A 72,089-nucleotide genomic window follows, 5' to 3' on the forward strand; every position below is an offset into this window, starting at 1 on the left:
AAGCAAAATAGAAGGCATTTGACGGATAAAATGGCTATGGAACGCTATAGTAATATGCAAAATAGGCTCAATTAAGGGACTAAATGTGCGCAAATATGAGTCACATCAAATATCCCCAAACCGAACCTTTACTCGTCCCGAGTAAAGAGGTGACTAAAACTAAACCTTTATTTAAACTATCCTAATAATATAACCGATATGAGACAATTAGCGAGTCTCACTCCGCCCCTTCAACTCACAACAAGACAACCATGAGGTAGGATGCCTTCTTGCAAGCCAAGGTGGGGCTTGCCAAAATGGCGACACATCCAAGCATTAAAGCACACAAAATCAAGTAATGGATGCATCTACAAAAGAATAGCCACTTTCCTCATCTAAGTGGCGAAAATTATCTAAAGGGGAAGCAATTCAAGGGTACACACTCCATTATAGATACGGTTTCTTCAAACTACTAAGCCTAGAAGGATACCAACAAATCACCTCCAAGTTGTGTCAAGCTAGGGTACCTTTGTCCTCAATCGTTAAATGCTTTCGTCAAGAGTAGACTCCCTGTGGTGTTAGAAACACTGGAGGATTGCGGAATTCCCATTTCTTGCCTAGACAAGAAGAAGGGTCGTCCCCTCTCTACCATGCACAAAAGTGGATACGATGGAAAAAGGGATCAATAGTATTTGAGTTTCATTTGGGAGTTTGCTTTTGTTGTTGTTTTTCCCCCCAATTTCTTGTGGAGTTTGACATTTTGAGAACATTTCTTTTGCCATTTCTTTGATGTTTGGCATTTTCAACACTTGACAATTTCAACTTTTCTTTGCATTTCTTTTTGAACATTTTCAAAGTCACTCCATTTGTAGTGAGGGTGCTTAAATTTGAAGCATTAAGAGTCTATTTTTGCCCCTCTTTTCATTTGATGCAATTTGCAAACTTTTTGACTTTTCATTTCATTTCTTGGACTCAAATTTTGAACAATTTTTGTGCGAATTCCCTTTGATTACAAAATGTGGTAGAATATGGATGATGGATAGTTGCATGGTTTCAAGGGTCACCTTGGAATAAACGGTAGCCAAGGAATTATCACACCACAAGGTACTCTTAACTAGGCCTTAATTCATGGGTCAAAAGATACTAGCATGACAAATCCTAGGGTGTTTTACAAGTATTCTAACAAGCAAAGTCTTAAGAAGAAAAAGTATCTACAAGGGCCTTATATACACTTGTCAAGTTTCCCAAATAGATGCTTTCACAAAGTTTTTCTAACATGCAACTACATGCCATGATGTAGCTAACATATATACATCCTAATGCATATGCTTCTACCAACTAGTATGCCAAATAATCTAAATGCAATCCTAAATTCACATTGTTTTTATCGCATCAATCAAAATAAAGCCACATAGTCATTAACATAAAGAGGAACAAGGAGATTGGAAAGATCATACCATGCGGTCTTCTATATCCTCATGTCTCGGATGTGGCGTAGTCGATCAATGTGAAAAAGGATAGATAAACACAATATATACAAAATATACGAGACTACACTACAAAGGAAATGAACATGTTTTTAGGTTTTTCAAATTTTCAAATTTTTATGGTTTTTATGTTTATGAAACAAAAAGACATGTTTTTTTATTTTTCCATTTTTATGCATTTTGGAATATAAATTCCCATCCCCCACTTTATTTTGGACATTGTCCTCAATGTACATGTTGGAGTAGGAATGAAAAAGAAAGTACATGTTTTTTGGATTTTTGAATAAATACAATGATATGAATGAATGCATGCTCTTACTAAATGCAATTCTATATCACATATATATAAAAAATGAATGCAATCAAAACTATATTATATGATGCATGTTCTTCACCTATGATCAAACCTCCCCAAACCAATTTAAACACTATTTCTAGTGTAGAAATGAATAGGATTGGTCATTAGTGACTATGCATGAATTTTAGTCTCTATGCAACTATCTACATGAATCATGTGAGATATATTACAATGAAATTATACTATATGAACTAACTACTGTAAATGCAAGCTAAATGTATATGTATATAACTAAATGCAAGGTAATTTAAAATGCAATGCAATTATACGTAAGAGATAGGGAGAGAAGAGTATCATACAATTGGAGAGGGTGTGGTAGGCATCTCTCATTCGTCATCATCACCATCATCGCGGTATCTATACCTTCTAGAACCTCCTTGGTCATACCCTCCTCCTTGACCATAGTATCCCCCACCTTGACCGCCAAAGTTCCCGGCTTGGTCCCCTTGATTAGGGAACAAAAGGTGCGGTTGAGCCCAAGATGGACGAGGACCATTAGGGTCGATATACCCTTGTTGTGCCATTTTGTAGTATTGAGGATAAAGGGCCAAATAGTTGTCGACCCTCCTATCATATACTCCAAGATCAACCTTCTTCATAAGATCCATCAAATCATTCACATTCGGAGCATTGGGCACTCGTGGTGTGAATGGCACGTGAGGAGTGGGGTATGGTGGGATGGGTACATAGGAAGGTGGGGCGTTAGCCCTTGCAGGTATCCCGCGAGGTTGTGGAGGTTGGCGGGGTGCTTGGAGATGAAGATGTGTGGATTAGGTTTAGATAAGGTGAGGAAATTAGGGATGGTGGGCGTGTTTTTATAGAAAAGTAGTGTGGGACGAGCGGTTGAGGGTCGGGCTCGGGCGGCTTTTACGAGGTAAGTGCAGGAATCCAAGGGTCTTTAGTGTCGGGACGAGCGTCTTGCTGCAGGGGTCTGAGCGTCTTGTGGAGAATACGCTCGGATTCTAATCCAGTGATTCTGCCTCATCTGTTGTGGGCTGAGGACGAGCATTTCATTCTTGGGACGAGCGGCTGAGGTAGGACGAGCGTCTTCTACAGAATCCGCTTGGATTCTAATCCAGTGCAAAATTTTCTTCAAGATGCCTCGCAGGACGAACGTCTTTCTGCTAATACGAGCGTCTCTTCCTGGACGAGCGTCTTGTCCTATAATCCGCTCGGATTTAAAGTGTAACGCCCCATAAACAACAGGAGTACAAAATGGTATATTTTATTAATAGCATCGTAAATTACAGAGCGTTACCGCCGTATTTCCCCACACAGCGAAATACAAGGCTTACATTATTCTTTAGTACAACCAAATAACTAGTAACCAGTCTTATTGATAAGATTATATTATTATGATACATTATTCTCATTCTATTTTCTTGCGTCAACCTCACTCATGCCCTTCCCTGTTTCCTGTACCTGAAAAAGATTAATAAAATAAAGGGTCAACCAACCACAGGTTGAGTATATTTCCCATAATCTCCAACTCAAATTAATATAATTCGGGTCATTATTATTGAACAGGGCCACATTACGGAGCCGAGACTCCCTTAGGCTATGCCCTCCTCCGTGTACACAGGATAACAATCTTTTCATCTTTTTCTCCTTCTCTCTTTCTTCTTTTTCTTTTTCTCATTTTCTTTCTTTTTATCCGGATATAACGGGGCAGAGCCAATTGCCGAGCCCACTTCAGAGCTCACATCCATGTACACGGGATAAAATAATAATGTGGTCCGGTCCTTTCCAATAATAATGTCCCGGATGATACATTGGCCAAATGTACATCTTAGCAATGGTATTCTAACATTAACATTATCATGTGAGCATTATAACGTCAATTATTAACACAAACAGTACCACAGTCATATCTCACGTAAACCACATTACGTAAAATATACAAGTATAACATAACTTTATCACATAAATAATAAATCACGTACATTATAATATCAGTTGAGTATTTATAACGATAATATACTTACTCATTATATTAACTTAAGATGAAGGGTAGGAAATATACCTCTTATAGTAGTACTACTACTCCAAATACTCGTCCTTATGTTCTAACTAGCTAGTTGGTTATATTTGTTGTGTGTGCATGCATCTTCAAAGGGCTTTACGTCCTTTTATAGTAAAAATAAGTCGGTGGCAATAGTGCCCTACCTCCCTACCCAGGCCTTGCGTGTGTTTTACCCAAGCCAAGTAAAACTTATGTACCATTCTACATTTGTACGTGGAAAGCATTCCAACCATGCACATATGTTACATTTTTTTTCCAAATTTAGACATGTGACATAAAAGTCATATAATAATCTATAAACTTTGTAAAATATCTAGATATTTTACTTTACGGGTTATTTTCTTTGAGATAGGTCTAATAAAAATTATACGGGTGAAGTTATTATTAAGTCGGATTCCGATTGGACTATTTTATTCTTATTCTAGGGTCTTACTTGTACTAGGTTACTATGTCTTTCGAATTTTATTAGGTCAATATCTCCCTCTAGGATGGATTCATTTCATTTGTGTACCTTTTTCGACTTTACTTAATAAAAATTCTTCCCCTTTTCAAATAAAGAATTTTCTCAAATCTATTAAATAATATAATTTTATTTGAGGTTTCACACTCTACCCCCCTTAAAATAAGTTTCGTCCTCGAAACTTGGATCATTACCTTATTGGAACAAATAAGGATATCAGATTCGCATTTCTTGTTCTGTTTCCCAAGTTGCTTCTGTGTCATCGGGATGTGACCACAAAACCTTTACTAGTGGAATAACTTTGTTTCGAAGAGCCTTTTCTTTGTGATCTGAAATTTGAATTAGTTTCTCTTCGTGGGTTAGGTCATCCCTAACTCGCACTGGAGGTAAGTTAATGACGTGACTCGGATCGGGGATATACTTTCTTAGGAGTGACACATGAAAAACGTCATGAATTCTAGAAAGTTCTATTAGAAGGGATAATCGATAGGCAACATTTTCAACTCGCTCCACTATCTCAAATGGTCCTATATATCTCCGACTAAATTTTGTATCCCAAATTTCATAACCTCCTTTATAGGTGTTTCCTTAAGGAAAACCGAATCTCCTACTTGAAATTCCACTTGTCGCCTTTTAGGGTCAGCATAACTGCTTTGACGACTTTGAGCAATTCCCATTTTCCCTTATATGATATTCACTTTATATGTGATTTCCTTAATCAGATATGGTCCAATGACCCTCGATTCATCAATATCACTCAAACATATTGGAGATCTACGGTTTCTCCCGTACAAAGCCTCAAAATGAGTCATTCCAATACTAGCATGATAACTATTATATGAAACTCGATCAAGGGCAAATGTTGTTCTCAAGACCCCTGGAATTTCAGAACACATACTCCTAACAAATATAGGTTACCTCTCCAAGTAATCTTGTTGCTTACATTCTAACAAATATGGGTTAAGTTTTTGTTCTAGAAAGAGCTTATTTGGTGGTATTCATGGGAACCATAAACATTGCCAAATATGTAAAAATAAGCAACCCATTTTTAGTAAGTATCTTTTGTGCAAACAAACGCTTTTCCAAGGAAATCAAAAACTTCCTTCTCAATTTAAATGAGCAAACCAGTTTTTTTTTTTCGGAAGTGTATAAGGTTTGTTGAAAGTTTGGAAAGCCATTTTCAAGAGTTAAAATATTTTCGAAATGTTTCTTTCAAAGACGAGTCTTCTTAAGTCATAGTGGACTACACTTTTTTTTTTTTTTTTTACTTAGACAATAGACCAAATTTAATGATCTCTTATAACACCATGACTCAAAAACAATTAGAAATTTGACTTAAGGGCTTCATCAACACTTAACTAATCAAATTGGGTCTGAACATCTCTGTTTGTCCATCGGTTTGTGGGTGAAAAACAGTGCTAAAGTTCAAATGAGTTCCTAGGGCATTTTGAAAACTTTTCCAAAATTTTGCTAAAAAGTTTGTGGCACGATCTGACACAATGGTTTTGGGAACTCTGTGTAATCCAGCAATTTCTTTTATATATTTCTTTGCCAACTGTTCCGAGTTCCACGTGGTTTTTATTGATAAAAAGCGTACCTTCTTGATTAGTCGGTCTAAATCACCCATATCACATTCATTCCTTTTGGTGTCAAAGGCAACATTGTCACAAAGTTCACTTTTATCGACTCCTATTTCTATGATGGAATGTCCAAAGGCTGTAAACTTTCTCCTGGCCTTTAAGGTTCATTTTCACATGCTAACTCGTTAGACATTTCGCAATGAATTCTAGCTTCTTGTACTTTCCTATGACCTCATCACATATGTTAAATGTTTGTATACATCTAACTCCCCCAAAAGTGTACTAATATAGGGTACATGTGTATTATTTTCTCCTTCTTTCAAAATTTCCACTACTAGGTACACGCATTGCTCTCACAATCATAATACCCGTCATCGTAATAAATCAAACCATGCAATTTTTCTATTCTCATATCTTTTTTTAAATCTTCAAAATATGCAATACTAGTTAACCAGATCTAATTTCTTTTATCGTCATTTTGAATCCCGAATTGTCCAACTATGGGTAGGCAAATAACAAAGCATTTACCACTAAGTGGCTCTACTACTACATATGTCTTACAAAGGGGATATTGAATTCCTAATATTACAATCTATGAGAAACTTCGACTATTTTACCTCATCGCATGCAAACCTCTATTTCTCTTTTATCTAGATGAAAATCCAATAGCATTTCCTAATTTGTCCAAGACACAACGTACTTCTGTGTAGAAGCCTCACTGTATAGCTTAGCTTTTATGCCTAGGAATAGGAGCACTGAATATTATGTTCAAACCAATTTCCTCTCCCTTTTCCTTTATACATTATCACTCTATATAAATTATTTTATTGACTGTATAAATAGAGTGTCTACTTATTTGCGGTTCCACCGACACTTATTGTTCACTGACGCAACAGTACCTACTGACGCTACAGTAGTACAGTACCCACCGAAACTTTTTTTAAAAATAATTTTTTTTTCTATAAAAACCACAAAAATTAACCATTTTATCCACTCACTTCATTTACTTCTTATCTATAATCTCATAAAAAAACATATTCTCTCTAAATTATGGATAAATCATCCGGTAATTCATCCAATAAATCACCCGATATCTCCTCCGATGAGGTTTATAATTCCGTTACAAAGTCTCTTAACGAAGTGAAGACACTCATTAGCTTGCTAATGATACTAATATGTGTATCAATAGCGGTATTTGCAATAATTATAGTTTATATTACGAAATAAATAATTATTGCTTGTAATCCTCTCTTGATATTATTAATCATGTTACTAATCTAGTGATTTGTATATTCTTAGAAGTTTTATTATCGTCTGAACAACTTGTTAAATAAACTACACTTGTTAATCATGTTTAAAAAGATAAAAATTGGGTACCTTTTTTTTTTTTTTTTTTTGCTTTTATTAGAAATCGAACCTCAGATTTCTTAAACGAAATGAGATTCTCGGACCACTTACGCTTCATTCCCAAGTTGACATCTCAACTACAAAATATTAAGATATTGTCTTATGCTAATACTGTTTCAACATCGATACTTTAAAACGGTAAATGACCATCTCAACTCAACTGGGCTCTTTCAACTTGAGCTTCATGAAATATTCAAATGTTCCCCAATTAAAACATTATAGCTCTAATCCTAAATATTCCATTAATTCACAATTCCTTAGTAACTCACATTAATAATGTTTATAACACCACAAGCCCCTCATACTTAATCGGGCCTACTATTCTATAATCCATGGAATAATGTAATCACTTGATATCATAATATTATTATCTTAATCGCAAATAACTTAATAAAATGTGCATTCACTAATGTAATACTTTCTTTGAAGCAAAACTTTATAATTCAAATTTCACCATCACCGGCATATTACCTAATTATTATCAACAACCAACAACTCCCAAATTTCAATCCCCAAAATCTCAGTCATTCTCAAAATACAAATTAAAACATGAAAATATTTTTATCCTTTTCTTTTACCTCTAAGTAATCCAATGTCAATCTCATTAGCATAATCCAAACGACTTAAGTACAACTCTATTAGCCATAAATCCCTTAATAATATCATAGAAGTCCTCAATACACAATATCTTAAAAACTCTAATAAGACTTTGTGGCGCTCACTAATGACCTCCAAAGACATTAATCCAACATTCTCCATAACTAAAATAATGATTCACTTAACATTTACAAACCCCTAAAACTTTATATCTTCAAACCTGCAAATACTTTTATTTCCTAACATCCTCAATATATAGGATTGAAACCATAATATTTCTGATCCAAACTTTAAAATTCTCCCTCCTTGTGTCTACCATATAAATGCTTCTAAAATTCGAACTCCATAAATGTACTTACATTGACTTCATCGTACTCGATTCCTTTTCTTGTTCTCTCTCTTTTCCTATCATATAAAAATCGCCTTATTCAATTCATTGCTATACTACTAACTCCCGCCTCCATTCCTCCACAAAGTTAAGCATAACCTTCTTCTTCCATAAAAAATACGACAAACTCTTTTCTTTTCCTTTACAAGTCAGGATTTCGAAAATCGTGACAGTCACTTAACTCAGTTTATCTATATCCTACATATATCACACCTTCTTAGTTAATATAAATTACCAAAAACCATCATCTTCTCGAACTCGCTCGGACATAATATTTCACCATTCCTTTATTGAAAAATATCGACATTTGCTACGTCGTTGTCGTTAAGTGAATCTAGTGCACTCTACTTTGGACTATATCCATCAATATTGGGCATTAAAAAAAATTATTATGCCTCTATAATATTGTACTTTTCATGGTTCGGGAGTCTAAATGACTAAAGTATAGTATCTCTATTTCGCTCTGCATTTATGGAATTAGATTATGTTTCTCACGCATCCTCTAATATCTCTAACCTTGTGACATGACAGTAAGATTGAGCCTAGTAGTTCTTTATTCTTTTTTTTTATGGAAGTTATGATCTTAAAAGTGTGCGCATATATAGAATGATATGTCCCCATGGATCGTATCAAATAGTGCATTGATGATAAATACTAAAAGGACACATAAACAATATCAGTAAGTCAAATAAGACAATCACGTAAGTTAACAAGCAACTAAACAAGATAAATCCTATAAGCTGCCCGTTAATCCTAGGACGTCTACCCATCTCTCTCTCAATTTTATGTTTTATTGACCAGATTTTTTTTCATTCTTTAGCCTAAGCTTTGATACCACTTTTGTAACGCCCCGTAAACAACAGGAGTACAAAATGGTATATTTTATTAATAGCAGGCGGAAATTACAGAGCGTTACCGCCGTATTTCCCCATACAGAGAAATACAAGGCTTACATTATTCTTTAGTACAACCAAATAACTAGTAACCAGTCTTATTGATAAGAATTATATTATTATGATACATTATTCTCATTCTATTTTCTTGCGTCAACCTCACTCATGCCCTTCCCTGTTTCGTGTACCTGAAAAAGGTTAATAAAATAAAGGGTCAACCAACCACAGGTTGAGTATATTTCCCATAAACTCCAACTCAAATTAATATAATTCGGGTCATTATTATTGAACAGGGCCACATTACGGAGCCGAGACTCCCTTAGGATATGCCCTCCTCCGTGTACACAGGATAACAATCTTTTCATCTTTTTCTCCTTTTCTCTTTCTTCTTTTTCTTTTTTTCATTTTCTTTCTTTTTATCCGGATATAACGGGGCGAAGCCAATTGCCGAGCCCACTTCAGAGCTCACATCCATGTACACGGGATAAAATAATAATGTGGTCCGGTCCCTTCCAATAATAATGTCCCGGATGATACATTGGCCAAATGTACATCTTAGCAATGGTATTCTAACGTTAACATTATCATGTGAGCATTATAACGTCAATTATTAACTCAAACAGTACCACAGTCATATCTCACGTAAACCACATTACGTAAAATATACAAGTATAACATAACTTTATCACATAAACAATAATTCACGTACATTATAATATCAGTTGAGTAATTATAACGATAATATACTTACTCATTATATTAACTTAATATACTTAACGATAATATACTTACTTATTAGGTCAATATCTCCCTCTAGGATGGATTCATTTCATTTGTGTACCTTTTTCGACTTTACTTAATAAAAATTCTTCTCCTTTTCAAATAAAGAATTTTCTCAAATCTATTAAATAATATAATTTTATTTGGGGTATCACATAAAGTCAGCGCCAAACAGTACCCATAAGGAGGCTGAGGACGAGCGTCCTGCCCTCAGGACAAGCGTCCCGCGCTGTTTTTCATACTTTTCATTCTTTTCTTTCCAAGATCATACCCTTGCACCCTTTTCTTATTCCTCCTTATCTTTTTCTGAAATTGTGCTCAATAAAAATGTAAGAAAACTCTCTCTCACTACTCTTATGCAAGAAATTGTAAATAAAAGTGCGGAAATGTACAATATTATACAAGGCAAAGGTTCGAGAAATATGTTACAAATGGTGGTTTGAGATAGGACTCCACCAAACTAGTTCAAATTGTAGAAATTCTTTGTCCATAGAGCTCAAGGCTCTTAGGAGGAGATCAAAGGCTTGTGAACAAGCTCCAAATAAGCATAAGTATGGTTTGCTTAACTTCAAGATGAAGCTTGGCCAAATAAATTTGTCATTCATTCTTGTTTTCTTCTTCTTCTTAGCACTTGAATATTTACGATGCTTCAAACCAACTAGCCCATGATTCTTGTCAACATAAGGCATGAAGTATGGTTCGCGGTTGTTCGGAGACTTCCACTTACCACCTTTTTTTCAATTTCGGTGATGATGATAGCATTTTTATTATTCAATCCTTCCAAAGTAGAAGGAGAATTGTCATGACCTTGATGATTGAGTTCTTTAGAAGTTAACATTGTGGGTGCCAAATTTCCACAAGTAGCTTCATGTGCAAGTTTCTTTTTGATCTTTTCCACCAAGTAAGTACCCTTTGTATGATGTCTTGACCTTTTGAAGGAGACCCACCATGTCGTCGTCAACAATCATAGGTTCCATAGTGGGTGTAAATTAGTCTTCATAGGCAATAGGGAAGGGAATTCTTCTTCTTCATGATAAGATATCTCAAATTTCTCAAGGATGGGCTCCTCAAGTAGAGCAGCCTCACAAACTTCCGCTTCCTTACCCCATGAGTTCTTGCAAAACACGATTTTATCATCATAGCTATCTTCATAAGAATCATAGATGGGGGCTCCATTAAATTCTTTTTCCAACATCTCAATGTTCACATCAAAAGACACACCCTCATACTCACAAAGGCGAAGAGTATTTGGCTTACTCAACCTCATGTCTTCTTCGTTGAATACAACGCTTTCATATACACAAGAGCTCAAAGTAATTGGCTCTTCCCACTTCTCTTCTTCCATATCAAAGGTTACTACTTCAAATTCATATTCATGATCAATTTTTAAAGAATGGCAATGAGTGGTTTCTTGGGATTCTTTCATTTGGGCAATTTGAATCTCCAATTCCTCACCTTGGATAACAATGCCTTGAAGAACATTGTCCCTCTTTTGGCTCTCCTATATCATTTGTTTGAAGAAGTTTTGTTGATCTCCCATCATTTGGAGAATCACATTTTTAATGGGTTCATTTTTTTTTTGTGGGTGGGTGTGAAAGTGGTTGTATTGTGGCAATTAAAATTCATTATAAAGTGGGTATTGAGTGGGTGGTTGTTGTGGATATTGGATGTGGTGATTTTAATTGTACGATTAGAGATGTTCGGAGTCGCCACCAAGCATTTTTGGGATGCTTGGAACCCGTTCGAATCCACTTTATACCTAGGTCAATCAAGGCAAAAAGCGGTGTTTGACATAGGTACTAAAGATAAGGACTCGTCGCCCTTTTAGCGTTCTATGCCTAAAATGACTCTCGTACGCCCTGGATAAGGCCATCCACTATCCAAAGGTTCTGAGTAAGGGGTGAGGGTACGTATTGGGAAGCCCTTTAATCGGACACCCAATCCCGCCCACGTTAGCGGCCTCTACTGATCGATCGTGGTTGTTTAAGTGCAAAAGTTGATAGAACGGTTAAAATGCATGAATGCGCATCCAAAAGTTTAACCTAACATGTGAGCTTTCTAAGTCGGTTTGTTAATCCAAATATTAAGAATAAGATGTCAAGTTGGATTTAGATTGATTTGCATGTGAAAACGGAAATTAAACATCCATTTACCAAATTCGGGTTATGATGCTTAACACGATCCATTATTGAAAAAGGGTGTCAAATGACAAACTCTAAAAACGCAAATTTGTCAATCTGATCCGTCTTGTATTCGGATTAACCGTAATCGGGATCGTCCTAGACAAGTGCTAAAAACGAGGCAGAACAGTGCCAGGCAGCCCTGTTAAGGCGCGAGCCTATTGGCGATGGAAGGGGCTCTGCCCTGGTTTTGAAATGTGAAAACAAGCGGTCCCTTAGGGCGCGAGCCATGAGCCGACCCAAGGGGGCGTCTCCTGGTTTTTGAAAAGGTTGTTTAAAACCGTATTTGCAAATATGATTTCCATGACTCGGAATAATTACTATTATGTTAGTAATATTCGTTGTCGGATTTGCATGTTTGAAAAGCATAATAAAATATATAAATAGAAAATGTTTGATTTGAACTAATTATGTTAAGTTCAATTATTTGTAGTTAGTCAAGTTTGTCATCGTACTCGGATTAAACCGACATGGTATAAAGAACCAAGGATGATTATGAATTATGACTAATATGTTTACAAATGTAAAGAAATGAGAAAATTGGTAAATAAAATAAAAGGGTGTTAAAATCCCATTAAACTGTAATTAACCAATAATATCATCGAGTCACGGAATAAACCGTCATGGTATAAAGAACCAAGGATGATATTTGTAATGGTCAAAATATGTTTATCATAAAAATGAATTAAAACATTTGAAACGGTAAAAACCGTAAAAGGAAAGAAGTAAGAATAAAAGAAAGTGTTGAAGGAAAGACGAACTCAAACACGAATGAGTCTGACCTGAGACCCACAAGAGGCGCGAGCTCCCTTGCATAGCAAGGAGCTTCTGTCTCAGGCCAAAACTCGGTTTTGGCTCGTCTAACCTATATTTGAATCGTGTTATGCATGGTTCATGCTTATAGACTCATAAAAACAGTAAAGACATGAAATAAAGTGAGTTGTTTACACCCTCAAACTTACGTGTATTGATGTTTGCGAAATAAACGACTTTAGAGACGGTTTTCTCGTTGTGACTAATCGCGATCAAAGAAGTTTAAAAGAGTGGCTTAAAAAAGGATTTGGTTTTGAAAATGAGTTGAAAATATGTTAATTAAAACATGTTGATTAATGAGTTGAGTTGGTCGAATGGGTCGGTCGAATGCACGGCGACGGTACCAAACAATATGTGTAAGGCTTGTGTTTACGATCGGTAGGTCGTAAACACGTGTTGATTTTGTGACTTAGGAAGTCGAGTATAGAAGTTTAAGGGAGATGTGAGGGGGCGGACTCTCGCGTCAAGATTATGGTGTGTGATGGTGGGTATTTATAGAGAAATGTGGGATGGTAGGTCGGTTGTGTTTGCTTAGAGGCTAAGCATACACCTGCTTTAGGCGCGGGGTACCCTGTGACTCAATGGGGTGTACTGTCCCTTTCACAAATTTGGATTTTGCATTTGTTCTAACCAATGTTTTGTTGGTTGTGATTTGTGGTCTTTGAGGTGTGCTTAGCCGTGTAAGCTTCCTCTTGGGTGATATTTGGGGTAGGTATTTTGTGTCTTTGACTCAGGTTTGACCCGTGTGAGTCGGGATTTGAATTTCGAGTCGGTTTTTGGCTCGGTGTCGGTTTAGACTCTAAATAGGGTCATTTTAATGGAAATGACATGATGAAGACATTCATGGCATTATTTTTGACATTCGATATTTGGGTTGACTCGGGTTGACTCAGGTTGACTCGAGTTGCGGGTTTCCGAGTCGGTTTTGGGTCCGAAAACGGTTTTAACTCTAAATAGAGTTATTTTAATGGAAATGACATGATAAAAACATTCATGGCATTATTTTTGGCATTCGAGATTTGGGTTGACTCGAGTTGCGGGTTTCTGAGTCGGTTTTGGGTACGAAGACGATTTTAACTCTAAATAGTGTTATTTTAATGCAAATGAAGTTAGAAAACTTTTCGAAATCATTTTTCATATCCGAGTAGTGCATTAAATCGTCTCATGTATAGCTAATCCACGCACGCATATCAAAAACACGTTATAGTCCGATCATCATCGGGTGGTTTTTGGAAGATGCCGATACTGGGTATCTACAGAGCCCCCACTTTGACTAAGGCTTGGACAGGGCGAAAGTCAAAGTATGATCTCCAGGTCAATCTAAGATTAAAACCTGAAGACCATTGCGACGTCGAGGCGACTCAAAAAGGTTTGAGCCAAGGACCTGCCGTCGGAAAGGGCGACGTCGAGGCGACTCGTGGATTCGAGTCAAGGACTTGCCGTCGGGAACATTTTAGAGTCTGTCGAATTCCGATTCGGGTCGTTTAAAGTCCATTAGACTACGTATAAAGGCTCGCCAGCCATAAGAAGGAATCATACCTGAGGCATCTTCGGGATACGTCCTTCAATCATTTGCGCGCAAATGCTCGCCAGCCGGTGTTCAAAGTGGTGCGTTTTGAGGCTCGCCAGCCATAGAAAGGAGTCATACCTGAGGCATCTTTGGGATATGTCCTTGAGTCGTATCTCGTGTGTGTGCAAAGGCTCACCAGCTGTGATAAGGAGTCGTACCCGAGGCACCTTCGGGATACGTCCTTGAGTTGTACCTTGTTTGCGGACAAAGGCTCGCCAGCTTGTGAAAAGGAGTCGTACCTGAGGCATCTTCGGGATACGTCCTTGAGTTGTATCTTGTTTGCGGATAAAGGCTCGCCAGCTTGTGAAAAGGAGTCGTACCCGAGGCATCTTCGGGATACGTCCTTGAGTTGTATCTTGTTTGCGGACAAAGGCTCGCCAGCCATGGTGGTCGAAAGATCGACTGTGGGAAATAGCATGTGTGACATCCATTTGAAAATCGGCCCTCGCTGGGGAGTTAGAAACTTCTCAGGACTCGCCGGGGATATGAGTTGCTGCTCGCTGGGAGGTAGCGTATGCCATGTAATCGACGGGGTTAAAGCCCTTGGACTTGATGGGTCGCCGTTTGTTGGGAAGAACCCAGTACTTAATTGGAGTGAGTTTGTCTTCTCAAAATTATCTGCATGGTTAGTGACCACACAAATCCGCAGTTGCGTAGACAAGTACGTTGAATGCAAGCATATAAGCACATAAGCATGTAAGCATGTGAGCATGTGAGCAGTTAGCATATAAGCAACTATCATGTAAGAATATAAGCATATGATCACATAAGCATGTAAGCAATTAGCACGTAATATCTCGCGTGAGAGGAGATATGAGTTTTGAATGTTGTGAAGCTTAAAGGCGAGTCTTGTTACTCGTAGATCCGTGATTTGATAGATTGGAGACACGTGACCGTTGGGACACTGACTCACACAGACGCATACTGACAGACTGACAAATGGGCAGTCGTGAACGTGATGCCAACTCAGTATTGACACGACACGAAGGGTGACTCTGACAGACTTTGCACATGTAAGTGCAACTCCTAGCCAAGAAATGGTGTCAATGCGCATCAGATCATCGGAGTAGAAGATCCACTCGGCTGGGGAATAAGAATTGATTATCTTCGCCAGACACCTTTGCCTCTGTTTGCTTGTTTGAGATCCCTCCTTGAGGCATGATGATTCGGAAAGCGGAACCAAGACCTTGTCATCGTCCAAACCGAGCCCTAGGCTATGGGCGGTTTTATTTTGGACTGTAGTTGAGACTCAAAAGATGTTTGAGGATAAAGGATGGGTGGCGTCTTGAAAGAGAACCCCCAGAGTGAGAAGGTGGGAACTTGAGAACAAGGAATGGGCGACGTCTTAAGGAAGAAGCCCCCAGTAAAGAGGTATAAGATTAATTTTTGCGGCTGGGTGGGCGGCTTTTGAAGATTGATGGTGATGGTTGAGATTGAAATGGGTGTGCGGTTGTGTCCTTGTTGGGGGACTGCCTACGTATTCGCGTGTGTGCGAAATCAAACTAGATCGTTGTTCTGAGCTGTGTGTGTGCAATGGGTTGCAAATTGAAGGTTTGAAAATTGAATGTGTGTGGGGGTGTGGTTGTGCCCTTGTAATAGGACTGCCTACGTATTCGCGTGTTTGCGAAATCAAACCAGATCGTAGTTCTGAATGTGTGCCTAAGCGAGATTTTAGGACCTTGAAGTGATTTTGAGGTGTATGGTTGTGTCCATGAAGGACTGCCTACGTATTCACGTGAAGTGAAATCAAACCAGATCGTAGTTCTGAATGTGTTTGTGTGCCTAAGAGAGATGTTAGGACCTTTAAGTGTGGAGGTCACGACGGTAAAAGCCGTTTGGTGACTCGAGAAATTGATTTGAGATAATTCCCCTCGATCATGAATCGAAGAGGTGTAATTTGTAAAAATGTTCCTTATCATGTGAGCACACTAAAAAGTGGACCCTAAGGGTAGATTGGGTATGTCCCGTTCTCGGTAGCAAAGAATCCGAAGACTCCGTATCTGGGTCAGGGTGAAAAAGGCTTCTACATTATGGAATGTGGAGCTTGGTAATAATGGTTTGTTTGACAAATAAAAATCTGGAGTTGAGCGTCACAACGGAAAATTCCGTTTGGTGACTCGAAGGTTGATTGGAGATAAATACCTCTTGATCATGAAGCGAAGAGGTGTAATTTGTGAAAATGTTCCTTATCATTTGAGCACACTAAAATGTGGACTCTAAGGGTAGATTAGGTATGTCTCGTTCTCGATAGCAAAGCATTCGAGGACTCCGTGGGGTTTGTGGTGAACAATGGCTTCAACATTAGGGAATGTGGAGCTTGGTAATAATGGGTTCGCTTAACAGATAAAAATCTGGAGCAAGAATTTTGTGGTGTTTAGGCTGGAGGGTAACGGCTTGTAGTGTGGTGCGGAATGGGGTCTCCGGCTTGATGTGGCCTGAGCACGAAATGGTTGGTAAATAACATGGGATCAGATTTCCATGTCTGGACCTTAAAGGTTAAGGTGTGATATTACGAGCTTGAGGGGGAATCCTCGAAGCCTAGATAGGTCTCCCCGCAATGATCTCTAGAAGGACTTAGGGGTGAAGCGGTTTGGGTTATGATCTTGAGGGGAGTCCCCGGGATCCTAGATAGGTTTCCCCCCTATGTGATCCTGTAGAAGGACTTAGGGGTGAAGGAGTTTTGGTTGAGGTTTTAGAGTTTGGTGTTTTGGACTTGTGGGTCAGGGATTTGATGTGTTGGACTCGTTGGTCCAGGCTTTGGACTTGTTGGTCCTGGTCTTGGTATTTTGGACTCACTTGTCCAGGATTTTGTGTGTTGGATGCTTTCTTTGGATTTTGGCCTTTTTGGGAAAAGGGTTTCAATCTTGTTTTGTTTTGATTTTGGCTTGAGTCTTAGCCTTGACGTTGGGTGAGTAGCCTTTGGCTTTGGTTTTTTTGCTTTGAGCGAATTGATTTCGGCTTCGGTTCTTGCTTTGGCCTTGAACTTTTGGCTTTGGGCGAATGGATATTGTCTTGGGCCTTTGATTTTGGCCTTTCGCTTTGACTTTGGGTGAATGGATATTGGCTTGGGCCTTTGATTTTGGCCTTTCGCTTTGGCTTTGGGTGAATGGTTATTGGCTTGGGCCTTGATTTTGGCCTTTCGCTTTGGCTTCGGGTGAATGGATATTGGCTTGGGCCTTTGATTTTGGCCTTTCGCTTTGGCTTCGGGTGAATGGTTATTGGCTTGGGCCTTGATTTTGGCCTTTCGCTTTGGCTTTGGGTGAATGGCTATTAGCTTGGGCCTTTGATTTTGGCCTTTCGCTTTGGCTTTGAGGGAATGGCTATTGGCTTAGGCCTTTGATTTTGGCCTTTCGCTTTGGCTTTGGTTTGGAGATTGGCCGAATGGCTTTCGACCTTTTGGTTTTGTTTTTTAATTTAGCTTTGGCTTGGATGCATTGGTTCTTTGCCGTCCTTCGTTCGAGGCAGGTAAAGGAGCGGATGGGGATGTACCCGTTGGTGAGAGGTTGAAATTTGGTGATGGGATGTTTTTGTGGGGAATGGGCTTGCCTTCCGTCATTGATCATGAACAGGGAGATGTTCTGGTTTGTTATCTGGGTTCGTCATAGGATCCCGTTGATAGAAGCTCGTTCTAAATTGGGTGCTAATGAAAGGTTTCTATTTCCAGACATGGAATATGTAAAGAGAATTGACACGGAGTTTCGGGTCCTTTGCTTACTCGGTACGGAACGTCACTCGAGTGTACTCACGTTGAATTGGAACATGTTGTTTTAATTTGTTTTAAATCAACTCTCAAATCAATTCTCGTTGTCAGCGGGAAATGGTAAAGAGGAGAATATATGATAGCTGGAAATTGTGCTTTTATTTAGATAAATAAGATGTTAGCACAAACTCGATGAATACATGTGAATTATGGGGACAGCCCCCAGTTTGTCACTTAGGAATAAAAGGACAGACACTAGGATAGATATGAGAAAGCCTAGGACTCGGACTCGGACTCAGACTCAATCGTAGATACGAACTCCTAATCATCATGTTTCCTCTTCGAAGGTCTCCTTTGCAGCATCCGGCCGGCAGAATGTCCGTCTTGAGCATTGACCCACTTGAGCACTTCACTCTCGTTGTTTGGGACGCCGGAAGGATAAGATCCTAGAAGGTTGTCCCGTTTTTGAGGAGTAAGGCATCCATGGGGACCACTCTTTTCCATTAAATGATTTAGAGTTGATAAAGACAACCTGCCACGATCGAGCATGTTTTGGATGATGTGTTTGAGCTTCCAGCACATCTCTATGTTGTGCCCATTACCCCTATAGAGTAGGCAATATTGGGAACCGTCCCAAAACCGGCCTCTTTTCTTGGGTGTAAGATCTGGAGTGGGGCCAATTGGTTGGATTAGTCCTTCAGAGACAAGCACTCTAAAAGCAATGGCATAAGGCATGCCCAAGTCTGAAAATTGTCTTTGCGGGTGTGTGGCTCTTTCTGGAGAAGGCTCCACATATTTTACTTCCGTAATGCGGAAGACTTGCTTTTTGAGAGGGGTCTCAGATGTTGAGCCTCCTTTAATGATCTCATCGATGCGAGAAATTTCTGTTGATAGGTCCTCGATGCTTTTGATGTTACAACCCTTCAAACGGGATGCATAATTTGGGTGAAGGCAGTCAATGACATGTTTAACTAAAGCCTCATCTCCTTGCTGATAGGATGGCGTTGAATCTACCTTTCTCCTTTTTACCAAATGATCGGCAGAATACTCATCTTCTCGATCACCCAAATCGACGAACTTCCTATAAGGCCGCCCAGTTTCTTTGTCTGGACTGGTTAAGAGTAAGGTGGAAAACCTGCCATCCTCAATTCCATCTTGTATGGCGTGCTTGATCTCGTAGCACATTTCAGTTTTATGCCCCTTGCCTCTGTGATATCGACAATAGGCGTAGCCATTCCAAAATTGGGTCATGTTTTCTAGTTCTGGATCCGGAGTGGGACCAATAGGTTGTAGTAATCCTTCTGAGGAAAGTATCCTCAGAGCGGTGCCATATGTTATTCCCAGATCTGTGAATACCCTTTGATGTTTTCCCCTGATTCCAACATTGGTGTTTTTTGGGATGTTTTTGTGAGTTTTGTTTTTGTCAATCCTAGGCGGAAGTAGGATTCGGTTGTTGTCAATGAGAAGTTTTGGGGACGTTTCTTAATATTTTGAAGGGTATTTTGGCGAGGCAATTTCATGTTCTTTGTTGGTGGGTTCATGGATGTGGGAACCATCGGATGACTCCTCATTTTCAGCATTTGTTTGTTGGGGAATCGGGTGTTGGTCTTCTCCTTGGTAGTCAGGTTCGTTTTCGGCATTACCAATCTTTTTCCCCAAATTAGCTACTTGAGTGTTCAAATCATCGATAGCCACTCGCAGCTTTGAGAATATGGTGTTGATGGAGACGGAGATCATGGGCACATCACTTTGTAGTCCATCTTCATTAATTGCACGAATTTTCTCATCGTCGGGAGGGATGGGATGAGAGCAATCCAAGGAAAGTTCCTGACTGTGCCCCATAAGGTTTTTTGGAGGGTTGTTTTTGTTGTTGGCAAATAGTCGGCTTTCAAGGAGCTTAACCCTTTGCTCGAAATCAGAAGAGAGAGAATTTCCGGTTATCATTTTTTCCTCAACTTGGGAGAGACGAGCGCTCAAGTTTTCCACGGTAGCTAGGAGTCGAAGGACCATGTTGTTGATTTCAGCGGGAGTCATGGTGGATGCAGATGGATCAGCTTCTTGAGTTCCTTGTCGACGATCGATGGCACCCAAGGGATTCCTATTTGACATAACGATGGGCGTTATAACTTATCTTGGTAAGGGATTGCACAAACAAAGGCAAGTGCGACACATATGTATAAAAGGCAGTTATGTCGTGAAGACGCGACAGTGTGACTAGGTTAGGAGTTCATTAAAGGTCGTGAATGACCTCTTGTGTTTGAACTCTTGATGCATGACGTTGAACTTAGACTCGAGTGTCAACTTTGGCATAGTGATGCCCAGACAGACGACGCTTGACTTAGTTTCGATGTGCGTTGATGGCGTGACGTCATTGGACGAGACATGTATACATGCTTGACCTTTGACCCGTAATGTAGGGGAAATGCGGGTTTAAAACCCGTCAGGTTTTGACTCTGCTAAGGCCATTGAGGATGTCGTTTACAATTAGGCGACATGACCTAGACCAGAAGGTAGGTGCTAATTTCGGCGGAGACTTGACGTTATCTAGACGACTTGACTTAAAATCGACTCGAGGCTGAATCGGAAAGGTGGACTAAAATTTTCGAAAATAGAAATTTTCAAAAAAAAAGATTCATTTGTTGTTTTATGGACGGTTTCCGAAGAGTAGGGATCTCCGAAAGTCGATCAGTTGAAGAGTTGTCTTAAGTTTATTTTCAAAAGACGGTTTGAGTTTGATTCGGCTCGAAAAACGATGTACTGTTTCCAGAGACGGTTATTGAAATTCCGAATCACAGATTTGAAAATCGAGAACTGAAGAATTTGGAATCGTCATCACAATGTCCATGAAAACGGTTAAATTTGTTTTCAAAGGATTTAAAATTGGGTTGAAAATTTGAAAACGGTTAGATTTGTTTTCAAACAATTTGGAATCGGATTGAAATTTGAAAACGGTTAAATTTGTTTTCAAAGATTTGATTTTGAATTTGAAATTACAAAACGGTTAGATTTGTTTTCAAACATTTGAAATTGAATTTGAAATTTGAAAACGGTTAGATTTCTTTTCAAATATTTGAATTTGGATTTTGAAAACGGTTAAAGTTGTTTTCAATATTTGATTTTGAAATGAAATTTGAAAACGGTTAGATTTGTTTTCAAAGATTTGATTTTGAATTGAAATTTGAAAACGGTTAGATTTGTTTTCAAATATTTAAAATTTGAAATCTGAAAACGGTTAAATTTGTTTTCAAAGATTTGAAGTTGGATTTGAAATTTGAAAACGGTTAAGTTTGTTTTCGAATGATTTGAAATTGGAAATTGTGAGGATTGAATTCGTCATTACGATGGGTTAGAAAACTGTTTTAACCTTTGAAAAACGGTACGCAAATCGAAAATTATGAGAATTGAAAACGTCATTACGACGGCTTAGAAAAGGCAAATTTGGTTTCGAAAGCGAGATTTGAAATTTGGAAAGTTGCATGGTTTCAAAAACGTATCTGTTTAAAAGTTGATTTTGAATTTTGAAAATTCGAGGGTAGAATTCGTCATTACGACGGCGTAAAAGGGTGATTTGAGAATGCAACGGTTGGCGAGAGACCGAGGTTTGAAATGGCCATTATGACGACATAAAAGGGTATTTTGAAACGGTTGTAAAAACCGGATTTTGAAATGGCCATTATAACGGCATAAAAAGGTGCATAAAAACGGTTGTAAAAACCGGGTTTGAAAATCGTCATTACGACGGCCTAGAAAGGCGTGTTGAAATGGTTATAAAAAACCGGATTTGAAAATTGTCATTATGACGGTCTAGGAAGGCGTGTTGAAATGGTTATAAAAAAACCGGGTTTGAAAATCGTCATTGTGACGGCCTAGGAAGGCGTGCAATGGTCGGCGAAAGACCGAGGTTTGAAACGGCCATTATAACGGCGCAAAAAGTGCTTTTGAAAGTTTGAAATGACACGGAAGGACTTATGATCAAGTAGCACATAAGCACTCACAGTTCATTATATTATGCATTATGCTGACATGGGTTTTGGCTTAAAAGGGTGGGTTACACACCAAGCAATCAAACCCCGATTTGCGAGAGGGATACCAATCCAAACAAAATGTGTAAGGAGGGTGCCCTAGCCTCGTGCTCGAAAGTGATGAAAGCTCTTTGACGAAACAGAAATGTATAACGTCAATGGTATGCTTGACTCAATCGGGATTCAAAACGCGGGGATGAGAAAAACTCACGCCGACGAGACGAGCCAGTTGGTCGATAAGGGTTAGGTTATGGGCCCGGACAGGGAATCCGACTTATGACCGTAATATCAATTAATGCACTTTTAACCACGACCTCGTTCGAGTTTCACCTCTAAGGATCACAAAGACACAAGTGTCCTAGTTTTCCCCAGCGGAGTCGCCAAACTGTGGACATGGTCCACGTCTCGGTCTGCGTAATTGGGCCGCAAGCCGGTCCGCGGTCGCGGGCCACCTGCACGCCAAGCCAAATGGTGGACATGCAGCGGTCTAGAAAGCCACGCTCGGTGGCGTTGAAATGCTTTCGACCAGATCGCTTTAGATCGGTCGGTTTCGTCTCGGTAAAGGTCTCGAAACAACTAGAGATGTTCGGAGTCGCCATCAAGCATTTGTGGGATGCTTGGAACCCGTTCGAATACACTTTATACCTAGGTCAATCAAGGCAAAAAGCGGTGTTTGACATAGGTACTAAAGATAAGGACTCGTCCCCCTTTTAGCGTTCTATGCCTAAAATGACTCTCGTACGCCCTTGATAAGGCCATCCCCTATCCAAAGGTTCTGAGTAAGAGGTGAGGGTATGTATTGGGAAGCCCTTTAATCGGACACCCAATCCCGCCCGCGTTAGCGGCCTCTACTGATCGATCGTGGTTTTTTAAGTACAAAAGTTGATAGAACGGTTAAAATGCATGAATGCGCATCCAAAAGTTTAACCTAACATGTGAGCTTTCTAAGTCGGTTTGTTAATCCAAATATCAAGCATAAGATGTAAAGTTGGATTTAGATTGATTTGCATGTGAAAACGGAAATTAAACATCCATTTACCAAATTCGGGTTATGATGCTTAACACGATCCATTATTGAAAAAGGGTGTCAAATGACAAAGTGTAAAAACGCAAATTTGTCAATCTGATCCGTCATGTATTCGGAATAACCGTAATCGGGATCGTCCTAGACAAGTGCTAAAAACGAGGCAGAACAGTGCCAGGCAGCCCTGTTAAGGCGCGAGCCTATTGGCGATGGAAGGGGCTCTGCCCTGGTTTTGAAATGTGAAAACAGGCGGTCCCTTAGGGCGCGAGCCATGAGCCGACCCAAGGGGGCGTTTCCTGGTTTTTGAAAAGGTTGTTTAAAACCGTATTTATGATGAAAGATTTGCAAATATGATTTCCATGACTCGGAATAATTACTATAATGTTAGTAATATTCGTTGTCGGATTTGCATGTTTGAAAAGCATAATAAAATGTATAAGAGGAAAATGTTTGATTTGAACTAATTATGTTAACACTACTACAAAAATAGACCTAATGCAACATTTCGTGTGCAACACTTACGGTTTGTGTTGCAATTTTCAGTTAATTAAGCAACGCTTAATTTATAAATGTTGCTTTTACTTACATAGGGCAACACTTTAATATAAGTGTTGCAATGTATTACTCGAAGTGCAACGTTTTTATACAAATGTTGCATTTTGTCGCAACACTTGTGCAACACTTATATCACATAAGTTATAAACCCTTCATAAAAATTTCATTTTTTTGTTCAAATTACTCAAAACATTTTACTGAAATGACGTGTCCTATTTCAACCCCTAAGTAATCAAACTCAAAAGAACAAGAAAACTTCTTGTACAAAAATTTTACTCGATCAAAGTATCAAACCCTCCCTCCCCCGCACCTTCATCTCCATTCTCTAATCAAAGTCACACTCACTGTAACCAATCACGATCTTCTTTGGCCTCGCCACCGACAGACCTCCTTCTTCATTTGCTCTTGGCTCGAGTACGAGTAAAATCCCCAAATCAATTATCCTAATCAGTCGTCGATAATTCAATTGCACGGAATTAGGGTTCGGTATATACGAAAATGGGGCGATTATTGAGGGAATTTATGGTATCAATCGTCGGTAATTTCATGCTCAAAGTAAGTACAGCCCATTTTCAATTTATGAAGTTTTTCTGTCTTCTCTATTATTTGCAAAAACCAGTTGGCAAGGGCATTGTATTTAGGCCCTTTTAATAAATTAATTGGGGTAATGTTTTAGTATTAAGTCTTTTGATGTAGTATGGTAGAATTGAATACTATCAGACAGTGTTTAATTGCTTGTAGTCCCATCTTTTGAAATGAGATCAATCTCGACATTGTTGGTTCATGATTTTTCTTTCTTTCAATTATGTTTGTAAGTTCTGTGATGTTATGTGTCTCGAGTTTACAATTTGATTACTCACTTCCTGTTTTTTACTGTAAGGGTTCCTCATCACTTGGTTAAGAACACTTTTGATTGAAGTTACAGAGTTTTGCCATATTATAACTACTTCATACTGCTTAATTTCCCTTTGATTTCTTTGCTTCACATTGCGTGAAGACTTTAGAATATATAATAGGACTCATTCATTGTTCTAGTGTGATTGTGATGCGGGATTGTTGGGTGTGGTGTTGTCTTTACATATATTTGAGTATGGGTGTCAAACAGGCCGGGTTAGGGGTGGAGAGGAGGGAGAGTTTTTGTTACATTGGATGCAATCGCCTTCGAATGTGATCCCATGATGGTGGAGAGGTGGTAGCTCATAAAAAGTGAATCTAAATCTTGGTTTTATGGCTTAAGTTATAAGAGCATGATTTTGAAGTACGACTATGTCAGAAATTATGCCAAGTCCAACATTTTAGCCAATTGCATTTCTGTGGTCGACCCCAAGCCAAGTTAGTTTAAGGTTCTGTTTTTGTGGTTGTCCTAAATTGGGCTTCAAGCTCCATCTCTCTAATATGGTGTTCTTTTCTCTTGTCAAAACTGCAGTGATTCAGTGGCCGCTCAGGATCTTCCATAGTTCCATATAATGATGATATAAGTATGATTCCAGGCACGAGAGTAGGCAACCCTCCAGGATCTGTTTAACACCAGCACACCATAAAGTAGGTACTTACCTTCTTTTACTTACCTTGTTACCTTCTTACTGATCATTCTATATTTAGGCAAACAATTAGTCTCTTGAAAGATGGTTTTATACTAATGTAATGCGAGACTAACCGAATTCAGCTGAAATACTCTGAACTCCATTTGGATATGGAAGCTCTATAAATTTGGCCATCTATGATTGTTGGGGAGTTGCCTATTTGGACAAGGGAAAGTGGGTGTTTTAAATATTAGAATTGCACTATTATTTTGCTACTTCTGTGTAAGTTGATATTTGAGACTATCTTAGGAGTTGCTGGGAACAAAAAATGACCCCTAACAAATTGTATTTGCTTATCCTTTTGTTCTGGTTGTGAATCCCTAAGATACTTAATTAAGTATTCTTAATTAAGTATTACCCTCCTTTTTTTTTTATTTTTTCCCTCTTGATCTTACTCAGTAGTTTTCCGATGGATTTGTTTATGGTGCTTTTGTTCTGTTGGAAAACTAGTATACATTAGGAATTCTGTCTTCGTCAAGGAGTCTCTTCACCCATCTCACATCTTACTTAGAGGCTACTTCTTGATGACAAAGATCCTCCAGCTACACTACAAGAGCCTCTTCTTGAAATGCCCCCATTTGACGAGGTGATACTCTCACGACTTACTCAGTTGTTCTTGCTTCGTTGTATAGTCACACGCTTAATAGGCAGCATTGCAATTTGCACATGGATTTAGTTATTACTTATTGAACTTGCTGAATTTTGTTCAGGTTGACATACTAGCCCTTGTACATGATGTTCAACTCACTAGACAAGGACCAGTTGATGGCTTCAGATTTGCGAAGGGTGATTTATTCCAGGCTTTAAGGTCTGTTACTTCTTTATTGATTTACTTTATACTTTATAGTTCATTTACTGTTGTTTGAACATTTGAGAGGTTTGTCAAGATGTTCAAATACTAGGAAGCTGTTTAAATGCCATCGTGCAAGAACTTATGTGCTTCAGTGCTTGTATGTCTGTGCTTTGGAGTCTTTGGTAATACCAAAGAAACCGGTTTAAATAACCGGTGTCTTAGGCTAAGACACCTATGAGCTAGAGACCGGTTATAAACCGGTTTCCTTGGCGTTTTTTGTAATAGTGCTTATCTTATTTTGCTGTGTAGACGATCGGGTGACAAAGGACATACAATTAATTGATTCAATTGCAGAGAGGCAAGCACAGATCTTTTCTAAAGAGTGTAAATTGTTTCATGCTGATGTGCAGATTCAATCCATCTATCCCCTGTAAGATAATCTCATCTGGCCATTGCTTATGTGCAGCAGTATTAATTCTTATATACCCTTTTTATATAGCTACTTTGGTTGATGCTATTGGCTCTCTGAATATATTAGGTGCTGAGATCGGCACCTGAAATATAGTGTTTGGAGGCTAATTTGTGTAATATATAACTTGCACTAGTTTGTGTGATTCTAATTTTTTTTTATGTAGAACTTCGACACTAATTTGTGGGATTCATGTGCTGCTTGTGCGCTAAAGTTATAGGATTGATGCCTATGATTGATTAGGTACCTAAAACATAATTAAAGAACTTCCTCAACTATATGTGGAATAACCTTTTTGAAATTTATTAACTTAGGGTAACATTATCAGTAAGACTCTCCCAAGTATTGAGACTATGACACATCAACTTTCCCTTACATGTCAATATGTCATTACGTTTGAGCCATGAAATCCCTCTCCTTATGTTTGTTGGTGTATTTTTCCTGAGCATATAGTTTTCTTATGTGTTTATAATTGGTCTTACATCTCTTAATTGATTGAGAACTGAAAAGAATGAGACTTAGTTCAGAATGTTCAAAAATTGGCAAAAAAATCGTTATGAAATCTTATTCATGAAAGTCAGGATTTTTGATGGTCTTATAGTGTGGTGTGTCACTTAGATTCATTCTATGCTCTAGCTTTACACACACTAGAGACTTGATACATACATCATCTATATTAAATATAGAAGGGTGTTGGATGGTTTTTTCACTACAACACACGCAAAATGTTTTGTTGATTTTAGATCTTCCTCTGAACCTTTTATCACTAAGATTTATGTCATCATCATCAGGTCATTCTCACAAGAAATGCAATTGCATCAAACCCTGCCAGTCTTTGAACTCGTATTGTGAGAATTCTGCTTGCTTTTTCTTGTTGATTCCAATTTCACGTGAAAGTAGGCCTACCTTTGCAGATCAAACTCAAACGTTTCACATAGGCTACACCTTGTGTACAATCACGTACTCTATTTTCTGCACATCCTTGTTAATTAGTTGTTCTTTAATGCATTATTTATTATTTCGTGATAATTAAGTGTGACGTATCATCTATGCCTATTGAGCCTTTGAATCCTCAAATCTAACAATGTTCTATTTTTTATGTTACAGGTTGCATTTGAGGTATTAACAATGATGACGGGTTGATTTTTTGTCCGGCTGGCAACATATATATGCTCACAATACAAGAATGAAGACTTATAATTAGTAGCTTTCAAATAGTCGTTAAGAATTATTATTTGTTCTATTTAAACATTTGTTATATTTGTTTTAGTTAAATAATTGAACATTTGCGATCGAAGTTCTACTTTTGATCCTTTTTTGAAATGTAATTGACATATTTTTGAGACTGAATCAATTGAATGCACAATTAAAGAGAATTACAATTGTTGCCTGCCTTACAAGTCCTTATGTCGTTGCACTTTATTAAGTGTTGTTTTTGAATAAATTAGTGTTGCATTTGTTTATTATAAGTGTTGTTTTGGGACGTAACGAGTGTTGTGTTTCCAAAATAAAAATGTTGCATTAATTTGATATAAGTGTTGCTTATCAACAAGAAAAGTATTGCATTAGTTCAGGAAGTGTTGCTTTTTTTACATAAGAAATGTTGCATTAGAAGATAAAAAATGTTGCCTTTGCAATTGAAAAAGCGTTGCATAAACATGACCAATGCAACACTTTTCAAAAGTGTTGCTTCAGATTAAAAAGTGTTGCATTAAGCGTTGCAATGACCTAATGCAACAAGACCTGATGTAGCACTTGATTAAGTGTTGCATAAACTCTATTGCAACATTTATATGACATTATGCAACAATAGCAAAGTGTTGCTATAGAATCTAAATGTAGTAGTGTAAGTTCAATTATTTGTAGTTAGTCAAGTTTGTCATCGTACTCGGATTAAACCGACATGGTATAAAGAACCAAGGATGATTATGAATTATGACTAATATGTTTACAAATGTAAAGAAATGAGAAAAATGGTAAATAAAATAAAAGGATGTTAAATACCCATTAAACTGTAATTAACCAATAATATCATCGAGTCACGGAATAAACCGTTATGGTATAAAGAACCAAGGATGATTTTTGTAATGGTCAAAATATGTTTATCATAAAAATGAATTAAAACATTTGAAACGGTAAAAACCGTAAAAGGAAAGAAGTAAGAATAAAAGAAAGTGTTGAAGGAAGGACGAACTCAAACACGGATGAGTCTGACCCGAGACCCACAAGAGGCGCGAGCTCCCTTGCATAGCAAGGAGCTTCTGTCTCAGGCCAAAACTCGGTTTTGGCTCGTCTAACCTATATTTGAATCGTGTTATGCATGTTTCATGCTTATAGACTCATAAAAACAGTAAAGACATGAAATAAAGTGAGTTGTTTACACCCTCAAACTTACGTGTATTGATGTTTACGAAATAGACGACTTTAGAGACGGTTTTCTCGTTGTGACTAATCGCGATCAAAGAAGTTTAAAAGAGTGCCTTAAAAAAGGATTTGGTTTTGAAAATGAGTTGAAAATATGTTAATTAAAACATGTTGATTAATGAGTTGAGTTGGTCGAATGGGTCGGTCGAATGCACGGCGACGGTACCAAACAATATGTGTAAGGCTTGTGTTTACGATCGGTAGGTCGTAAACACGTGTTGATTTTGTGACTTAGGAAGTCGAGTATAGAAGTTTAAGGGAGATGTGAGGGGGCGGACTCTCGCGTCAAGATTATGGTGTGTGATGGTGGGTATTTATAGAGAAATGTGGGATGGTAGGTCGGTTGTGTTTGCTTAGAGGCTAAGCAGACACCTGCTTTAGGCGCGGGGTACCCTGTGACTCAATGGGGTGTACTGTCCCTTTCACAAATTTGGATTTTGCATTTGTTCTAACCAATGTTTTGTTGGTTGTGATTTGTGGTCTTTGAGGTTTGCTTAGCCGTTTAAGCTTCCTCTTGGGTGATATTTGGGGTAGGTATTTTGTGTCTTTGACTCGGGTTTGACCCGTGTGAGTCGGGATTTGAATTTCGAGTCGGTTTTTGGCTCGGTGTCGGTTTGGACTCTAAATAGGGTCATTTTAATGGAAATGACATGATGAAGACATTCATGTCATTATTTTTGACATTCGAGATTTGGGTTGACTCGGGTTGACTCAGGTTGACTCGAGTTGCGGGTTTCCAAGTCGGTTTTGGGTCCGAAGACGGTTTTAACTCTAAATAGAGTTATTTTAATGGAAATGACATGATGAAAACATTCATGGCATTATTTTTGACATTCGAGATTTGGGTTGACTCGGGTTGACTCAGGTTGACTCGAGTTGCGGGTTTCTGAGTCGGTTTTGGGTTCGAAGACGGTTTTAACTCTAAATAGTGTTATTTTAATGCAAATGAAGTTAGAAAACTTTTCGAAATCATTTTTCATATCCGAGTAGTGCATTAAATCGTCACATGTATAGCCAATACACGCACGCATATCAAAAACACGTTATAGTCCGATCATCATCGGGTGGTTTTTGGAAGGTGCCGATACTGGGTATCTACAACATGTCATTAATGGTGTCAATCATCACAACAAGTGTAAACATGATAAGGAATTTAAGGAAATAAACAATAAAGAGTAAAGAGTAAAGGAATGATACCAAACTTGAGATGATCCAAATAGTAAAGCAAAAATAAAAGAAGAGAATTTGATTGATTGATGAAGGGTTGTCAATCCTCCAATAATAACCCAATAATGTTCAATTACCCAAAAGTAAGAAACTTGAACAATAATTAAGGAAAGACTAATGTGTAATTTTGTGGAAAGATTAAAGGATAATCTATTCTAATCTACTCCTAATCTAATCTAAGAGGATTTTCTAATGTGGAAGCTCCCCTTTGATTATTACAAAAATGGGGTATATATAGTAGTGCATCATTAGGTTAAATAAGGCTAAATTAGTAATTAACAATTCTAAGTTCTATGTAGGGAAATGCAAGTATTCTCGAGGAGATGAGCATATTGCTGAAGTTGCCACGGTCTGCTCGTGCAAAGGGGGAAGACGCTCGGATTGTGGGCAGAGGAGACGAGCTGCTTGACAGTCGGGACGCTCGGATTGCTTGAGGTGGCGATGAGCGTCTTGAAGCTAGGACACTCGGATTGTTCTTCAGAGTGCTTTAGCTTCTTCCTCTTGCATACTTCTTATTCTTGCATTGTTGATCTTAGTTATTGCCTCTCCTTCCATACTCGTTTAGCCAATATCATCAATAACCTTTCAAATAAGCATGAGAGACGAGAATTTCCGCCTAATTGTCTTCTTTCCTACAAAACAAACATAATGCAATAGGAAAGCAAAATAGAAGGCATTTGACGGATAAAATGGCTATGGAACGCTATATGCAAAATAGGCTCAATTAAGGGACTAAATGTGCGCAAAGATGAGTCACATCAGGGATGGTGAGAAGTTATTGAGCAGGTATGAGTTGATGCGCATGGGATAGCTGGGTTGAGTTACCACGAGCTGTTTAATAGTCTTCCGCTGTGTCCTGAACTAGTTTATTTCATTTGGATTTACAGTTTGAGAAACATTTGTATTTTAATTTATTAGTTTTGGGTTTTGAACTTGTATCGCTTTAAATTATTTATTAAATTACGTTTCTTTATGGTCTATTTGACATTCATTGCCTCAGGTAACCGAGATGGTAGCATTCTCATACCTTACATGGTCCTGGTAAGGAACTTGGAGTATGGGGGTGTTACACTTTATGCTTATTTTAATCACCTCACACCACAACAATACCCCACAATATCTTCCCTCTCTCCAATCACCTCACCCCACAACAATACTTTATGTTTATTTTAATCAAACCCTTAAATTTTTGTGCCAATGTTGAATATGGAACGTTATCCGGAATAGGAAGAGTATTTGTACATCAACTTTCTTTTATATTGGCTTCAAAGAAATTTTTGTTAGGAATAGATTGGTTTTTGTTTTTTATTTTGTTAAAATAACGTATTTATTTCCTTAAATTATACCTAAATAGGCTAAATTTATGAAAAGTTTGATGTTAGACAATGATAAATTTCTAATTATTATACACAATCAACGCCATTAAATTGTTTTTGGTAAAATGTGAATATATATATATATATATATATATATATATATATACATATATATACATATATATATATATGTACATATATATATATGTACATATATATATATATATATATATATATATATATATATATATATGGAGGAAGTTAAGTACAGGTTGTTTGGATAGTACGCGGGAGACGGGACGAGCTTGATGATATCACGAGACGAGTCTAGTTGACTAGAAGAGTATAGATGTCACGAGTTGTATTTTATTTATTCATTTGTTTACGTTTATGTAAATCATTAAACATTACATTAATAAAATGTTCTTTGATTGGAGTTTTGAAATCCTATCTCGGGAAACCGAGATGGTAACGCTCCAATTATCTTGACCGGATAGTTAGGATGTTACAAAAAGTCTCCCTTTTAGTGAGACTCCTTTTTATGTCTCTTATTTCGGGGTTTTTCATTCATTAGTCTAGTCTCATCATTAATATAGTCAAGAGTAGTTCTTTGATGGTTCGTAGCGTGTTTTTTCAAAGAGTACGAATGATTTTTCAACGATCTTTGGAACCAGACAGAGGTAAATTTTATCCTCTCATAATTACGAAGGATCCCCTTAAAAGCTAAATGAAGATAGCGATAATAAGACGAGCCGAATTGTCAAATCATGTTTTGAGATCCCTAGTTTATATGAAAGTTAGTTTTCTTTGGTTTTCATTCGATTGGTTTTCGATTATACCTATCCTTTGTAAGTGTCGTATGTCGTTCTATTAATAAATTGTTCTTTACTTTCAAAAAAAAATACCGTAGCATTTACTAAACTATAATTAATACTTTGCTGAGATTAACGCGTATTTATTATGTTCATACTTAATTATATAGTTATAATTAATGATTGTAATTAAGGTTGAAACGTCACGTTGCGCATCCACAACGTTTCAACCCAGTTTGGGGACGGCTTCTGATTCAGGTCACTCGACCGAGTAGGCAGGGCACTCGGCCGAGTAGGTGTCACTCGACTGAGTGGGTACGATACTCGGTTGAATCGAGCCGAGGAGAGTTTTGTTCGTTTTTTTTTTTAAGACAAGGGTTTAAAAGTTCTTATAAATAGCTTCAAGGGTCGTCATAATTTTACTCATTCCAAACACATTCCTAAACCCCTATTCTCACTCCAAGCACATCAAAGGAGGAAATTAGTAGATCTAGCAAGAGATTGTTCATCCTTAAATCCTTCTCTTGGTAAGTTTAGTCTATTCTTCACCTATTTTGTAAGACTATAGTTCGTAATCTCATTCTATTCACAAGTAAGAGGATTGAACCTAGAATTTGGGGATTTTTCTATGCTATTGAATTTTATGAGACCAAACCCTAGAAATTGGGTGTTTTGGAGAAATAGTGTATATTTGGGCGTTTGATTAAGGATAGAGTATGTGATGTAGAATTAGGTCGTTTAGAATGAACGAGTTTGAAATTAGTAAACTTGCAGCGGAATTTGTGTGTGTGAATGAAGATGCAACATGAGGTTGTTGTTGTATATGAGAGAATAACGTGTGAATTGTAACAAGAACAGGATAGATTAGCGAATCTTGTTCTAACCGCGCAAGGTTATAGCTCGATTTGCTATAACTCAGCCTCGCAAGGAAGAGTCCTAATCTAATCTCGCAAGATTGACACAAGTTTTACGAACTGTAAACTTTATTGTATTTTTGTAAAATAATCTGGAAAATAAGGCCACAATCGGTCCTTATTGTAGGAGTTTTGTCCTCCACAATAGTGCGTGATAATATTATTAAATCTCATTAAGGAATATGCATGGGATATTCATTGGCAATACTAATCAGCAGATCAACGTATATCGGTAACGGTTGGCCAACTAGAGTTTGACGTTGCTGTCGTGAGACGGCGGTGTTCAGCTGATCCATTTCGGTCACACCTAAAGGAACGAACCCCAACACGAAAACTAATTAATTGTATGAGATACAGATTAATTAGTCCCTTGATAAATTGACTAAGAGTTAGTTAATTAATTAATCTAGAGAGATATTGAGTTGTGAACTCGAGGCGCGGAAATTATTATTTAATTATGCGATAATTAAATAATAAATTATTTGAGACGGGAATTAATGATTAAGTAGTTAATTGTTAAATTAGTACTAATTGACTAAGGTGATTAGTATTGTTACGTAAAATATATGTGTAGCTGTACACGTATATTTACGGAGTATTTTAGACAAAATTAATTGGGAAGCATTTAAACATAAAACGATGTTTAAATAATATTTACACATATTTGTGCGACAAATATAAGAGCCAAAATGGACCCGTAAATGGGACATTAGTGTAGTGGATGATTATAAACATAATCATTTCACTTTGCTTGGTTTTCTTCCATAAGTCATCTTATGATCAACGTATGTGATATAAGATTGGACAAAAATAAAACAAGTACACTCCCTCACTCCACCTACTCCCACTGGTTTTCCTTCTCCATATAGACCAACATTTGCTCATTTTACACACAACTTTATTTTTGTATATTTTGCATGTGAATAAAGTTGTTGGTGTTTTCTCTCTAAAATTAATATAAACATTTTTACTAAGTTGTTAGTAAACAAAAATTGTTACTAAGATTGTTAGTAATATTTACATATTATCAAGGGTAATCTTACTAATATCTAGTTAATATTAGTAAGGTTGTTGGGTAAGTTCTTTGGTGCTTTTGAGAGGAGGCTTTCTCTTTGGAAGCTTGGGTTATGGAGGATCTTGCCATTGAAAAATAGCTCAAGAACAACCAAGATGGTGATCTTGGTTGTGCCCAAATACTACCATTTTTCAATGTAAGAAATATTATTTTCCTCATCTTTTATATTAATATGCTTTTATATTGCATGCATGTTACATAGATCACATAAATACGAATTATGAGATAATTTTATCTTTAATTAGACAGTCTAATTAGGATCTATGATCTTTCAAGTGGTATCAGAGCTTAGGCTTTTAATTTGCATGTTGATTTTAAGCATATTAAACAAATTATAAGATAATTTGGAAAAATCAAAAATGGTGTTAAAAGAGGTTTTAGCACGAAAATTTTTGGACATGCATACCTACTGATCTCAAAAGGTTTGTGGTAAAATTTGGTGATTTGTGAAGTTATTTTGCTATTTTTAATGATTTTTTGGTAGAAAACCGAGTCAAAAATGCCGTATTTTGGTTAAGAGTCAACTAAAAATAGTTAAAAGTTGATTCGGGTCATGAAAGTTTTATGGTGTTTCATGCATATTTTCTACAGATTGTATGTAAAATTTTGAAGGTTGGTTTGAAGTTTTGCTTGTTTATTGATTTTATGAGATAAAAGTCGATAAAAGTGATATAAATTAATCATAAGCTTAAAAAATATGTTCCTGCCCTTGATATTTTTATGTACATTCAATAATATGTTTTAAAAGTTAAAAGTGAAATTTAAAATGTGATTTCACCTTGTTTTGACGTTTATTAGTTTTAGTGGTTCAAAACCGATAAATATCGATCTTTTTTCTCATAAAATTTATCCGGAATTTTTGGGTAATTTTTCAGATATTTTGGTGTTCTTGAGAGTGTTACAGAATACTTAAATTTTTTTTTTCATTTTTGTTAATATTTTCAATTATTTTGGATTTATTACTTAAAAGTTATGATTTTACCGATTAAATTAGCAAATATCACCAAATCAAACTAATTATTCATCATCAAATTAGTGAGGACTAATTTTTGAGGTTCAAAACAGTTTGGACAATTAGTTTGGGCTTAAATGAGATTTAAGAGTTGATTATTGATTTTTACAAGTTAAAAATCGATTAAATCCACAAAACCGAGATGGATACCAACGATTGTTAGATAGGGCGATTTTGGCATCTTTTTACAGCATTTTAAGCATATTTATTTAAGTTAAATGAATGATTGTCATTTATTTAAAGTATTTATTTTATTGTACCTAGTATGGCCTAGTTATTTTTAATCGTTATTACCCGAAATGAATGGGAATAGCGATTTATTTGTAATTAAATATGATCTCGTATCGTCGGTTTGTAATTAATTAATAGTTTTATTTATTTTATTAATTAATGTATAATAGGAATAGCTATGTAATTTAAATTGTAATAGTTATTCTTACCGGTGTTTCCAAAAGACGGATTACATCGAGACATCGTCTATTTTTGGAAGGTGTTCCAAATCCCACAAGAAGAAGCCACTTTTGGAATAAAGAGGCAAGGGACCAAGGAGTTGGTTTCCGATATGTAATAGTCTAGTTTATTTTAACTAGGTGGCCATACTAGGATTATTCATATGCTTGCTTGTTTTTATTTTCGCGCATGCCAAAATCGCCATTCACATGCATTTTATTTTCGCGGTTGTCAATTCACGTCATTTACATTCACCGACTTAGTTCACTTATAGGGAATTTATGACTAAATTGACAAGATCTCTCACATAACTAAAATTGAGATTAGCCTTACCAATTAGTAACACCTATGAATCTCTTGTTCATTAGAGCCACGCTCGCCCAAGCGGAGTGTTCTCTTTTTACCTCGGGTAAGTAGGGTGATAAATGGTTATCACGCGCCAAAGTTGTTTGGAATCAACGGGGTATAAGACGGTCTTGTATTCCGGGGCTAGTAGATGGATTTAAGGAAATTCGTCAACCAAGACTTCTAGAGGTAGAATTAGTCAATCGTTGACTTACCGAATTTACACAATTATGGGATGTTTCGCCCAAGCGATGCCTATTTTTGTCTAAAGACGGATCTTGGAATCATTTATATAATTTAGTGAGAGGTCATTATATAAATGGACTTGTTAAAAATGTTTATCAAGTTTTTAAAACATTGAATGTTAATTTTTCCTATTTTTCGTTCTTTTTTCATTAATGTATTTACTATGACATCGCGCATTTCATCCTCCTTTCATCCTCTATTAATTATTATACTTGTTTCGTTCTTTCATAGAAAGCGGTTTCTTTGAAAGAATTCGGTAGCAATGATTGGTAACATGATTTACCAATTCACCTACATAAGCTTACAACAATTATTGCGATTATTTTATAACTAAACATCCATACATATTATAAAAAAGGGGGTTTAATGTTGCGAACTCTTGTTATGAGTTTAACAATAAGGAGTCAAATTTTATCAAGAGAGTCTTGATTTCAAAAGTGACACCTTCGTCATGAGGATGACATATTAGTTTTAATTACTCAAGAGTAATTCAAAAGTTTGTGAAAAGAGTTTTCAAAAACACAAAGAATACTCCAATATGATACCGTCAAATGGCTCAATTCGAGAAAGGCCAAATCGATTGTTTATGCGCTAAAGAGTTTAGGCATATGATGACAATTGAACGGTTAGGTAGTCCAATTTCGCAAGAAGTTGAGATTTTGCCACATGTTGCACTCACTTTATAGTAATTCACTCTTACTAAGTGTATAAAATATCACGAATGACTTGAAGAGAGGTCTTCATAAGATTCATTTTTGCTTGTTGAAGCAAAGAGGAATGTGAAAGTGAGTGGGAGTTAAGAAGCTACCCTAGATGTATACGATAGAACAAAGTTGAAGGAGACATCTACTCAAAGGATAGGCTAGTTCCACTCTCTTGGTATGAGATACCAAGTATGGGTCATTTCTTTGTAAAGAAGTTTACATGAATTGATAAAACGTAAGACGTCTAGCATAGGATATTTTTGTATCAAAATGATGTTAGAGTAGCAACAATTTCGATAAGGACAAATGTACCTAAATTTGGTTTTCAAAGAATGTAATCATCTATGTTTAAACATAGAAGGCATCACTCATGTGATTTAAAACAAAAGGTTGTACCTACTCCTATGATAACTTGGTGGTTGGTTTAGACCACACAAGTTAGAGGTATTTTATATTCTTCACGAAAACTAAATGTTATACTATCTTGTAGATTTTAAAGTCTCTAATCCGGTGAACCCAATTGATCAAACCTCAAGTAAATTCGTTTAAAACGAGTAAACGATAAGCACATCGAACAACCATTTGATTGAGAATCTTATGGTATGTGGGCATGTATTATGTTTTCTTTTGCTGAAAAGAAACACAATAGTGAGGTGATTGACCATATACATACGGATGTGTAAGGCCGATAGTTGGTTATATATATATATATATATATATATATATATATATATATATATATATATATATATATATATATATATATACTTCGTTACTTTTACCGTAATGTTAAGTAGATATGAAAACCTCGTATCTATTTAATAAGACATAAAAATGATTTTTGAAACGTGGAATATTTTCAAAATGAAGTAGTAAACCAAAAGTACGACAAGTTCAAAAATGTTGATCGGAAATTTCAAAGTAATGACTTTGAAGATCAAATGGGTAATATCAAGTAATGACCTTGATGATCACTAAGAAGATTGTGAACCATAGAGTATGGTGTAGTGAAGAAGATAAACCAAACTTTATGAGATATGGTTTGAGGTTTTCGCAATTTTGTAAGCTATTTTCTCACTAAAAGTTTAAAACCCGACTATAATAGCCTACTCCATATGAGATATGGATAGGGAGAGCCCCTAACTTGTCATTTTTATACATTTGGGACCATAAATGTTTATGTTCAGAACCAATTTATGTATTTGTGAGGGTTATTCAAAATTGAACCACATGGTTTTTACTCCTCCAAAACGAGAACAAAGAGTTTGTGGCTCATAATGTTGTCTTTCTAGAAAGATTTTCATTTTCTGGAAGACAGAGTGGGAGAAATTTTGAACTTACGGAAGTCCAAGACCCACAAACTGAGTACAATACAAGAAGACGTTCTTTATTGAGGCTCAGTGGTTATAAGGAGATAATTTTGCGATAAGATTGCATTACCTTTCGAAAGTGACGAATCATCAACCCTCATCAAAGGCTTTTCTGTAGTATGAACTCTATGTGATGGCGTGTCACCATTCAATTCGAATTGGTCTTCTTGCACAAGATGTGATAAGGAAGGAAACATGAGATGTTTTCGAGACTTGCTTTGGGGCGATAACTTTGCACCAAATTAGGTTACCTTGATCTTGTCATAAAGGTTACATAAGATGTTTAAATTTTGGGTTCGTTACAGAGAGTTTGTGACAACCCAAATGCCTTTATCAATTCGAATGTTCTTAGCAATATAGCCTCTCATGAGGATGAGTTCGGCAAAAGAATAACGAAACTTTCTCCTTGAATGTTACTCATGAAGGGAGAAGTTTTGTTGATCTTGTCAATGCTAAGAAGCCTAGCATGCTTAAAAGATATCTTTTGTGATCTTATATACGTCAAAGAGTTGGAACTTAGGGTTCAATCATGTAGTCAATCATAATGGTATTACTCGAGTTATCGAGGTACCATGATGATACATGGAGTTTAGTGGGAGCTAAGGTGATATTTCTTAGTCTGAATATGTGTTTGGCATATTAGTGACTAGAAATATTCTCAGGTGAATATTTGAGAGTAGCATGGCGCATCTTAAACATCCGGATCTAATGAGATAGATCTCCATGGATGTTAGCATTATAGTCAAGATACTTATGTGATAAGATTCTTGACTCGTTCAAGTTGTTGAATTATTAATATGATCTCTTGTGCTTCCGCTGCAGGATCTATTAAATATGCTAAAAGCATCTCTCGTCGGGACTTATCATGTTGAGAATATGATAAGTCATTACCAATCATTTTCTAGTGAGTGTCACTAGATGATTATCAAGAGCATCCTTGATTACTTGAGAAGCACTGAGGATTTACTCTTGTAGTTTGGAGGAATTAATGAATTCCCTGTAAAAGGGTTACACGATTACATTCCTATGCTTATAAGATGTTATGGACCTCGTTAAGGAATGGTTAGCATGTAAAAGAGTTATGTGCATAAAGAATAACATGTATAAGAAGTTATACATGTATGTATAAGAAGTTATACATGTATGTATAAGAAGTTATACATAAAAGATGTCATATGAAGGATTTGTATAAGATTTATACGTATAAATCATGAACGAAATCTAAGTACATTACAACATCCGATGTTGTAAAAGAGACAGTAGATATCTGGAATTTGATGGAACTAGAGTAGTTCTGTTAGCCGAATATTGTCTCCCGAGAGACTATGAAAACAGTGGGAGAGTTTGACTGGCGTTAGAACCAGAGTCTAAAAACTTGTTTAGACATGTACTTAGAAAGGCTCTATGTGATGAAAAGATTGCATAGAACAAAGGAAAATAGCAATGGAAATTAGAGTGATGCAACTGTTGCTAATCCTCTAACCAAAGCCGTTGGTATAAGGTAGACATGATAGTTATATCATCTCAATGTGATTGAGGAATATACCTTAATTGCTGAAGATCGTTATGTAAATTCTAGATAGAGTATTAATATTTACGTAAGTCATGATCACATTCATTGTTTAAGTCTCTTTAAGAACTCATTTATTCAGTTTGACTGAAAACATGAATACCTTATTTATCCGAATTGGTTGTGGAGACAATGTTGAACCCCAATTCAAGTGAATAGGATGAACATTGTATTAGCCCCTTGTCACTTAATGAGGTGACGTCTCGGAGTGATTAGATTGTAAGACGATTGATGGTAGGTTCAGCACCATAAGGTCATAAGGATGACTAGTCGTTTACATAGGCAGACTGTGGGATGCTTTGTCGGGCAGTGACATTTATAGAGTCCCTTAGATCTATTACAGACGCCTGGTCATGGCAGGGACTTCTATGATATTCATATGAGTCGATTCTTTAAACTGGAGACTATTATCTGAGCAAGTGCAGTTTTCGAGTGACTTTGGTTTTTATCCTAGGTCGTGCCGTGAAAGGAGGCCAGAGGACATCTACTGGGTAATGGTGATCTGTATTATGCAAAAGGATAGATAGGGCAGACAGGAATTGTCCACCCACGTTGGGTTTAAACATCTCTAGGCCACTCGAGGAGTTGTGACTGGGAAATGCGTGGCCACGCTCGGAAGTAATCTATGGTAGATTGTTCCGGTCTTGCAGTCATACTCCCGTTCGAGAAAACCACTCACGATATGTTCATGTGCAAGTGCGACCTGAAAGACACCTTGCATTGAGTGGGAGATTGTTGTTAAAACGGACAAGAGAATCGGTAACACACCCTAGTAGAGTACAAGCAGGATAATGTTGGGATAAGGAGTTATCCATAATTTTGTGTTATAATCATCGCACAACTTGTCTCGGACAAGTGGGAGATTGTTGGAGTTTTGTCCTCCACAATAGTGCGTGATAATATTATTAAATCTCATTAAGGAATATGCATGGGATATTCATTGGCAATACTAGTCAGCTGATCAACGTATATCGGTAACGGTTGGCCAACTAGGGTTTGACGTTACTGTCATGAGACGGCGGTGTTCAGCTGATCTCTTTTGGTCACACCTAAAGGAACGAACCCCAACACGAAAACTAATTAATTGTATGAGATACAGTTTAATTAGTCCCTTGATAAATTGACTAAAAGTTAGTTGATTAATTAATTTAGAGAGATATTGAGTTGTGAACTCGAGGCGCGGAAATTATTATTTAATTATGCGATAATTAAATAATAAACTATTTGAGACGGGAATTAATGATTAAGTAGTTAATTGTTAAATTAGTACTAATTGACTAAAGTGATTAGTATTGGTACGTAAAATATATGTGTAGCTGCACACGTATATTTACGGAGTATTTTAGACAAAATTAATTGGGAAGCATTTAAACATAAAACGATGTTTAAATAACATTTACACGTATTTGTGCGACAAATATAAGAACCAAAATGGACCCGTAAATGGGACATTGGACCGTGTAAATGGAGTGTAGTGGGTGATTATAAACATAATCATTTCACTTTGCTTGTTTTTCTTCCATAAGTCATCTTATGATCATTTGCATGTGATATAAGATTGGACAAAAATAAAACAAGTACACTCCCTCACTCCACCTACTCCCACCGGTTTTCCTCCTCCATATAGACCAACATTTGCTCATTTTACACACTTGCTCATTTTACACACTACTTCATTTTTGTGTATTTTGCATGTGAATAAAGTTGTTGGTCTTTTCTCTCTAAAATTAATATAAACATTTTTACTAAGTTGTTAGTAAACAAAAACAAAAATTATTACTAAGATTGTTAGTAATATTTACGTACATATTATCAAGGGTAATCTTACTAATATCTAGTTAATATTAGTAGGGTTGTTGGGTAAGTTCTTGGGTGCTTTTGAGAGGAGGCTTTCTCTTTGGAAGCTTGTGTTATGGAGGATCTTGCCATTGATAAATAGCTCAAGAACAACCAAGATGGTGATCTTGGTTGTGCCCAAATACTACCATTTTTCAATGTAAGGAATATTATTTTCCTCATCTTTTATATTAATATGCTTTTATATTGCATGCATGTTACATAGATCACATAAACACAAATTATGAGATAATTTTATTTTTAATTAGAGAGTCTAATTAGGATCTATGATCTTTCACTTATTTATACTCCTACTCGACGTCTAGAATCTGACTCGGGATCTAATTCATCAACTTGTCTTCCAAGCTATATTTCCTAAACCAACTAGGAAACTTATTATATAATTAACTAATAAAAATAAGATTTGTGGAAGCTAAATAAAACTAGGATTAGGAAATATAGAGTTTCCTAATTTTATTTGAAAACAGTAAAATAAGCTAATAGCTAATCCAACACGATTTAGGAAATCGTGTCTCCTAACATGGCTGGAATTCCGTGCTCCTAAGCGGACTAGGGAAGCGTGTTTCCAGCTCCTCCACCTTCATTGCTCTCCCATTTCAACATCGTCACATAACTCGAACCCATTTTGAAACCTTCTGGAATTTGAGTTACATTTCGACTAATGAGTACTTCATTTTCGCTATCTTCCAATGCTCCCGCATTATTCCCTCCTTCTTTTTGAGAATTTGACTTCAAATTTTCGTCATCAAGATACGGTGATAGATCTCCTACATTGAAAGTTGCACTCACTCCTCCATACTCACTTGGCAAATCCAGCTTGTAAGCATTCGAACCATAACATTCTAGGACTTTGAACGGACCATCAGCTCTTGGCATTAATTTATTTTTGCGCTTAGACGGAAATCGTTCCTTTCTTAAGTGCAGCCACACAAGATCTCTTACCTTGAACACGGGCTGTTTTCTATGCTTGTTTGCTTTCTCCTTGTATTTTGCATTTGCCTTCTCTATTTGAGCTCTCACCTGTTCACAAGTACGAAGAAAAGCAGCTTGTCTATCTTTGGCTTCAAAACTCATGAGATCTTTCTTCGGAATCGGGACCAAGTCAATAGGCAGAAATGGATTGACCTCGTACACTATTTCGAATGGAGCTCTCCTAGTAGTAACAGGTGGAGTTCGATTGTAAACAAACTCGGCATGTGCGAGTTTAACATCCCAATCCTTTGTGCTCTTACTAACTAATCCTCTCAATAAACTTCCAAGAGTGTGATTAGTTACTTCCGTCTGGCCATCTATTTGTGGATGGTGAGAAGTACTAAATAGTAACTTAGTTCCCATCAAACGCCATAACGTTTTCCAGAAATAACTAAGAAACTTTACATCTCAATCCGATACAATGGTAAGTGGGATTCCATGTAAACGAACCACTTCTTTGTAATATAGATCAGCAACATTAGTAGCATCATCGGTTTTATGACAAGGAATAAAATGAGCCATCTTCGAAAACCGATCAACAACAACCATTATTGAGTCTTTACCACGCTGAGTTCTTGGCAACCCGAGTATAAAATCCATACTAACCTCCCTCCATGGCTGCTTTGGGACAGGTAAGGGCGTATATAACCCCTTATTGAATGAACTCTTCGCTTTTTGACACACAACGCACTTTTCTCCTATGTCTTGCACATCTTTGATCATCTTTGGCCAATAAAAGTGTTCACTTACAATGTCGTAAGTCTTATTAGAATCGAAGTGACCGGCCATTGCCCCTCCATGAGCCTCTCGAATAAGCAACTCCTGAATCGAACTCTGTGGAATGCAAAGTCGATTTCCCTTGAATAAAAATCCATCTTGCAATGTATAAGCTCCAGTAAGCTCAATCAACTCTTTAGCAAAAAACGGATCAGCCTTGTACAACTCCTTAATATGCTCGAAACCCAACAATCTTGCATCGAGCTCAACCAACAAACAATGCCTCCTGGAAAGTGCATCATCTACAACATTCGAACTTCTCGTCCTATACTTTGATGAGAAATTAAAAGATTGCAGAAACTCGACCCATTTAGCGTGCCTTAGATTCAACTTTTGCTGCACATGTATATGCTTAAGAGCCTCGTGATCAGAATGTAACACAAACGGCTTTGGTCGCAAATAGTGACTCCAATGGTGTAATGCTCTCACAATGGCATAGAATTCTTTGTCGTAAGTTGAGTAGTTCAACCTTGCACCACCTACCTTTTCACTGAAATAAGAAATAGGCCGCTTCTCTTGCACCAATACGGCACCAATTCCAACACCACTCGCATCACATTCGACCTCAAACAAATTGTCGAAATTAGGAAGTGCTAAAACAGGTCCGGAACACAACTTACCCTTTACTTCTTCAAATGCCTTTTGGGCGCTAGTAGTCCACACGAAAACCCCTTTCTTGGTCAGCTCTTTAATTGGAGCCATGATTGAACTAAATCCTTCAATGAATCGCCTATAAAATGATGCTAACCCATGGAAACTCCGCACCTCTGTAGTCGATTTAGGAACCGACCAGGCCTCGATTGCTTTGACCTTAGATGGGTCCATACTCACGCCATCTTTGTCCACAATGTAACCAAGAAACAATACACTCGGCACCATAAATGTGCATTTCTCAAGCTTGCCAAATAGCTTCTGTTTCCGCATAACTTCGAACACTGATCTTAAATGTTGTTTGTGTTCTTCTTCATTCTTGCTATAAATCAGAATATCATGGAGATATACAACCACGAACTTGTTAAGGAAAGGCCTTAACACTTTATTCATAGGCCTCATAAACGAGCTAGGAGCGTTACATAGACCAAACGGCATCACGAGCCATTCATATAACCCCTGTTTCGTTTTAAAAGTAGTCTTCCACTCATCTCTCTCTCGAATCCTCATCTGATGATAACCACTCCGTAAATCAAGTTTAGAGAAAACACACGAACCAGAAAGTTCGTCTAGCATATCATCAAGCCTTGGCATAGGAAAGAGGTATTTGATTGTAATGTTGTTCACCGCTCTACTGTCAATACACATTCGCCAAGTTCCCTCCTTTTTCAGCACTAATAATGCTGGTACTGCACACGGACACAAACTCTCTTGTACATACCCTCGATCAATTAATTCTTATACTTGCCTCTGTAATTCTTTAGCCTCCTCGGGATTACACCGATAAGCTGGTTTATTAGGCAATGCAGCTCCGGGAATTAAGTCAATGCGATGTTCAATTCCCCGCAAGGGAGGTAACCCATATGGTAACTCCTCGGGAAACACATCCATGAACTCATCAAGTAACCCCTGCACTCCTTGGTGGTTACTCTCACCAACGGACTCCAAGTCTCGGACAACCAGCACATAAGCTCGTTTTCCTTGAGCGAGGACCTCCTCTACTTCACTTGCTTCTAAAAACAAACTCTCCTTTGCAACAGGCTTCTTGTGTTTACTTGGTGACAATGTTTTAAGATGATATTTAGCCTTTCCTTTAGTCACGATATAAACATTGCTCCTCCCATCATGTTCTACCTTTCGATCATATTGCCACGGCCTACCCAGTAAAATATGACAAGCATTCATCGAGATTACATCACATAGCACCTTATCTTCATATGGTCCCATATGTAACGATACTAGGGCCTGTTTCTTAACTAATATCCCATTATTCCCGTCAAGCCAATGCAATTTGTATGGTTTAGGGTGGTTTGTAGTTGACAACATCAGATTATCACCTAAGTCTCTAGACACGACATTGGTACAAGAACCGCTATCGACAATAAGAGTGCAAATCTGATTGTTTACCTTTGCTCCTCTTCAACGTGAATGAAATAAACGTTCCCTTTGCTCCTCTTCAACGTGAGCAGCCTCGGTGTGGAGGCTTCGAAGCACCAACACCTCCTTCTCCTCGTCGTTGTAGGGTTCAACAACATGTACCACTTCATCGCCACTCTCTTCCTCTTGCAAATCAGATTTGGATTCAGGTTATGGAAGCACAAAGTTCGGAACTAAGTCAACCAATTCTTGAATCGTTAGAGCTCGCTTTTGCGGACATTCATTGGCAATATGCCCATATCCTTGGCATTTGAAACATCGTCGCAATCTCTCATCCTTTGTTTCAACCATTGTACCCTTACCCTTATCTTTTGAATCCTCCTTTCGTATATCCTTGCTACTAGTCGTGGTAGCTGCTGGTTTCGAGTAAGTGCTCGAATTCCTCGAATAATCACGAGCATAGGATTTCTTGCCCTTATCTTGCTTCTCGAATTTAAGAGCTAGTCTGCAAACATCATTAAATCCATCATAATTCTGGATGTCCACCCGTTGTGCAAGGCTCGAATTGAGGCCACGAATAAAACGCGCAGTTCTCAATTCTTCCTTCTCTTCCAAATCGCAAATAATGCTCAACTTCTCGAATTCTTTCACATATTCAGCAACACTCGAGCCTTCCTGCGTCAAAGATGTTAGCTTTAAGTAATTATCTTGCTCGTAGTCTCTAGGAAGAAACCTTTTCATAAGATGCTTCTTTAATTTTTCCCAAGTTTCAATCTTAGGTTTTCTGTCTTTCTTGCGTTGCTTTTTCAGATTTTCGTACCATAAAGACGCGTACTTGGTTAATTTTAATGTAGCAACCTTAAATTGCTTATGCTCATCGTAGTTTTTGTATTCAAAAATACTCTCTGGTTGACGAATCCAATCCAAAAACTTTTCAGCATCTAGATTTCCATTAAACTCGGGGTATGTCGAGTTTAAGGCCTCTGTCATCATCGTTCTTGTTTTTCTTTTTCTCCTTTGGCCGTTCTTCTTCCTCAGATTCGGCTTGGCTATCCGAATCAGCCTCGTTCTGTTTCTTCTTTCCCTTATTCAAAACGGTGGCTATGTTCTTCACAATATACGAGATCTGGCCAATTTCTGCTCTCATCGCATCCATGTCGTCCTTCCATGGTTTTTCTGAACCATCGTCGTTTCCTGCTTTATCTCCCATGGCAAACGATCCCAAGACTGATTTATTAGGAAATAAATCAAAAACCAAGCTCTGGTAACCAATTTGATGTAGAATTAGGTCATTTAGAATGAACGAGTTTGAAATTAGTAAACTTACAGCGGAATTTATGTATGTGAATGAAGATGCAACGTGAGGTTGCTGTTGTATATGAGAGAATAACGTGTGAATTGTAACAAGAACAGGATAGATTAGCGAATCTTGTTCTAACCTCGCAAGGTTATAGCTCGATTTGCTATAACTCAGCCTCGCAAGGAAGAGTCCTAATCTAATCTCGCAAGATTGACACAAGTTTTACGAACTGTAAACTTTATTGTATTTCTGTAAAATAATCTGGAAAATAAGGCCACAATCGGTCCTTATTTATAGTCCTACTCGACGTCTGGAATCTGACTCGAGATCTAATTCCTCAACTTGTCTTCCAAGCTATCTTTCCTAAACTAACTAGGAAACTTATTATATAATTAACTAATAAAAATCAGATTTATGGAAGCTAAATAAAACTAGGATTAGGAAATATAGAGTTTCCTAATTTTATTTGAAAACAGTAAAATAAACTAATAGCTAATCCAACACGATTTAGGAAATCGTGTCTCCTAACATGGCTGGAATTCTGTGCTCCTACGCGGACTAGGGAAGCGTGTTTCCAGCTCCTCCACCTTCATTGCTCTCCCATTTCAACATCGTCACATAACTCGTACCCATTTTGAAACCTTCTGTAATTTAAGTTACATTTCGACTAATGAGTACTTCATTTTCACTATCTTCCAATGTTCCCGCATCAGTATGATTATATGTAATATGTTGATTGCTGGATTTGTAACCGGATTTGTGAGGGATCGGTTTGATTGCTTGGTTCTTGATTCGTGAAGCACTTTTGATTATTGTTAACTTTGAAGAATTTATGAAAGGTAGAACCTTTCTCTACTCAATCGTTGGGATTATACGTGATTATGTGATGATTATGATTTATTATGGGAATTGTGACAACGATTCTTGATGTTGGGTTGTTTAACGATGATTATGCAAGTTGTAACAATGTTAGTTGATATTGTACCGATTATTGATGATTATTGAATGATGATATGGATATGATGGTAAGTTTGGCATTGGACTTGTGATTTGGGAACCGGTACGTGTAACCAGGTTTCTTGGGGCTCCGTCGTACTCGGAGGGCCGCCCGGATTCTCCTCTTGTGGGCCCGCCACAAGAGAGAGATGCACATTTACAATCCGGGGAGTGTTGTCGAGCACGTTCGTCGTGTGAGTTGAGTACCACTTGTTGCCGTATGATTTGTAGCATGCTTGATATTGTTGTCATGTGATTTTTAGCACACTTAATGATGTGCCGTGTGATTAATAACACACACTCATATCCAATTGCCTTATGTAGAATTGTATGAATTGATTGTGGATTGAGATGCTGATTGAGATATCTTGATGGTGGTGATATATTGTACATTGTCACGTTTGAGGTTTCCTTGTGTATTTTTTTTTTTTTGATGGCAAGGGGGTTGAATCCTCCCGGGCCCATGCATTCCCGCACCACCACATGGACCATGTAAGCCACCCCCGGGCCCATACATTATCACGTTTGAGGTTTCCATGTGTATTGATTGTCCCTATTTGACCATGTGAATGACTGATTGTTTCATGTATGTCAAACTCTTTTAAAAACTATCTGCGGAATCCACTTGATATTTCCGATCATTTGGTGACTAGTTAGATTTGCAGGTTTGTCTTGATGATGCCATGAATGATAATGACGCTTGGGGCATGTGACGAGCCGTTGACACACCAAGTCTAGCTTAGTAGTTGTTATAGAGATGACGTAGACTTATTTATAGACTTCCGCTATAGTGTTGAGATCTTGTATTTTGGAGATTTTGTTTTGTATGGATTTCTAAACTTTAGACTTTTAATAATTTTCTCTTAATTGCAATTTTTGATGCACTGCCTTAGGAAACCTAGATGTAGCATCCCTATTTACCTTAGTCGGGTAAATGGGGTGTTCAATTATACTCTTATAAATTAACATGATACTCTCCTAATTTCTAGGCCTCAATCAAGGCATTAAACTAGGTTAACTAATTTTATTCTCCATGTATAAATGTACTAAGGCCCTGTTCTTTTGGACTTAAAGTTGCTGAACTTAACTTAATTTTTCTGAACTTAACTTAATTTTGCTGAACTTAACTTATTTTTGCTGAACTTTTCTGAACTTAATTTTTCTAAACTTAATTTTGCTAAACTTTTCTAAACTTAATTTTGTTGAAATTAATTTTGCTGAATTTTGCTGAACTTAACTTATAATAGCTTAACTTTTCTAAATTAAAATAATCTTACTTAAATTAACTTAATTTAATTTCACTTACTACTACTACTACTACTACTACTACTAATAATAATAATAATAATAATAATAATAATAATAATAATAATAATAATAATAATAATAATAATAATAATAATAATAATAATAATAATAATAATAATAATAATAATAATAATAATAATAATAATAATAATAATAATAATAATAATAATAATAATAATAATAATAATAATAATAATAATAATAATAATAATAATAATAATAATAATAATAATAATAATAATAATAATAATAATAATAATAATAATAATAATAATAATAATAATAATAATAATAATAATAATAATAATAATAATAATAATAATAATAATAATAATAATAATAATAATAATAATAATAATAATAATAATAATAATAATAATAATAATAATAATAATAATAATAATAATAATAATAATAATAATAATAATAATAATAATAATAATAATAATAATAATAATAATAATAATAATAATAATAATAATAATAATAATAATAATAATAATAATAATAATAATAATAATAATAATAATAATAATAATAATAATAATAATAATAATAATAATAATAATAATAATAATAATAATAATAATAATAATAATAATAATAATAATAATAATAATAATAATAATAATAATAATAATAATAATAATAATAATAATAATAATAATAATAATAATAATAATAATAATAATAATAATAATAATAATAATAATAATAATAATAATAATAATAATAATAATAATAATAATAATAATAATAATAATAATAATAATAATAATAATAATAATAATAATAATAATAATAATAATAATAATAATAATAATAATAATATGAGAATGGCACAAGCGTGAGAACCGTGAGAACGCGCGTCAGTCGTTGGATCTTGTCTGACGCGGCTAATCTAAGGGCCTATAACGCGCGCTGCTTTACCAAAACTTGAGGGCTTTGTCTTTCTTTTTCACTGAAATTTACCTCGCGCTTCTTCGTTAAGCTTTCAACCATGGATTCCGACCTTCTTTGTTAAGCTTTCAACTATTTCTCTCTCCTTATTCTCTGTGGAGTTGCATTTTCGTCTTTCTGTTGGATTTTCTCTTACCTATTTCGTCATGAAGGTGAGTACTATTTAGCTTCAAGCTTTTCTTGCTTTCGTCCTTAATTTATGTAACTCTACTGTAATCTAAATTAATGTTTCTTATGTTCATTTTGCCGGATTATTTATTTTATTGATGAATTTTGAGTTCAGTATTGTTTTTAAAATCGAAATTTGTGTTTTCATTTGCATGCTATCAGAATTTGTATTTGTCGCATTGTTTGTTGATTTCGTAACTTGCTTATACATTTCGATTTGTTTGTTGTTTTTTAGTTTGATCTAATTTGTGCTTTTTTGAATTTTTGTTGAATTTAAAGTACTTTTAACGTAAGAAGCATCAATTTAAGACCACATGGAAAAGGTCATAATTGCGTGCACATTATTGTTGTAGATCATGTACATTTCAATAAAACTGATAGGACATTTCTTCGTGAAACGTGTACAACACAACAGAACTGATTAATATTACATGCAAAACTACTTTCAGTTATTGAAGCGCAAAGGCGATCCTGGAACTGTTACACGCCGTATTTCTCCGAGGTTGAACAACCTCGGTCCCTCTGTTGATGATCCTACTCCAACGTTCTCCCGTATTACCACCCGGATGTCACCTAAAAGTTTTGTTGATGTCCTTCGATACCTTGATTACAACCAATGGTGTGCTCTAGAAGAGATTGGTTTTTCTTCATTGTTTTGGCTAAGGGTTACAAGGCTTCCTTTACGCCTTGGTTATTGGTTAATTGAGAACTACAACCCGTATTCGGATTTCATCATTCTACCTGATAAACAGCGCTTTCGTGTTTCTGCTTCTTGTATTCATGATCTGTTGGCCTCCCAATTGGAGGAAAACCTGTTTTACTTTCATGCTGTAGTGATGAAGATGCAGAATGTGATGCGTTTTACGCGCATTGGAAAGCTCAATTTCATGTTGATGGTCAAGTGGATATCAAGACCCTTGCAGAGCATATTATTTGTCATGATGATTACAAAGTGATCAATTTAAGATTAATTTTGTGGTGCTTGCTTGTGTCTTTGTTAATGCGCAACAATCGAAGTCGTTCGTCAATCACCATGTACTAAAATCGAGGAATGTGTCTCCATTGGTCACTTGATTGGTGTCAATTTGTCATGGAGAGTTTGCGGTATAACACAAAGGATTGGGTCAAGAAGGGGAAGAAGAATCACTTTGGTGGACCTCTCCTGTTTCTAATGGTACAAATCTTATGCGTTACATTTATTGTTAGTTATTATGGTTTTAAAACCTGCCATTTTCCAGTCATAATCCTGTTTTTACTTGCAGCTTATTTATGTTGACCGTGTTGTCCATCAAAAACGATTCGTAGAAAGAGATTACTATACTCTTTTGAATTGGACATCTCACGCACTTTTCTCAAGGGAAAAGCGGGAGATGGAAGTCGGTCGATTTGGTCTTGGTCGTGTAAAAGGTCGATTGATGGAAAGAATTAGATTTTCTAATCCATGTAGACAAGTGGTTGAAAAAGTGCGGAGAGTGTCGAGGGATGTTAGTACTGATACAAAATCTCCAATTTCATACTCGTCTCCGGAGGTATATCCATTGATTCTCGAAGTATTCACTATTCCTTTTCAAGATTCACTTTGAAATATTTTCTTTGTACCTTTATAGTACTAAAGATGTACCTTCATAGTACTAAATATGTACCTTCATACTGTGCCTTGTCCAGGAGTTTGCAGATGACTACACTGCTTCCGCAAAGAGAGTCATGGAAGATATGGTTGTGTTAGATGAGAAATACGCGGTTGGTTTGCAATGTTTCCCAGGTGAAGAGTGTGTCAAACAGGCCCATTCGGCAACTGAATTTGTATATTTGACATATGGTGGTGGTACCTAAGATGTGTCGTGTGCACCGCCGTGGGAATCCAAAGACACTAGATGAGGATGAACAGTTTATTGCTTTAGTAGCAAATGCAAATGAGAAAGCGTACAAATTGAAACTTGCTCGTGCTAAACACAGAGAACAATGTGCTAAGTGGAGAAATTCATTTGTACACATCACTTTGGTGAATTTTCGTTCGATTTAGGGTTGGAGAAAGACTTTGTTGAGAGTGAGGCAAGGTTAGCCGCAGCTAAAGGGGTTAAACGGGATTGCCGTGTCACCGGTGAATCTTCTTGACTACCAAAAGGGTTCATTTCATGGCAAGTCCTTCTTATATACCTCTATCCAAAGAACAAGCAACAGATCATCTCGTTTTGATCCGTTGTTTTCTGCTATCCAAGATGACACCAATGTGTTAACGCCTCTTCTTCGGTGCACCTTCAAGTGGTGATTATGTTTTCAAAGTGACCGGGCACTAACAATCGTCGTTCCAGGTAATCTAAAATGTGAACTTGTTAAATTAACATTTTGTGAATGTCATTTTCACTGTTTCACACCTGACAAGTAATTTGTTATATTTTTTGCTCTAGTGAGCACTTATATTCGTACAAGACTTATTTTGCAACGCGAATGCATTTGTGGTCATTAAAGCCGTCTGAACATGTTTCGAGTGTTGTCATTGATTGCTGGTCATCATATTTGAATTGTAAAGAGGAAGAAAACAATTGATACCCGTCGTTGTGAGTACCAAAGATAAAATTTATAATCTCCTATTAAGACTAACCTAGGCTAGTGGTAACAGGGTCGAACCACAAGGAGGCAGTTGTAAATTCTAGCTGTTTTATGATCAGTCCGAGGTAACAATTATGGGGGTTGGTTTGAATTGGTCTATAGCTAAAAGTCGACTAAAATAATAAACTAAAATACGAATTAAACAGATAAAAGAAGGGTACTAGGATGATCGGTTCATTATAGCTTTGGCGGCAGCAAACTAAGTCGGTCTGAATTAAACACAGGTAAGGCGGGAAATAAAGAGGTCCTCTCGGTCCACTCTTAACAATCAGCATCTCTCGATCTCGCTAAAGGTCCCTAATGTCACTAATACTAACTTTCGTCCTGAAAAGCGACTAATGGTCTAAACTATACCTATCTTTCGATCTTAGCACAGTTTAGTCGATTTAATTGACGGTCAACTAACCTTCCCTATCTTTCGATCTAATGGGTTGGTCACAAAATAGGTATTTAACTGGTCGCATGCATTCGATCGGCTAAATACAAGATTAAGAACAATTAAAACGAAGGGTAACCTTACAAGGTCAGTCGATCGACCAACAATGTCAGTCGATCGACTGACACGCGGGTTCAGTCCGTGTCCAATCTAATGCCGCCTATGCTACAATTCCCCTACATCCTAGCACTACAGATTTAGCTACTCATGGTGAAGGTAAAAACAACAAATAAATTAACAACGATTACTGTATTCATGCTTAATGTAAATAATAACAAAATAAAATATGATAATTGGCTTTGGGGCACTAACTATCAATTCTATACTAATAATGAAAGCGAAGCAATAAACTAAGATTAGGGCAGAATCAATACCGAAAATTCCAGAGGAAAGATTTAGAACAAAGGCAGAAATTCCAATGCTAAAGTCGATATATCAAACCCTAATTACTCGGAAAATAAACTAAACTTAAAGCACTGTATTGTGATGTGAAACTTGATATATTATTCGATGATGAAACTAGACGCTGGTGTTACGTTATATAGCAATCAACGCAACAACTTATTTCTAAAACCTAAACCTCACGGGCTTTCTAAATCTCGTCTGGAATCGAAATCTGGTCGATCGATCAAGGTGCTTTGGTCGATCGATCGCTCCTCAAGAATACAGTAGCTTCGAACTCGAGCCTTGGTCGATCGATCGACTAGGTTGGTCGATCGACCGCTAAGCTCGCTACTTGACTTCTTTTAACTCGTGGACTTGTCTTTTGGGCCTTGGATTGCGCACCAAGCTCGTTCCTTAAGAAATTCCTTTACGTCATTTGCAATGCAGATTACTCGGGGACGGATTTGGCTCGATTTCCGCTCAATTCTTCACATTTCTGCAATAAAGTACAAAAACACGGAAGTAGAGGAAAATAGGGAAATATAGGCATATATTGCACATTTGAGCTCTGAAATGCGTGTAGAAAAGAGTGTGAAACATCGTATTTTAGACACGCATCAAATCTCCCCAAACCAAACCTTGCTTGTCCCCAAGCAAGAACTAGACTCGATCTAATGACCTAATGGAACGAGTTCAATCTCAGAGCGAGATGCACACTGTAAGGCCTAAACCAAATTAATGCACAACCAACAATCAATTAGTAATGTGAACCATGCAAACGAATTATAAGGTCGTCAAAAACTGCTGAACCGTTGACTGTAGAGACTTATCAAATTGGACTCTCGCGGGTCGCTCAAATCACTCAATTAAGCACAGGTGATATATTTGTAAGATAGAAAGAATTAACCTTGTAGTGACTCTCACCTAACTACGACCTATGAGGACATGCCATCAGTAAAATATGAAAATGACCTCTACAACCATACATACACATTCCAACCAAACAGATGACCAATGACACATGCCGAGGTATATATGGGATATGTGAGGTATGGGTAAGAAGTGGCAAAACATTTTATGGTAAAGTGGAGGTACATGTGATCAAGCTAGCACCAAAACGGAACCAAAGGACAACATCCAACTTCTTCCTCATAAACAAACGAAACGGTGCTATAGCAAGCACAAATCTCACAACCTCCAAACTATCAAATCAATAAAACTCCCCATAGGATATAAATGAAACATGGGAGCAAAAATCGCCAAAAGATAAGGATTAAATTATGCGAATTGATTCTTTCTTTTTTCATTCCTTCGAACCCCAGTCGATCGACCAAAAGGAGCAGTCGATCGACTGCTTTGAACAGTACAGAACTCTTTTTTTTTCTTCTTTTTTTTTCGAATCTTTTTCATCTTTTTTTTTTTCTTTCTTTCCTTCTTTTCATCTTCCCAACTTCATCTCAAAAGAGCAATGGCTACCAAAACGAGTAACAATCCCAAAAACCAGACTACTAGCTTGACAGGGGCAGGCTATATGTAGGATGTAGCAAATGGGACAAAAAAAAGATGTTTTTGGCAGTGTGGAGTTTATGGGCAAAACGAGAAAAGGAAACCTCTACCACATGTGTCGACAAACCACAGACCGAATGCGTACAGGTATTAAGCAGATCAAGTTCATATTCATGCAAATTAAGGAAACATGTTTCATAAGGAGTACTACTCACATTCCTAAATGAACTGGTCATGAATGTCACCAGTTATAGGTTCTAAATCTCAGAAATATGGTGTAGCTTGCCAATTTTCAAAGTCAAGTCTCAAGTCTAGCAAGTAATTTAACGAAAACTCGTAGATATGCATTTACGATTCTACTAATAACATGTTAATCTAGCAAGGCTCAGGCAAAACAGGTGCAAATGCAAAATCATCATAGAAATACTACCGTTCCGACTCGACCTATATGCTAAAATAAACGTGCACTTTATGGAAATTTTTGAAATTTTTCAATTTTTTGAATTTTTGTAAGTATAAGAGAAATGAAGTAAACAATGCAAAACAAAATTAAACGTGAATGCAAGCAAATGATATGCGACGCAAAACCCTTCCCCAAACCAAATCGCACAATGTCCCCATTGTGCAAAATCATGTGATGAAGAAAAGAGAAATGGGAATTTGCGAGAAAAGGGAAATAAAAACACAATGACATAAAGTAAAGACTTGGGAACTCACAAGACTTTAAGCGCAGCAAAGGGAAACCTCCCCAAACCAGCGTGAGCTAGGAGGTTTCAGTAGCCAGCAGTGCTACCAAAAAGAGTGCCTGAAAGACAGAAGACACCACGCATAAGACCGAAGAAAACAATTTTGAAGCGTAGAAATTGTGCACTTAATGAGACAAAAGAAGAAATAGATAATTCGACGGAAAATAAAGTAGAGTAGAAAGCTCCCTTAGATCCGCATATCGACCAAACACAGCAGGGGAGAGGTCGTGAACGAATATAGCAAAGAGAGATGAGTCGATCGACCTAAAGAGGCAGTCGATCGACCAGGTGGCGAGAACAGTAGCTCCTGTAAACCTGCAATTCAGTCGATCGACCAATGGTGCCAGTCGATCGACTGAAAACACTGCTGCAGTGCCTTATTTCTTCGTAATTGCTCAATGATTTGAGCTAATAAGCTCTAAATACCTGCAAATACACAATAGTATGCGCCCAAAATTGCGCAAAACCCAGAACGAAGTCTAAAACACTTGAAAATTCTAAGCAAACGAAATAAAGGCGAAGTTTTCGCGCACACAAAAGCAATAAAAATGTCTTAACAAAAAAGAAAGAAGTTTATAACGAGCATGATCAACTAATAGTTGATCAAGAAGGACCACGGTATGGCCCACTTCGTTCGGCTTCCTCGGCTACTAGAGGTAGCCCGATCATAGGTGCTCATGTTATCGGTTGCACCCTTCTTAGCTTCAACAATCGGAGAGCACAAACCGATCGGCCTTCGTCATCTACCTAATCAAGGACTCCCTTGGGATCGTTAGACTCCAAATCAGACCATCTCACCTTGGCTGGCTCATTTTCCACTTCCTCATCAGTCCCATAGCTTAGGCATCCAAGACCTCCTCTTTGAATGGTAGGCTTTGTCGCGGGCCGGAATAACTTGCGACTTGCTCTTCCCAAACCATCTCCCGCATTATTAGAAATGCAGACAAATCTTCCTCCAGCTTGCTCCCGATCCGGGGCGGAGGGGTTACAACAGGAATAGAAATAGGCATGTCGGGAAGTACAAAGTACGATTTCCTTTCAGAAACCGTGTTACAAGTTACGGGCCACATGGGATCCTTTTTCTTAGCCGGCTGGGCGAAGACAATAGAGTGCTTTCCCACTTTGAAGGTCAAGGTTCCTAGACCGACATCAATAACTGCACCAGCAGTGTGCAGAAACGGCCTTCCCAAAATGATGGGAATATGGTCATCCTCAGGCATATCAAGGACAACAAAGTCAACAGGGAAGAAAAACTTCCCTATCTGGACGGGTATGTCCTCTAGGACTCCTATGGGCTCGACCGCAGAGACGGTCGACCCATCCGAACTGCCATTTCTGTGATAGCAAACCGGGTCAACTTGAGTTTCCTAGCTAAACTCAAGGGCATGACACTTATACTGGCCCCTAAGTCACACAATGCCTTTTCGATAGAAAAGGTGCCTATGCTACAAGGGACGGAAAAACTACCCGGATCCTCTAACTTAAGGGGCGCAGTGTGAGACAGATAAGAACAAGACTCCTTGGTGAGTGCGACAGTGTGCACTGTTTCAAGTGACCGCTTTTTTGACAACAGTTGTTTCATAAATTTGGTGTAAGCGGGTACTTGGTTAACTAACTCAAGGAAGGGGACTTGCACATTCAGACTACGGATAACTTTCTCAAACTTATTGAAAGATACCTGTTCTTTGGTCGGCACGAGTCTCTCCGGATATGGGGCTGTAAGGAGCACCTTAGCCCTCTCATCTAAGTCGCGTGTGCCGGTATCCTTGGACTTAGGTTGAAAGTCCGTCACCTTCTCTTTGTTGAAGCTAGATCCCTCCTCAGACCGTCTCAAATGAGAACCATTGACCGTCATTGGATCGAACTTGAGCGGGATCGACCCATCAAAGACACTGGTCCGCCCTAAAATCTTCGGGACTGTAGTACCCCGAAACAAATGGTCTCGTAGATTATTTGGCATTAAGGGACGAGATTCTTCAACATCAGCAGTGATATGGGTCGATCGACTACCCTCCTCAGTCGATCGACTGAAATTCCTGGCAGACGCTTTTTTCTTTGATTTGTTCGTTGAAGCTTTCTCTTGACTTGTTTCCGGCTCATCTTTACCAACAGCATCTTCAACCATGGCAGGACCATCAAGGGTGGACCCGCTCCTTAAGGTGATGGCATTTAGAGTCTCCTTCTGTTCGGGTTGAGTGGGTAAGTGTCCGGGAGCTCGAGTGTTACTTTTACTAGCCAGTTGAGCAATTTGGCTCTCAAGTAACTTCATCCCGGCCTCTCTTGCTTGGGACTCCTTTAGCAACAGATTCTTAAGCTCGGAGAACTCAGAGTTTTGTGATTGTTGTTGTTGCGGCACATAAGGGGGCTTTTGATACTGCTGTTGCTTTTGATGAGGCGGCACATATGGTTGTTGCTGCTGCGGGTGTTGGGTTGGATTTTGGACATTTTGGCTTCTCCAACTCAAGTTCGGATGCGGTGGCTCGTAGTAGGTGTTTGTCTGCCTATAGTGTTGAAAGGCAGCACAAGATTCAAAGGGGCTAGGGCAATTTTTCGAGACATGGCCCTCAACTCCACACCTTTCACAGACGAAGGGACCGTCTGACACGGCATTAACTTGGTACATTCCACCCTTAGAGGCTCCTCCTAGCTCATACTTGTCAAATCTCGCGGTGAGAGCCTCAAGTGCAGCAACAGAAGAGGATTCAAAGACTCTCTCCTATGGTTTCCCCTCGAATTCCCATACTCGGCCTTGTGGGTAGCTAGATCGTCAATGATCTTCCACCCTTTTGTTGCTCCCAAATTTTCAAAGAAATCTCCGTTGGTCGCAGATCCAAAATGGCCCTCTGATCATCGTACAACCCATTGTAGAAATGGTTGCACAAACTCCACTTTTCGAACCCATGATGCGATATGGTTCGCACTAACTTCTTGAATCGGACCCATGCCTCGTGGAAATTTTCATCTGGCCCTTGTTTAAAGCCCGTGATTTGGGCTCTAATAGCGATCGTCCTTGAAGCAGAGAAGTACTTCTTGTAGAACGCCAATGCCAATGTATTCCAATCATTGATCTCCAGACCGGTCCGGTCCAAATCTCTATACCATTCCCTTGCAGCATCACGATGGGAGAAGATGAACATGGTCTCTTTGATTTGATCCTGGGTTACGCCACCGGTGGGGGGGAATGGAGCGGCGATGAGTCGATAAAAGTCTCCATATGTCTTGCTGCATCTTCATTTGCAGCTCCACCAAACTGATTTCTCTCGACCATGGTAATGTAGGCAGGCTTCGGTTCGAATTTCCTGGCATCTCCTGGTAATTCGAACCCTTTATATAAGTTGTCGGCTGTCGGCTCAGAAAAACTAGCTATACTTGCTTCCTCGGCCATGACTGGGATTTCCGGAGAAGTAACTGTCTCGGCTGAAGAAGTGGATACAGGTGAAGGTTGTGGGTCTTCTTCGAACAGATCGTTCTCGTGATAGCTTGACAGAGTACTCAGCTCTTCCTCTGTCGGTAATACTCTTTGTGTTCGCCTCAACTCGCGCAGGGATCTCTCAAGCTCAGGGTTCAACGGTACTAATTCTCCACCCTGTGACCTGCGCATAAGATGAAACTACAACAAGAATATAAGAAAAGTTTAAGGAACAAAAGTCCCTTAAACTAAGAAAGACTGAAAATAAAAACAACTAAAATTAGGACTATTGCCTCCCCGGCAACGGCACCAAAATTTGATACCCGTCGTTGTGAGTACCAAAGATAAAATTTATAATCTCCTATTAAGACTAACCTAGGCTAGTGGTAACAGGGTCGAACCACAAGGAGGCAGTTGTAAATTCTAGCTGTTTTATGATCAGTCCGAGGTAACAATTATGGGGGTTGGTTTGAATTGGTCTATAGCTAAAAGTCGATTAAAATAATAAACTAAAATACGAATTAAACAGATAAAAGAAGGGTACTAGGATGATCGGTTCATTATAGCTTTGGCGGCAGCAAACTAAGTCGGTCTGAATTAAACACAGGTAAGGCGGGAAATAAAGAGGTCCTCTCGGTCCACTCTTAACAATCAGCATCTCTCGATCTCGCTAAAGGTCCCTAATGTCACTAATACTAACTTTCGTCCTGAAAAGCGACTAATGGTCTAAACTATACCTATCTTTCGATCTTAGCACAGTTTAGTCGATTTAATTGACGGTCAACTAACCTTCCCTATCTTTCGATCTAATGGGTTGGTCACAAAATAGGTATTTAACTGGTCGCATGCATTCGATCGGCTAAATACAAGATTAAGAACAATTAAAACGAAGGGTAACCTTACAAGGTCAGTCGATCGACCAACAATGTCAGTCGATCGACTGACACGCGGGTTTAGTCCGTGTCCAATCTAATGCCGCCTATGCTACAATTCCCCTACATCCTAGCACTACAGATTTAGCTACTCATGGTGAAGGTAAAAACAACAAATAAATTAACAACGACATCGTATTCATGCTTAATGTAAATAATAACAAATAAAATATGATAATTGGCTTTGGGGCACTAACTATCAATTCTATACTAATAATGAAAGCGAAGCAATAAACTAAGATTAGGCGTAATCAATACCGAAAATTCCAGAGGAAAGATTTAGAACAAAGGCAGAAATTCCAATGCTAAAGTCGATATATCAAACCCTAATTACTCGGAAAATAAACTAAACTTAAAGCACTGTATTGTGATGTGAAACTTGATATATTATTCGATGATGAAACTAGACGCTGGTGTTACGTTATATAGCAATCAACGCAACAACTTATTTCTAAAACCTAAACCTCACGGGCTTTCTAAATCTCGTCCTGAATCGAAATCGTCGATCGATCAAGGTGTCTTCGATCGATCGCTTCCTCAAAGAATAGAGCTTCGAACCGAGCCTTGGTCGATCGACTGACTAGGTTGGTCGATCGACCGGCTAAGCTGCTACTTGACTTCTTTTAACTCGTGGACTTGTCTTTTGGGCCTTGGATTGCGCACCAAGCTCGTTCCTTAAGAAATTCCTTTACGTCATTTGCAATGCAGATTACTCGGGGACGGATTTGGCTCGATTTCCGCTCAATTCTTCACATTTCTGCAATAAAGTACAAAAACACGGAAGTAGAGGAAAATAGGGAAATATAGGCATATATTGCACATTTGAGCTCTGAAATGCGTGTAGAAAAGAGTGTGAAACATCGTATTTTAGACACGCATCAACAATCTTGGTACTCCGAAGCGGTTCTTTTTTACCACGCTTGTGCATGTAAGTACATTTACATACACTCTTAAATGCTGTGTGTAATATGTATTTTGAAATATTGTACTTCCCTCTTTCGTTACTTTCCCATGCAGTCTGTATTAGCGAAATCCAGCCCAGGTTTAAGTGATGAAAAAATTTATGAATTATTCGAGGCTCGTGCAAACATGGAGTTGCAGCTTTTTCCGGGAATAGAAATAGCTTCTATCGCACTCGTAAGTTGTTATTGTTTGCTTGACATACTTTGCAATTTTCTTTGCCATTGTTGTATTGCATTTTAAAAAAATTGAGACATACTATTATCGCATAAGTTCTTTCTTTTTTTGATTAATTCCAACTACTAAACTCATTTGAACCTCAACTTGTATATACCCATTTTATATTAAAAATATTCAGATTAGGCCAAAGTAGGATAAATGGCCATTTAACACAATGTTAATGCTATAATTTGTAACAGCCCAAGGTAACCTGCTAACGTGATATTGTCCGCTCTGGGAGACACAACCCCCTCACGGCTTTAAAACGCGTCACATTAGGAAGAGGTAGCCACATGATTATAAACCATGCTTCGTTCCCCTCTTCTACCGATGTGGGAAGGTCACCTTCCCTCCTCCCCAGAGGAGAAGGCAGCGTCCTCGCTGCCCACCGGCACAGGCCCCGGCTCTGATACCAACTGTGACACCCTCATTTATTGCGGAAAAGTAAACACGTAAATTCTACAGAAAAACTGGTAGGATATGTTTGTAATTGGTTCAACTAGCCAAAAACCTGTAATTTCAAAAATTTTCTAAACCAATCACAACATTTCCAACATTCCCAAGAGGCGGGTGCCAAAACCTGCAATGCTAACGAACTACTTTACATGCCATAGCTAACGATAAGAAAATGTAATGATACAAACCCAAAATAGAAAAGGGAGACATATGTCCCTAAAATGTATGTGACATAAAAAGGGTTTAAGGTCACAATGAAATAAAACCAGTCTAGGTCCCAAGGTTACTTTGCTCGCTAGCTCGTCCATGTACCCCATATATGCATCACCTACCTGTCATTCGCATTTTATACAAATACGAAAGCCACAGTCAGTGGGGAGTAACTCCGAGTTCTCCCAGCCACGAAATGTCATAATTAATATAACATGTAAACATAAGAATATGAATACGAATCACACAATGCCTTAGCATATAGATGCTAGACAATCGTGCTTATCATGTGAACAACAATATAACAACACATAGTCCTAGCATGTGAAAACTAGACCGACTCATGCTACACTATCATGTGAATCACATAACATCCAGGAATCCAAACTCTATCAACCATAGCCGGCTTGCATCTCACCTTCTATGATTCATAGAATCACCATACAAGAAAGGGCAATATATCAAAGACAGGCATAAGTTCTTAGTACGGTCAATAGTCACTTTGTAACTCAAGTCTATACCACGAGGTAGGGAAGGTAATCGAACCGGTATCTTGGCTCAGCGGTTACTATTAAGAAAACATGGCCAAGAGACAACACAACCCTAGCCTAAAATCTGCGCAGACCTAGACATGCGGATACACACCACCGCACCCAAGACTCACAACTTTTTTTAAAACAAAGTGAAGTGAGTACCCTAAGGACACCACCGAAGGGTTGGCTAGTACTTAAGCCGACCCCATACTATCAAAATTAGTACCTGAGGTCATGCCCCAACTTGGATATAAATCCACTAGTCAGAACACAAAGGCTATCAAGCAATGAACATATACTCGTCAGAGACTATAAAGACCTATCTATGATGAAGGCCGAAATACTCACCTAGGACCTAGTCCCAGCTAGTCCCAGCTTGAATACTTTAGCCCACACCACACACGACTCACCACACAAGTCAAGTAAGACACCCACTTAACCTTAAGAGGGCAAAAAGTCCTACTTACCAATATAAATTCTAGCATTCTATCATGTGAAAGGCTTATAATGTCTATTTACAGCAGATAAACCAACAGTTCCTCAATAAGTATTTCCAATTCTAACAATATTAACCAAATTAAAGGCTTCGGGGAATCTAGGGCCGTTTTTACAATATAAAAAGCTACTTAAATCAACTAATTACACATGTGAGATAAAAATATAATGAATGGCCTAAAACAAGAAAAAGGCCGACTATCTAATTCATTCAAAATTTCATCCAACCGAATTTTTACCCGCAACCCCACCCTTCGCGACAGTGCGGGTCAAATTGCGGCTGACCAATCACTCAATTAACTGACATCGCATCAGTCAAAGGGACTAAGGCTCAGTTTTCGGCACAATCAACAAAACATTACAATTATCACCATAAAATTCATTTGAGCCTATTAATTACAATTTCATTTTGTAAACAATCCTAACATTATTCATTCACCTCAACACTTATCAAACAACAGGCACACATTAACTACTAATGTGACATTAATTCGTCGAGTAACTCGGAATAGTTACCTTACGCTAGCAAAGAGACAAGTAAAAACTTGAGAAAGCTTCTCAATGTACTTTCTAAACGTCCTAAATGTACTTTTAAAATATTTACAATGTTAATGTTGTAATTTCTCAATGTGGGGAATATCTTATATGCATGAGCAGTTGCAACTATATGCACACGTTGGGAACATAGACCATGAGTCATACTATCATTCCATGTCTACATTCTGCTTTTGTTTTATTTCAACTGCTTGAGTCAAAGGGAATTTTCTTTGCGTTTGTATTAAATAAGGTCACTTTATATTGCAATGTACTGTTCTCATTTTTTACATGTGCCTCATGATTTGTTAAAATATACCCTTTGAAGAGTTTGACTGTACTTATGGTTGTACGTCATTTGTTTTGTAATTTCAGTTTTTTTTCCCAATTGTACACGAGAAACACTTTTTCTTATACGTGGTTGACCTGGTGAGGAAGCGTTTCGTCATTCTTGACAACTCACTCTCAGATGAAGATGCCATCAAGAAATATGGTGTATCTCCACTGTTAACAAAGATGTTTGAATTTGACACATTTTTGTTGTTCTATTGACTTTTGACTATTAGTCACGCTTAACACTGGTTTACAATGTTTTGTCATAAATTGATGCTTTTGGAAGGTTTTTGGGTGAGAACCCAAAAACTTCTGACTCTAGGAACATTGTGTTGGCTATGGATCCCATTGTTGCAAAGCTTAGTTGGAGAAATAACTACAATGTTGATGACTGTGGTATATACACAATGAGACACATGGAAACATTTATGGGATTAATCTCTTGGAAATGTGGCCTGATGAAAAATGATGTGAGTGTTGGTTCTTATTTTAAAGAAATTCATGTTCATTGTGTTTTGCCTATCTTGTTAATTGTTGGCTTCGCTTTGCAAAATGAGCGTGCTTAAAGTGTTACGATACAAATATCTATGCACATTACTTATGTTCGAGCACAACGATTGCCATGAAATTGTTGCTGATCATGCGAAGAAGGGTCATTTCTCTAAAGCTAGTGATTACATTTAATGTTCGGATATTATCTACGCAGATGTTAGAATTTGTCCGATGACATCCCCTGTTCATGTAGTATGATGTTTTAAATTCTAGTGTACGTTAGTATGTGTAATGATTTGTAATTGCATAAGCAAAATGTTGAATTTGTGAACCAATGTTTTGTTGCACTTAATTAAAGTACTTTTTTGTCTATTTTTGGCGTGCTATTTACTTGAACGTTATTATCTCCTTGAATAGCGACTTATGACGTCTCAATTAGCAAAATAATATAATGTACATTTCAGTCTCCGCTTTTAAATCTCTTCAGAAAAACAAGACATGCACATTATAAACATACATAATGGACATTTGAATTAAATTGAAAGCACATTTATTACTATTATACATTGAAAACAAGGAAATAGGTCTAAAATCACTTCAAAGATCTATCTATAACGACATCATAATCTAAGTATATGAATGAACTTTTGAAGTTTTCTATCTTATTAAACGATCACATGCATTACAATTTAATTAATATTTCATGTTCTTTTTAAAATAATTTAATGTACCTTTAAATATAATATAATGTACATTTTCCAAAAAGTGCTTAATGATATTTTAGTTGCACCTAATTATCAAAACATGCACATTATGAATATAGATAATGGACATTTTAATTAAACTGTTTAGATAAATTACATAATATATACAATGTAAACAGGAAAACCTGTTTAATAAACTGTAAAAGATCTATTTTTAATCCCTTCCCAAAAAATGGATTCACTCGCCCTCGCCCCTTGTTGGGTGTCTTTTGGTCTTGCGGCTATACAAACCACACATAAGGGAAAGGGTTTAGAGTTGGATTAGGTGGATTCGCGGTAGCGGTCCGCCTAATGCAACCCTAAACGCTTTCCCGTCCCATTATGAATGTCAAAAAAGTACATTTAGAACTTTTAGAAAATACATTGACAAATTATAACATTACCATTGTGTTAAATGGCCATATATCCTAATTTGACCTAATCTGAAGTTTTAAATTATAAAATGGGTATATAAAAGTAGAGTTTCAAATGGTTCTAGTAGTTGGAATAAACAAAAAAAGAAAAATAAAATAAAAAATGTACTTGCGGAATTATAGTATGACCCAATTTTTTTAAAAAAAACCGCCACTTTAAACTTCTTCTCTTTAATATCTTATTACTTTTTGATAAACTCACAATTAAATTGTACCTGCACGTTTTCTCATTCTCAGATCGTTCATTTACTCTTATCGCTCTCTATCGGAATGAAGGTTATACTCTTTGCCTTTAATTATTTGCTAAAAACAATCGTGTTTACTTTTTCATCTCGCTTTCAATTTAACATAGTTTCCTTAGTCATTAATGTTCAAGATGTTCATTATAAATCAGTCCTACTATTATTTCTTAGGTGCATCAATATGTCTAAATTTATACGCATTGTTTCCTAATGATTTTGATGTACTTTGCTATGGCTTAATATTTTTAAATGTTTAGGATGTATTTTCTTCATGTACTTTTTTAATGTTTAGCATTTACTTTCCTGATACGTGTCCTTCATATCAATATGTCGGAATTTATACGAATTGTTTGCTAATGATTTTGATGTAGTTTGTTACTAATGTTTAGCATTTACTTTCTGGATACATGTGCTTCATATTAATATGTCGGAATTTGTACACATTATTTCCTAATAATTTTGATGTTCTTTGCTATGGCTTAATATTTAGGATGTATTTTCTTCATGTACTTTCTTAATGTTTAGCATGTTCTTTCCGGATATCTGTATTTTTAAAGGCTTTATGTTTCTGTCTTATATGTTTTTTTTTCTCTTTTTATTTTTTTAAAAAAACAACATTTAAAATCAAGAACACAGATGTCACTATGGTTGTGCAAATCACCCTGATTCACCTACTCTTGTTTGTCAACCTCCATCAAGATTCAACACGACTCTTCTTCTCACGAGATAATTGAAGTTTCTGACAGTCCTACAATAGGAGTAGTACATCATCCTAGCATTTGTCATACTTTACAAACAGTTGACAAAAAAAAAAAATTCTTCTCATTGCGATAATTGATGTTGCCGACAGCCCTACAATAGACGAGATTGTTAATCGCCCTAGAGTTCGCCGCACTTCGTGTAACATCTTAAAAAACTCCTCTTATCCTTTGTTGATTGATGTTCCTAACAGCCCCATTGAAGATGGGATTGTTGATCCATCTTGAATCGGCCACGCATTAAGCAGATCGTGAGGGACAAACATGACATTGTTAGGGCTACCTTAGGAACAAGTCATGCGTATGCCACCGATAGAAATTCTTGCTCATTTAATCAAACACCAATTCAAACGTCATATCAAACAGACCAAGTTTTCAACAAACAGCCCACTTCCGCTAGCAAACACATAGCGGCTCTTCGTAAAGTGAGAAAATTAATTGCTTTGAACGGAATAAGGATGCGCCTACAAACGCTGCTTTGTGTCATTCGGTTTAGGTGTGTTCCCGAAGATGAGGACTCTTCTTTTATGCATCACCGGAGCGGGGTAAAAAAGAAAGAAATTGTCTGCCGATCGTCCATCTTTATATCCGAAAACAGGGAATCAATATCATTTTAGTAAGAGTCCTTCCTATGAACCTCTCCTTGATGCTATTGACGACACGAATCCCTTCATACCTTTGACATCAATGCAATATCAGATTTCAAATTATGTGTTCACTGGCCACGGCTCTGTGGATAATAGTTGGTAATTACATACAGAAGATTAAATATTTTATATTCATTTACATAGTTCATCTTTACATATCTGCTTTGCTAATCATAATTCTATTATCTTTTTTTTTGTGCAAGAATACGTTATTTGAGTTCAAAAATAATGTCCTTGGTTGGGATCATCTGTTGTCATTAAAACCGTATCACTATATCTCAAGCTTTGTCATAGATTCTTGGTCGGCATATCTAAACTACAAAGAAAAGGATGGGAATCCAACCAATCCCACACGATTCTTTTTTAGTACACTTACATATGTAAGTTTGGTCATTGTTTTCATGTGTTTCAGTTTACTATTTCCAACATTTTCACATTACTAAAATTTTATCTTCATTGTGCAGTTGTTATTAATGAAGAACACAGGTGCTTCTAGTGATGATCATCGTTACAAACCTTTCAAGCGCCGCATCGAAGTAGAATTAAATGAGTTTGAGTGGATTGATCTTCCATCCATTGAACTAGTGAGTCCCTCACTTCATTTAGTAATTAAAATTAAATTCAAGATTACTCGTAGTAGTCTATTTAAATAGAAGTCGGTGAATGTACTTGTCAAAGTTTTCAAAATGTGCTATTACTTAACATGAAATTAACCTTTATTTGTCAGTGACCTTACAATTGTTTCTTTCCTCGATGCTAGTTCTTCTTCCCTATTGCACTTGAGAATCATTTTGTGTTGTACGTTTTCGACCTGCCAAGGAAATGTCTCATTATTCTTGACAACCGCATTAGAAGGGGGAGTGTCTTAGAAGAGTATGGTGATAGTGTACTTGAACTGGTAAATTTACATTCTCCTCAACTATGAATTATTATCGTTCACTTGCATTGGTAAATTCATGTATATTATGGTTCATCTCGTCTAATTTTTATTATTGTGTTACAGGTGATGCTTTTGCACGGTTTTTGGGTGAAAATCAATCAACTATGGAGAAAAGTAATATAGTAATGGGCATGGATCCTACAATAGCAATGCTTCCATGGAGAAATAACAAAAATATTTTTGACCGTGGTATTTACACCATGAGGCACATGGAAACATTTATGGGAATAGCCACTTGGGACTGTGGACTGCCCAAAATTGATGTGAGTTTTACATTTTAATTGTAACTTATTTAGAACAAATCAATGTTATTTTGTTGGTTATTAAATTCTAATTTCATGTTTTTTTTTTTTTTTTGCAGATGAGATCGTTGACAATGTTGAGATTCAAGTACCTATGCACGCTACTAACATTTGAGCACAACAAACATCGTAATAAAGATTATTAGACATGCATTAGCATGTAACGACATTCACAAATAGTTCCTGAATATGATTTATTAGTTTGCTTTTGTAGTTTTGATCTTTGGCGTATGTACATCGAAGTTGTACTGGATGTGCATTCACCCAAGGTACTTGTTATAATGTACATTCTATAATGATCAGTTGTCCATTTTAAAGAAAACAAATGTTCACCAAAATCAATGATCTTCTTGCTTTAATACGAGAATGTTCATTTTAAGGAAAACAATTTTACATCCTGTGTAACTTTCTTGCTTTAGGATCTCACAATTGATACAATTAATTTATATCGTGCGTGGTCATTTTAATACAAGAATGTTCATTTTAAGGAAAACAAAAAAATATACTCCGTATACACTAATAGCAATATTCGAAATTGAGTAAATATGTACAATTAGTACGTAGTATTTTAATTTAACAAAAAAGTATATCATATGTTGCACACAATTTTCCTACTTGCCCAAATAACCCCAACACACGTAAATCTAGGGTGGACCTAATAATACCCTATTATGGAAGTATAGCCAATTTATGTTCAATTATAAAACACACAATTAGGTGTAAATCTAAAATAGATAATAAAAGGAATACTTCTTTCAAACAATCTTTCCAAAGAAAATAGTTCTTTCAACTACGGAGTATTAGGTAACTTCTCCATAAATTTTGGTTATACTCCACCTTCGTTTTCAATACTTCTTCATTGCCAGGTAATCACGTTCATTTACTAAATTGTCCTGAATTTCGTCCATTCTTTTGGTGTATTTCTTAGGTAATTATACTTGGTTGATTTAAATCATTGACAAAATCACCTGAAAATCACGCCTCTTTTGTTGGTTACATTTTCATCGTTTTCAATTTAATTGGATGTTCATGTCAAGTTTAATGGGATGTTATTTATTGATTACAATTGTGTGAGATTTTACGTGTGTTGGGATAATTGGGGGCAAGTACGAAAATTGTGTACAACATATGAAATACGAGTAATAGGTAAATTAAAATACTAATTGTACAATTTACTCAATTTCCAATATTGCTCACAGTGTTCATCGTTTAATTAATAGTGTTTTTAAAGTTTACAAAGATGATGTTCTAAATGCTATCGTCCAATGAACATTGTGGCATAACCATTTTAAATCATCTCTGAGAGCAAATCATGTCATTATTTTGCTTGGGATTGGTAACAAATTCTGAAGAGGAAGACAAAAAACAATTCATTGCACATCATCTTGATGCAAAGAAGACAATGCTAGGATGGCTATTCAATGGGAAGGACGCCATAATTGCAGGGGTGGAGGATAACTATACAAAAACACAAGACTACAAGATGAAACTTACATGCTACAAATCTTTCAAAAAGTTAATCAAGTCGACAAACATAACATGGAAGCAAGATGCAAGTTTTGGGCTAAGATGTTTATCCTACACAATGAGGAAGCCCGTTTAAGAGAGGAATATGAAAGCAGATTACAGACAAGCATTTCATTTGGGGTTAGAACGACTACCAGGGATAATGTAGTGGTTTTCCGAAGGTGTCGTTGTTACTTGACAGACAATCTCTTAACAAGGAGGACATTACACCTGTTTCAATATCATTTGGCACCCGAGTTAGAAAATCTTGTTGTTGTAGACAGTGAAGAAGAAGATTTTGACTCTATCCCAACGTCAATTTCCCGACCAAATGGTCGAACTTGCTTTTATTCTATTAAATCAAACCGAGTAATATTATATATAAACAGCTGAGGTACATTTGAGTATAAGTTTTATATTTACCTCATACTCCTTGTACCTACTGTTTATTTTCAATGTCCATTCAGAATATAAGAATATAAGTATATTCTCTTATTTGTTAATGATATTTCATTATATTGACGTAGTACCTTTTGTAATTTTTGAATTTTCGATACATCATGAAAAGAATTGTCCCATCACTGTATTTACAATGTCCATTACGTGCATTAACAATGTACCATTTAAATTAAATAATATAAATTAATGCATCTAATAATTACACTCTCAGATGCAAGTTGTAAAATACTTCAGGTGAAAAGACACCACTATTCATGATTATTTACTTAAATGAGACATGTGTCAAATGGAAGTTGTAAACTAATGCATGTGAAAAGACAAATAATACTACACTCATAAATTGTAACTTCTCCTATTCTTATCCAAAGCAGTTTATATGTAAAACTCACTATAAATACTTACCTAAACTACTGTGGTAATTACAAAATCTAAGGAATACTCATACAAACCGTCTTCACTGCCTTAAAAAGGTACTCTAATTTCTGTTTTTTTTTTGTTCTTATTATTTTTTCCCTGCAAAAGAAATGCATATCTTCATGTAAATAAGTATATCGAATATTATTGCAAGAATAATGCAGTAATGGAATTGTAATATGCTCTGGTAATTTATTTCATACAAATAAATGTTTCTATCTAATGTATTCCTGCCAATGTCCATTGTCATGCCTTTAAAGGAACATTTATTTTATTGATAATGTTCATAGGAAATATTGTTGTGCACTTTGATATAGCATATATAAAAAATGTATTGAATGTTAATGACAAGAAACGACACAATACTATTTAATTATTATTAGAAATACTTACAAAAGCCATTCAAGACTGTTTCAAAATCGGTTTAAATATAAAACTCACTATAAATACTTGTCTAAACAAGTGTGCTAATTACAAAATCTATGGAATAATCATATAGAAAATGTCTTCACTCCCTTGAAAAGGTGATCCGGTTTATGTAATATAGTAGCCTATATAACATTCGATTATTTCATTTATAAGTATTATTTGATTAATCAAGATGTTTTTAATCTTGTGAAAAGAAATATATACTATAGTCCCCAGGATGAATTAAAAGTTGTTTCAGTCCGAAAATCAAACCGCATTTGTGGCTCGAACGTTTTGCCAAAATTAAGTATAGTAGATATTTCAATCTTGCAATGTGCTTAATATTTGCAGGAGAAGATTATTTTACCTTTTTCTTTGTAATCTGTTTTCACAATAACATTGTTTGCTCTTTGCATGATTATACAATGTGAAAGCCCACGTTAATTTGTTTTACCCTACAAAGATGGCCTTAAATATGGTTGAAGTTGG

General features: G+C 36.9%; 1 protein-coding gene and 2 long non-coding RNA genes across 4 annotated transcripts; 1 reads left to right on the plus strand and 2 right to left on the minus strand.

Moving 5' to 3' along the window:
* The first annotated feature begins 24,251 nt into the window (after positions 1–24,251).
* LOC141593161 (uncharacterized) lies at positions 24,252–26,194 on the plus strand. 2 transcript variants are annotated; one of them, XR_012521288.1, is made up of 3 exons: positions 24,252–24,371; positions 25,243–25,362; positions 25,850–26,194. It is a non-coding gene; the product is annotated as an uncharacterized LOC141593161 (long non-coding RNA). The 2 variants fall into 2 exon arrangements; XR_012521334.1 differs by having other exon boundaries at positions 25,243–25,358.
* Positions 26,195–45,121: 18,927 nt separating this feature from the next.
* LOC141648844 (uncharacterized) lies at positions 45,122–45,610 on the minus strand. Its single transcript, XM_074457556.1, has one exon. The coding sequence runs from the start codon at positions 45,608–45,610 to the stop codon at positions 45,122–45,124; it is 489 nt and encodes a 162-aa protein (XP_074313657.1).
* Positions 45,611–62,173: 16,563 nt separating this feature from the next.
* On the minus strand, positions 62,174–63,950 carry LOC141593288 (uncharacterized). Its single transcript, XR_012521431.1, has 2 exons — positions 63,905–63,950; positions 62,174–62,482 (listed from the first exon to the last, which is right to left on the minus strand). It is a non-coding gene; the product is annotated as an uncharacterized LOC141593288 (long non-coding RNA).
* Between the last annotated feature and the right edge of the window lie 8,139 nt (positions 63,951–72,089).

The sequence above is a fragment of the Silene latifolia genome, chromosome 1 (assembly GCF_048544455.1).
Source record: "Silene latifolia isolate original U9 population chromosome 1, ASM4854445v1, whole genome shotgun sequence".
Classification (NCBI taxonomy): domain Eukaryota; kingdom Viridiplantae; phylum Streptophyta; class Magnoliopsida; order Caryophyllales; family Caryophyllaceae; genus Silene; species Silene latifolia.

What these genes read in the sequence shown, in the direction of transcription:
- LOC141648844 (XM_074457556.1), bottom strand. Translation starts at nt 45,610, where the DNA reads ATGGGACCATATGAAGATAAGGTGCTATGTGATGTAATCTCGATGAAT.